This window comes from Lithobates pipiens, unplaced genomic scaffold (assembly GCF_037356315.1).
Source record: "Lithobates pipiens isolate NorthernLeopardFrog02 unplaced genomic scaffold, aLitPip1_a1.2 Scaffold_8, whole genome shotgun sequence".
In the NCBI taxonomy this organism is placed as follows: domain Eukaryota; kingdom Metazoa; phylum Chordata; class Amphibia; order Anura; family Ranidae; genus Lithobates; species Lithobates pipiens.
Window position 1 is genome coordinate 42,434,433 of NW_027507903.1, and position 72,089 is coordinate 42,506,521.

The window sequence follows — 72,089 nt, forward strand, 5'->3', positions numbered from 1 at the left end:
ACACAACCTGCTTGGTCCACAAAAGTTCTTATAAGGACTGGTAACTTGGTATAGGGTGCTACGGTACATAGGCTTGAGTGCGGTACAGTCTGCTGTTCTGTAAGGACCGCTATCGGTCCACAATAGATAGGGTTGACGTGCACCACTGCTGACTGCTGCCCTATACTGCAGCAGTCCTTCATCGGTATAGGGACTAAGAGTTTTGTCACAGGGTCATTTAAAAAATGACAGGCAGAGGAAGAGGCAGGCCCTTCCGCAGGGGTGGTAGGGGTAGGGCAGGAGCAACAGGCTTGAGCCAAAGTGGGAAGTTGCAGAAGGTGCGTTCAATTACTTTAAAGGATGCACCAGACTTGGTTGAGTGGCTCGCTCAGCCTTACTCTTCTGCACCCTCCTCATCCTCTCGATCTGCACCCTCTTCTTCACTCTCTGCTATGTGCACCCCCAAAGACACTACCACCAACAACACGACCACCACCACCACCACCACATACCTTCCGCTTGAGTCACTGGAATTATTTTCCGATCCATATCAAGAGGACATTTCTGATGCGCAGCCACTCTTGGTATTGGATCAGGAAGAGGAGGTAGCAACAAGCGCTACTCAGCAGTCTGACGACAGTACCCAGATCAGCCCAAGGAGGAGGTTGGTCCCCGGTGTTGCTGCCTACTCCGAGATCTCTACTTATAGCGGTGGGGAAGGTGACGTTGATGATGACGTGTCTAGTGATGTCACGTGGGTGCCCACAAGAGAGGAAGAGGAGGGGAGTTCAGAGGGAGATATGGACCAGCAGATAGGGAGGAGAAGCAGCAATGACTTACATTGCACAGCAGGGACAAAGCAGACTGCAAATGTATCAGGAGCGAGTCATCGACCATGTACGGTCACATCTGGCGCTCCCAGGACACCGGCACATGGCTCCGCAGTGTGGGCTTTTTTTAACGTGTCCGCTGCTGACAATAGCGTTGCCATCTGCAATCTTTGCAGTCAACGCGTTAGTCGCGGTAAGCCCAATACTCACCTAGGGACGACCGCCTTAAGAAGGCACATGAGCAGCCATCACCGAGCCCAGTGGGAGCAACGGAACACACAAAGCCACACTGCAGGCTCTCACCGTCCAGCCTCGTCTTCTACTTCTCCTTCTCCTCTCTCCTCACAATTGTCCTCCACTCCACCTTCCATCACGCCAAGCTCACATTTTTCTGCAAAAAGGCAGGCTTCCGTGGGCCTAATGTTTGAGCGTAAAAAAATGATGACGCCGGATAACCCTCTTGCCCAACGGTTGGCGGCTGGCTTGTCAGAACTCATAGCCCGCCAACTACTGCCATATAAACTGGTGGACTCGGAGGCCTTTCGCAAATTTGTGGCCATTGGAACACCACAATGGAAGGTCCCAGGAAGGAAGTATTTCTCAGAGAAGGGCATCCCAGAGCTATATGGCCATGTTCAGCGGCAAGTGAATGTATCTCTGGCACACAGTGTCGGTGCCAAGATACATCTGACCACAGACACGTGGTCTAGCAAACACGGGCAGGGAAGGTATATCAGTTTTACTGCCCACTGGGTGAACCTTCTGACGGCCGTCAAGCATGTAACCCGTGGCACCCGTGTAGATTTGGTTTTACCGCCACGGATTGCATGCAGGCCTGACTCTTCTTCTCCTCCTCCTACTCCATCCTCCTCCCTCTCCTCCTCAGCTGCCTCCTCCTTTTCCGCTGCTAGCGTCTCTTCCGCTGCACCGCCCAAGCTCCCCAGAACCTATTCCACATGCCAGGTGAGACGTTGCCATGCCGTGCTGCGTCTGTTGTGCCTGGAAGCAAAGAGCCACACTGGCCCGGCACTCCTTTCAGCTTTGCGTTCACAGGCAGATGAGTGGCTAACACCGCTCAATTTGACAGTTGGTAAAGTGGTGTGTGACAACGGTGCCAATCTGCTTAGCGCATTGAAACAGGGCAAAATCACGCACGTGCCGTGCATGGCACACGTCTTAAACTTGGTCGTGCAGCGATTCGTTGTCAAATACCCTGGGGTCCAGGACATCTTGCGGCAGGCAAGGAAAATCTCGGCCCATTTCAGAAGATCTTACACGGCCATGGCTCGCCTTGCTGACATTCAGCGGCGACACCATCTGCCGGTCAGACGTCTTATTTGCGATTGCCCGACGCGATGGAACTCAACCTTCTATATGCTTGATAGGCTGCTCCAGCAGAAACGTGCAGTTAACGTCTACCTGTATGAACTCTGCGAAAGAAACGGTTCTGGGGAGCTGGGTTTTTTTTCACCGCGCCAGTGGCTGCTCATGCGCGACACATGCAGACTTCTGCGGCCATTTGAGGAGATCACCAAACTGGTCAGTCGCAGCCATGGCGCCATCAGTGACATGGTACCTTATGCCTTCTTTCTGGAGCGTGCATTGCGTCGTGTCATTGATCAGGCTGTGGAGGAGCAGGAGCGGGAAGATGAGGAAGTCGCAATGCTGGATGAATTCCCAGGGGGGGCTACTCTATCTGAGACAAGTCAACAACAGGAGTCTGATGAGGAGTCAGAGGAGGATGGTGCCGGGGCGGATGAGCAGGAGCAAGAAGAGCATGCTTTAAACCTTTCTGGGATCCCTGTTGTGCGAGGATGGGGAGAGGAGAATGAAGAGGACGACATTATCCTGGATGATGAGCAGGAGCCAGGCCACCACACCGCTTCCACTTTAGTGCAAATGGGGGCCTTCATGCTCCAGTGTTTTAATAGGGACCCCCGTATAAAAAGCATGAGGGTCAAGGACCAGTACTGGGTGGCAACGTACTTAGACCCCCGGTACAAACACAAAATGGCGGAAATGTTACCGCCGTCGCAGAGGGCTGTCAGAATGCAGCACTTCCAGGCCTTGCTTCGAGAAATGCTGCATTCTGCTTTTGCGTGCGCTGGCAGAGGAGCAATTCCCACTCCCAGAGAAGGATTTGCGGGTACCAATCCAACAGCGCCTGCAAGAAGAGGCCGGTTTGAAGATGTGTTGGTGACTTCGGATATGAGGTCATTCTTTCAGCCGACCCATCGACAGGTGTCATCCGGATCCAGCATCAGGGAACGCCTAGACCGTCAGGTGTCCGACTACATTGGGTTAACGGCCGATGTGGACGCTCTGAGGAGTGATGAACCCCTAGACTACTGGGTGGGCAGGCTTGACCTCTGGCCAGAGCTTGCCCAATTTGCAATCGAACTGTTGGCTTGCCCCTCATCCAGTGTCCTGTCCGAAAGGACGTTCAGCGCAGCAGGGGGGATTGTGACCGATAAGCGTACTCGCCTAGCTCACGACAGTGTTAACTACCTCACATTTCTAAAAATGAATGAGGCATGGATCTCGGAGGAATTCAACACATGTGACCAGTAGACCATGTATATGTCTATAAACTATTTTTTTAATCAAGCACACAGACCTTCTTAATTCATTTGGCTCACTTCCTTGACCCAAAAAAGCACACCGTACTATATGCCCCTACCCTCCTCTTTGAAGAGGTTGAGCGGTGTCATATTTCTACTGGGGCTGCTTATGATATCCCTGTGCTGTGCTGACTTCCTCCTGGGGGTTCTTATTATGAAGGGATCACACTATCCCTGTGCTGTGCTGACTTCCTCCTGGGGGTTCTTATTATGAGGGGATCACACCATCCCTGTGCTGTGCTGACTTCCTCCTGGGGCTGCTTACGGTGCTGCTGTCAGTGCTGTATGTCACGGTGCTGCTGTCAGCGCTGTATGTCACGGTGCTGCTGTCAGCGCTGTATGTCACGGTGCTGCTGTCAGCGCTGTATGTCACGGTGCTGCTGTCAGCGCTGTATGTCACGGTGCTGCTGTCAGCGCTGTATGTCACGGTGCTGCTGTCAGCGCTGTATGTCACGGTGCTGCTGTCAGCGCTGTATGTCACGGTGCTGCTGTCAGCGCTGTATGTCACGGTGCTGCTGTCAGTGCTCTGTATTACGGTGCTGCTGTCAGATGCCTCTATCACGGTGCATGTGTCATTCCGGTATGTCACGCTGCTGGTGATCATCTCCTGCACCCTCTTCTTTGCCTACCCTGGTCCCTGACCTTCCCTCTCCTCCATTGCCTTCATTAGCTCCATAGTCCTGAATTGTTAGAACAATTTCCCAAATAAAATAAAAATGCTTGTAGTTATCGATCCCAAATTCACCTCATACATGTATTATGTCATTGTCCAGATGGTGGGACTACGTTTTACCCCCTAATAATTACCACGTGGCCGCAAATTCGACATGAAGGTTTGCAAAGTTCGCCTCCCATTGAAGTCAATGGGGCCCGCGGCGAACGTTCGGTTTCGCGAACGTTTGGGTCCGTTCGCATTTCGCTTTCGCGAAACGTCCCGTCGGAAGTTCGTCCATCACTAATAGGGAACTATATTTTACATTGTATAATACCTCTGTTCCTCTCTGTCCAATGTAGGTGGATCTGGTGAAGGACAGAGTAACGAAGTGGAACGTGGCCCTCAAAGTCATCAGGATTTCCGAACTTCAAAAGAGAAAGATCTACAAGGAGAAGAAGGTCCTTGAAGCGGTGGTCGGCTGTCCCTTCCTCATCCAAAGCTACCAGACTTGGGAGTCGGAGGTATGTCTACAAATCTTCTTCCTGATGAGTTATTTGCATTATTTGCACATGTTTAAAAAATCATTTTAGTACTAAAGATTACGTAAAATCACCAAAATAAGATATATATTCTTAAAGCAGATACCCTACAGAATAAAATAGTGGTAGTCAAACACAAAAGTTCAGTAAAAATGCACAAAAGGTAAATTTTAGGGCACATAAAGGCAATATATCACCCAATTTATAAACTATGAGGTTATGCAAAGTAAATGGATACCCAGCATGTCAAGCCTTAAAATTTCATGCAGCCGTGACACGACGATAGACTTCAGAACCTTATATTTTACATAGGGGGGAGCTTTAAAGGCCCCTACAGATCATCAATTTAGAGTTAACTAGGAACAATGGGTCTAGAATTATTGCTCTCACTCCGGTGTGCACAGCAGTAAGTCACGTCTGTAGAGAAGTCAACGATTTTGTGCATAGGTGCACGAACGCAGGCATTTATGTTTATATGTGCATGCATGTGGGGGTGGGGATCAAATTTGGGGGGGTTAAGTGTTTGGGTGTAACTTACATTATTTTTACTAAACTTTTCATATCACATAGGGGACTTTTTGGTGACAGGTTCTCTAAAAGACCCCTGATGTTTCATTGCCCTCAATATAGCTAATGGAGTGCTACTTCCCCGGCCATATGTGCCGGTTAACACCAGGACCTGGAAGTGACGTTTTGCACTTCGCATTCATGTACAGCTATTATGTCCCTTATCTAGTATCTTACAGAAGCTATTTCTAAACACAAATTAAGACAGATTATCACCATCTACAGTACCCAGAACTATGTCCATTTATATCTTCTCAGAATAATTCATTAGAAAGGTTTTAGTTTTTGATCTAGGACTTGGATTATTGTAGAATGCAATCTTACTGCTAAGTAAATATCAGATGACTAAATTCTCCACTTTTTCCAATTTTAGAACTGCTTTTGGATTGCCATGGAGCACGCCAGCGGAGGAGATCTTCATCATCTCCTGAAGAAACAGGGATGCTTTGACATCGACACCCTCAGGTAGGTACTGTCATAAGCAATGGAAGCACCACTGACTCACATCGTGCTACATCATACCATAGTAACAAATACTTCACCTGTATGACACCACAATACAAAAGAAGAACATACACTCCTATAATAGACAATGGGGGATCTTAGGGCTACACAGGCAATTGAAAACACAACAACTGACCGAGCCAGCCCTGCAGTCACAGCAAGGAATAATTCTCAGATGTCCCATGATCCATTCTCTAACATAAAATCCTAAGAGAAGCTTTGATAATGGTTTTGATTGGGAACTAGGAGCACTTAGGGGTATTTCTGAACATACACATAAAATACATTCTCCTTACTTCTCTATTAGAATATATATATATATTGGAAGATTACTCATTATTTTTTCTTAATCCTTCAATAGATTCTACGCTGCCGAATGCATCATTGGCCTCCAACAGCTCCATGAGAAAGGCTTTATCCATCGGTAAGTTCACTTCTTTATTCTACTGCTGCCCACAAATAGTTCTTACTTTACATTTCATCTGTTTAATCAATAAGATTTACAAACAACTGTAGTGTGAGGACCACCTAAACAATGACTTACCTTTATATCCTATGCAGTAGTAGGTCCTCCAGCTACAAAATGGTTTGTAAATTTTGTGATTCTAAAGCATTGCCTGCAACAAAACTGAAGTCTTCATATTCAATGTACAGTAATACATACTCATGCGTCTCTCATGTCAAAATTAAAGTGGTTCTAAGGGCGGACGCTTTTTCATCTTAATGCATTCTCTGTGTGCAGCTCCCCCTTGCCCCACTTAGCCCTTGTACACACGGTCGGAGAATCCGTCGGAATGTGTCCTATCGGACCGCTTTGTCGGATAATCCGACTGTGTGTGGTATTCATCGGACCAAATTTTCCAACTTGCTGGAAATATTTTCCGACAAACTGCTCTGATCGGACATACTCTGATCATGTGTAGCCTACTCCGATGGACAAAGTGCCACGCATGCTCAGATCAAATTCCTAGACCAAATCTAATGGCTACTAGCCTGAACGTAGTCCCGTCGTAATGAAATAACGTCATCACATTATGTACAACCGGATTTTCCGACAACTTTGTCCGACCGTGTGTATGCAACAGTTTCGGACAAAATCCATCGGACAAAATCCAACGGATTTGGTTGTCAGAATGTCTGACCGTGTGCATAAGGGCTTATAATTACCCTAGCCCCGTCTCGATCCAGCGCTGTTCCCAAGGGCAGTTCTCTTCGCTCTCTCTACTCACTGCCCATGGAGGCAGCAGTGGGAGTCACTGGCTACTTCTGATGACAATCACAACCTGTGAGTAGACAGTGGGGGTGGGGCAAGCTGTGCTGTGTACATCAATAGACACAAACAGCACAGCTCTGAAGCGAGCCTACATGAGTGTCCCCATAGCAAGCAGCTTGCTATGAGGGCACTCAAAAGGGGGAGGAGCCAGGGTTACCAGGGAAGAGGAGGGTAGGGGCTACTCAGTGCAAAACCAGTATAACATGTTTCAGTGGCATTGCTATGGGGGGGCGCAACCGGGTGACACCCCACAGAGGGGTGACACCGGGGCTACCGTCCACTGCTACACACTGTACTGTATTGCTTGCACTTGCAGAGCTGCAGCTGAGCAGCACGAGCAGGGCACCAAGCCGTGCGGGGGTGGCTGCCTATAACACACCCCGTCAGGTTAAGCTGTCCCTTGAAGATCTCCAATGCCTCCCAAGGCAGCCTGAGTCGGTGGGCGGAGCAGGGGGTGTGGGTGCCTCCTCCACTCCTCCCACAGACTCCTTCACTCTGGCTGATCCCGTCACTGCATAGAGTCCTAAACTTCCCTATACCACCCCAGCCTGGCACTATACCACCCCAACCTGCCCTATACCACCCCAGAATGCCCTATGTTAGGCAGCCCATTCAAATGAATGGGCTACCTTAATGTGGAGTTCCACCCAAAAATGGAACTTTCACTTTAAGTGCAGGTGACCCCCTGACATGTCATTTTTTTGGGGGGGGGAGCGGATACACTCTTTTTAGAGACATCCAGCTCCCGCTTCCTCCCGGGGTTCCGTGGCACCAGAAGGAAGTTCACCTCTCCCCCTTCCTCCCTGCAATCTTCTGGGACATGTCACAGGTCCCAGAAGATTGTCCAACTATTCGCAGCACAGTAAGAATGCCGGCGCCCTGGAGAGGAGGGGAGCGGGGCTTCGTACGCCCGCACCGTTGGGCCGTGGGACAGGTGAGTGTCCGATTATTAAAAGTCAGCAGCTAAACTTTTTGTAGCTGCTGACTTTTAATTTAGTTTTTTCAGCGAAATCCACTTTAATACAACTCACATTAACCTATACCATAAAGTGTGTTACTGTGCACATACTGCACCAGTGTGATCCCAGCTTAAAGTAAAGAGGTGTATTGGACATTAAATTTATTTTAAAGGAACATACACATATTAATGCATTACCAAATAATGTTCAAGGCAATGTTCCTCCAACACCAATGCATTGCAGCACACCGTAACACAAGGAAGGCCACTACCATACATTGTGTCACCCTGGGTGAAGAAAAATGGTGCATGTCTGCTATAAGGACTGTTGTGGTGCCTATTCAAACATATACAGATTACTGATAATGTATTTCTCTCTATATGGATATAAAGCCTAAGAACGTGTTCATCGGTGGAGACGGACACATCAGGATCGGAGATTTTGGGGAAGCGACAGAGCTGGGAGAAGGTCTTGCAGGAACCCCCGGATATATTGCCCCGGAGGTAAGTCATGTTAGTCCTGTTAGTCATGTTAGTCCTGCTAGCTATGTCAGCACTTTTATATTGGTAGTAATGGGAGTGTATCATCTGTTACCAGAGAGCTTCTCTAATCATGTGGACTAGCACTCTGCTAACAGAGAGATGACTAGAAAGGAAACTGAAATGTTTTCTTAGGTTTTCTACTGCCCACCAGCAAAGCCTGACTACTTTATTCCCATCTAATGCTTCTTAATTAAATATTTCACAAAAAAAAGCTGGAAAAATGTTTCCTGTGGCTGCGGCCGGTGTGGTGCGTTTTGGCCGCAGCGTGGGTGTATGCATGGTTTCTGTGTATTTTTACAGCATTTTTAGCCATTGTCCTATTGACTTCTATTTGGTCGCGCGTCTTTATCATGTTTTCTGAAAGTGCACCAAAAATAAGGGATGCAGGATTTTTGGTGCACTTTTCGAAAAGGTGGCAAAAATGAGTGACCAAGTAGAAGTAAATCTAAAAACGTGGCAGAAATGCAATAAAACCACTCATAATACACCCATTCTTCGGTCAAAACGCAGCACACCAGTGTGAATCGGGCCTAAAGCCCCATACACACTATCAGATTTTCTGCTGATTTTTGTCTTCAGATTTACCAAAACCATGTAGTGCAAGGGTCAGCCTGATTGCATACACATAGAAACTCCTAAGGTTTGACCTTATATTATATGGTTTTGGTAAATCTGAAGGAAAAAATCAGCAGAAAATCTGATAGTGTGTATGGGGCTTTATGCTACATTTGGACATGCAGCTAACATTGCTGCACCTCTGAAAAGCAATTTAAAGTGGATCGCTTTTTCAGAGGCATTTGACAGGTGGTGAGGAGGCAATGTTCTGCCTCATCACTGCCTGTTTTAACCCTGTAAATCCTGCACCACCACGCTGAAACCACATTCATTACACATGGTTGTGGGGCAGTTGAAGCGTGGGCCCATTAACTTGAATGAGTCACGTTTGGTGGCTGTACTGCCAAACAGGACAGGTGGTATCATTTTTGCAGTGTCCATTGCATGTGTGCGACCTAGACCAGTTCCGATTTTAGCCTGGGGGGGGGGGGGGGGGGGGGGGTAAAAGCGCTCCTTAACCACTGAAGTTAAAAACATTTTTTTTGCTAGAAAATACTTAGCACCCACAAACATTATTTTTGTTTCTAACACCCTAGAGAATAAAATGGCGGTCGTGGCAATACTTTCTGTCACACCGTATTTGCGCAGCGGTCTTACATGCGCACTTTTTTGGGAAAAAATACACTTTTTTTAATTAAAAAATAAGACAACAGTAAAGTTAGGCCAATTTTTTTTTATATTGCAAAAGATTTTTTTTTTTTACGCCGAGTGAATTGATACCCAACATGTCACGCTTCAAAATTGCGCCCACTCATGGAATGGCGACAAACTTTTGCCCTTAAAAATCTCCATAGGCGACTTTAAAAAAATTGCACAGGTTGCATGTTTTACGTTACAGAGGAGGTCTAGGGCTAGAATAATTGATCACGCTCTACCGATCATGGTGATACCTCATATGTTTGATTTGAATACAGTTTCTGTATGCGTTCGCTTCTGCACGCAAGCTCGGCGGGACGGGGCGCGTTAAAATTTTTATTTATTTTTTACATTTATTTTAGCTTGTATTTTTTATTTTTACACTGTTTAAAAAAATGGTGTCACTTTTATTCCTATTACAAGGAATGTAAACAAGACAGGACCTCTTAAATATGAGATCTGGGGACAAAAAGACCTCAGATCTCATATTTACATAAAAATGCAATTTAAAAAAAGTTCGCCATTTAAAAAAATTATTTACAAAAAATGGCCCTTTAAGAGCTATAAGCAGATGTGACATTTTGATGTCGCTTCCGCCCTGTAGTGTCATGGAGATGGGTGGGGGATCCGATAAGCGGTAGAGGGCACCGTAGAATGGGGGGGCCCTTCTCCTGCCACCGATAAAAGTGATCTTGCGGCGAATCAGGGACCACTTTTATCTTGTAGCCGACCGCCGGTCAAACATGGGGATAACGGGGTTATGGCAGCTAGCCATAAAGTAAGGATGTATATCGGTGTTCGGCGGTCGGCAAGTGGTTAATTGCCTGCTTTTACCGTCTCCCCAACCACAACTGTAACATTCAGAAAGCGTGGGCTCTATTATAGATTTAATGACATTTAAAGACATGGGGCATTTCCAGTACAAATCCTCCATACCAAGGACAGTCCATCGATATCAGAGATGTCTGACAGCTATGATGTACTTGTGTATATTCTATATTGTAGTTGTTGTCTGCTATGATTATTTGTGCAATACGGCAAAGCTTACAAGCCTCATCTTTTTCCTTGACAGATCCGTAAAGGGAAGCCATATTCCTCGGCCGTGGACTGGTTTTCTTTTGGAGTGATGCTGTTCGTTTTGGTCACCGGAGTACCAGCCAAGCGCTGCAAGGCCTCCATTGTGCCAGGGTTGGGCTTGGACCATCATCTGGAGGATCTGATTGAAAAGGTAAGTACATTACATCTGTTCATTATAGTCATAGATAACACCACACCACCCTACCCTTACACCGACACATCTGATTTCTAAAAATTGGAATTTGCACGATGAGAGCACCTAAGGCCGTCATTTTCTCCTGAACAACTTTGGGTGCGTTCATACTTGTGAATACACCTTCTTGTTGATTAGCTGATAGAAGCCCAGAGGCGGTTCCTGCGATTGAAGGCAATTGGAGACTGACACCTTTCACAGCTAATAATGCCCACTCACATGTAATCACTGATCAGTGTTGCCAACCATCAGTATTTTTACTGGCTGCCGGTAAAAAATGGGCACTGTTCTCCCGCCAGTAAATGCCAATAAGTGGGAAAGGTTGCCAGTAAAAAAATATGTCTGTGACGCTTGGCTCGGAACTGTGCATGCGCAGCTCAGGTCCTGAGGCGGCCGAGACCATCCAAATGTCTGCTACAGTGTGTTTGGGCAGTACAGGTGGGGGGGGGGGGTCATTTCTAATTGCATATTGTACCTATTTGTAGCCTAAATACTGAAATTGGCACTTAAAACTATATTTTTGTAACTTTTGGAAATGTCAGTAAAAACTTGGCTGTGCCAGTCAATTGTGGGTGTTGTGTCAGTAAATTTCAATCTGGTAAATTGGCAACACTGTCACTGATCCTGCGATCACATGTAAGTGACTGGCCATGGGAACAGGCAGTCTGTATCCAGGGCCTATCACTTACATGTGATCGCAGCACCAGTGATTACATGTGAGTGGGCATGATTAGCTGCAAGAGTCAGCAGCCTCCTATTGCCTTCAACGGCATTGCCTACTTACAGCTAATCATGGGACCCCCTCCTGGGGTTCTCACAGCCAATCAGCAGCGTGCATTCACAAGTGTGAACCCCACCCCCCTTTTTTCAACCTCTGTCCTTCCAAGAGTGTTTTTAACTTCTATTTAAGTGCATGGAACAAGAAACTTGTTGAAGTATCTCTGTACCTTTAGTGATGGGGGGATTCTGGAATCCCCCTGAGGCTTCATACAATATATGACTTAGGACCCTTTCACATGCTGTCTAATCAGGTTCACCTGTCAGTTTTTCAGGTGGACCTGATTGGACCATTTACCCCTATGAAGTGACACATGTCCACTAAAGCCCCCGTACACACAGTCGGACACACGATTGGACAAAGTTGTCGGAAAATCCGATCGTTCGAAACATGATGACGTTCGTTCGTTACGAGCCGACTATGTTGCGTCTAGTAGCCAATAGCTTTGGTCTCGTAATTTGATCTGAGCATGCATGGCACTTTGTCCGATCGGAATTCTCTACAAACGATCGGAAAAAGTCAGATCAGATTTTGTTGTCGGAAAATTTGAGGTCCTGGTCTCAAATTTTTTCAGTCGGAAATTCAGATGGAAAAAGTCTGATAGAGCCCACACGAGATCGGATTTTCCAACAATATAATCAGATCGGACCTTTTCCGTCTGAATTTCTGACCGTGTGTACAGGCATAACTCCCACTGCTATCCGATCTGATCCTGTCTGCCAAATCCAGATGGATGGAGGTCCTATTTACCATCTGCCTGGTGGATTAGATAGGAGGAGATGTAGAGAAAATTTGGGTGTCATTTTTCATTTCATTTGAAAAATTAATTGGAAATTGAAAATGGAGAAGGAGAACTATAAACAAAGTTTATTCATTTTTCAGCTCCTGCATAAAAACCCTACGAAGCGCCTGGGGCCGAACGGAGATATCCAAAGTCACCCGTTCTTCAGAACCATCAACTGGGATGATCTCCGGCAGCTGAAAATGACTCCCCCGTTTATCCCATAGGTAAGTAGTAAGGTAAGTATGTGTATTGGTAAGTATGTATTAAATGTGTGCATATGTGCAAAAAAAACAAACAAAAAAACTAAAAAAAATAGATAGATAAGCTAAGTATGTAGGTAAGATGTATAAGCCAAGATAAGATAATATAAGGTAAGTACGTAGGTAAGTATGTTTATTCTTAAGTATGCGTGCAAAAAACAAAAAAAACAAAAAACAAAAAAAAAACAAAAAAAATAAAAAATTAAATAAGAGGATATAAATAAGGTAAGTAGGTAGGTAAGTATGAGATATCCAAAGTCACCCGTTCTTCAGCGCCATCAACTGGGATGACCTCCGGTAGCTGAAAATGACTCCCCTGTTTATCCCATAGTTAAGTATTAAGGTAAGTATGTATATTGGTAAGTATGTATTAAATGTGTGCAAAAAAAATAAAAATAGATAGATAAGCTAAGTATGTAGGTAAGATGTATAAGCCAAGATAAGATAATATAAGGTAAGTACTTTTAAGTATTTAAGTATTTTTATACTTAAGTATGTGTGCAAAAAACAAAAAACAAAAAAAGAAATAGATAAGATAATATAAGTACATAGGTAAATATGTATAAGTATGTGTGCAAAAAAAAAAAAGAAGATGATATAGATAAGGTACTATTTGTAGATAAAGCGGAGTTCCACCTAAGAGTGGAACTTACGCTCATTTTTCTCCTCCCCCCTCTGATGCCTTGGCATTTGGCACCTTTCGGGGTGTCTTTGACAGGTATACTGTCCCCACTTCCGGGAGTCTGGGCCACGGTGCATTATGTCACAGCCCAGCACCCTTCTCCTCCTTCCCCCGACGCCGGGCCAGAAGGAGAGTGCAGCAGTGCCTCACGCATGCGCAGTAGGCACCTGGTGTGAAGCTGTAATGCTATACTGCCAGGTTGTCTTACCTGCAATGGTGGCGGCAGCACCTAACAGCTGATGGAAACATCAACTGCAGTACCAACATCGCTGGGCTCCAGGACAGGTAAGTGTCCTATTAACCACTTGCTGATCACCTCACGACGATATATCCGTCGGCAGAACGGCACCGATACGTTACTTGCCCCCCCCCGGTGCCCGAGGTGGTTAACATCGTTCCAGGAGCGATCCATGCTGAAGGGGAGGCCACAGATTCATGACCACCCACTCGCGATCGAGAATCTTCCTCTGCTGTTGTAAAGTTAACAGAAGATTCGGTTGCCATTCAGTTGCAGAGCGGATTTATTTATCTTGACAGCAACAGAGTTTGCTCCCATGATACATAAAGCCGTGACTCCAGCGCTGTCGGAGGTGATTTCACTACCACAGTTAAAAAAGAGAATACATGCCGAAGCATGGGGGCAGCAGGGGTGGAGGAGCAATTTGCTCCTACCTTTGGGGGCGCTCGCTCGTCCCCACCCCCTTCCCTGACCGGCCGGGCTGCGTGCTTGGTAAGGGTCTGCTATGGACTTTGGAGGGACCCTCACGCCGTTTTTTGCGGCGTAGGGCTTCCCCTTTAAATCCATACCAGGTGACGGAGCTAGCAAGGTGTCAATCTCTCCATTGGAGGTGGCGACATTGACTTCCTTCGCTAGTTCTGTCTACTTGGAGCTAGATTAAAAATGAACAGACTTTTCTCCGTGCATGGGCAAGTCCGTTCATTTCAAAAGTCCGGCGGACTAGCACACAGGCGGGCGGATTGTCCTCCGGACTGCCGAGTCCGGCTGACAATTTTGAGTCAAAACCTCTTTCTAAGTCCTAAGTTTTTTATATATATATTTTTTAGGATGAATACATGATCTATTCGGGATTATATATATAATTTTTATATATACTGACCTTACTCTGGAGGGTGTGGCTGATACACATTAGACTATTTTTATGATTGTATGATTGTAATAGATTCTAGTAGGAACTGTTTTCTGTTGCCGTTTTTCTTGATCCTATTGGAAACAATTAGGATCTTATAGGATTTGAGGAATCCCGGCAGAAGGATTTCTCTTCACTCTATTTGTAAGGAGTTTTATTTGTAGGTAGCGCCAACTACCCCGGTTACCATATTGTTCTACTCTTTCTAAGTCTTTTGGGAAGAAAAAGACCCCCGGAGCACACACACGGGCGGATTATCCGGCGGACTCTGGACCAAGTCCGCCGGATAATTTGAACGTGTGCACGCGGCATTACTGTTATACTGTAATGTTACTTTGTTTTATTGCTAACCATCATTTGCTTAGCCGGTACACCATTCAGTTGCAGCGCGGATATATTTATCTTGACAGCAACAGCGTTTGCTTCCATGATACATAAAGCAGTGACTCCAGCGCTGTCGGAGGTGATTTCACCACCACAGTTAAAAAAGAGCATATATGCCGAAGCATGGGGCAGCAGCGGTGGAGGAGCAATTTGCTCCTACCTTTTGGGACGGATGCCCCCATGCTTTGGTATATATAAATGCTGCATGTATGCCCATCATTAGAAGTGGGTGGATGAAGGGAGGTATTCTAATGGTGGGCATACCCACCGATAATTTTTTTTCGTTCAGCCCACAGGCTGCATGAAAAAAAAGATTACAATATATGCCCAGCAAGGACTGGATTTCGAGTGGTTATACCAGAATGATGCCTGCATTTTTAGGTATCATCTTGGTATCATTCTTTTCAGCCAGCGGTCGGCTTTCAAGCAAAAGCAATCCTAGCGGCTTATTAGCCTCTAGACTGCTTTTACAAGCAGTGGGAGGGAATGTCCCCCCCTCCTCCCACCGTCTTCCATGTTTTTTTCTGGCTCTCCTATCCCAACAGGGAAACTGAGAATGCAGGCGGTGATTCAGACAACTGACCATAGAGCTGATCAGAGACCAGAATGGCTCCAATCATCTCTATGAACTAAGAAACTGGAAGCTACGAGCATTTTCACTGTTTCGGCCCCCCTTCCCCAAAGCACCCCCCATGTTGAGGGCACGTGGCCTTGTACGGCTCAGGAAGGGGGGGCACTTGCTTGTCCTCACCCCCTTTCCTGACTGGCCCGGCTGCGTGCTCGGTTAAGGGTCTGCTATGGACTTTGGAGGGATCCTCACGCAGTTTTTTGCAGCGTAGGGCTTCCCCTTTAAATCCATACCAGGTGACGGACCTAGTGAGGTGTCAATCTCTCCATTGGAGGTGGCGACATTGACTTCCTTCGCTAGTTCCGTCTACTTGGAACCACGTTCAAAATGAACAGACTTTTCTCCGTGTGTGGGCAAGTCTGTTCATTTCAAAAGTCCGGCTGACTAGCACATAAACGGGCGGATTGTCCTCTGGACTGCCGAGTCCGGCTGACAATTTTGAGTCAAAACCTCTTTCTAAGTACGCCGGACGTTTGGGAAGAAAAAGTCCGCCGGAGCCCAAACAAGCGGATTATCTGGCGGACTCTGGACCAAGTCCGCCGGATAATTTGAACGTGTGCAAGCGGCATTACTGTTATACTGTAATGTTACTTTGTTTCATTGCTAACCATCATTTGCTTAGCCGGTACACCATTCAGTTGCAGCGCGGATATATTTATCTTGACAGCATCAGCGTTTGCTCCCATGATACATAAAGCCGTGACTCCAGCGCTGTCGGAGGTGATTTCACCACCACAGTTAAAAAAGAACATATATGCCGAAGCATGGGGGCAGCAGGGGTGGAGGAGCAATTTGCTCCTACCTTTTGGGGCAGATGCCCCCATGCTTTGGTGTATATAAATGCTGCATGTATGCCCAACATTAGAAGTGGGTGGATGAAGGGAGGTATTCTATTGGTGGGCATACCCACCGATAAATCTTTTTTTCGTTCAGCCCATAGACTGCATGAAAAAAAAATTACAATATATGCCCATCAAGGACTGGATTTCGAGTGGTTATACCAGAATGCTGCCTGCATTTTTAGATATCATCTTGGTATCATTCTTTTCAGCCAGCGGTTGGCTTTCAAGCAAAAGCAATCCTAGTGGCTAATTAGCCTCTAGACTGCTTTAACAAGCAGTGGGAGGGAATGCCCGCCCCTCCTCCCACCGTCGTCCATGTTTTTCTCTGGCTCTCCTGTCCCAACAGGGAAACTGAGAATGCAGCCGGTGATTCGGCCAACTGACCATAGAGCTGATCAGAGACCAGAATGGCTCCAATCATCTCTATGGCCTAAGAAACCGGAAGCTACGAGCATTTTCACAGTTTCGGCCCCCCTTCCCCAAAGCACCCCCCCATGTTGAGGGCACGTGGCCTGGTACGGCTCAGGAAGGGGGGGGGGGCGCTCGCTTGTCCTCACCCCCTTTCCTGACCGGCCCGGCTGCGTGCTCGGTTAAGGGTCTGCTATGGACTTTGGAGGGATCCTCACGCAGTTTTTTGCAGCGTAGGGCTTCCCCTTTAAATCCATACCAGGTGACGGACCTAGTGAGGTGTCAATCTCTCCATTGGAGGTGGCGACATTGACTTCCTTCGCTAGTTCCGTCTACTTGGAACCACGTTCAAAATGAACGGACTTTTCTCCGTGTGTGGGCAAGTCTGTTCATTTCAAAAGTCTGGCGGACTAGCACACAGGCAGGCGAACTGTCATCCGGACTGCCGAGTGCGGCTGACAATTTTGAGTCAAAACCTCTTTCTAAGTCCGCCGGACTTTTGGGAAGAAAAAGTCCGCCGGAGCCCACACACGGGCGGATTATCTTGCGGACTCTGGACCAAGTCCGCCGGATAATTTGAACGTGTGCAGGTGGCATTACTGTTATACTGTAATGTTACGTTGTTTTATTGCTAACCATCATTTGCTTAGCCGGTAAACCATTCAGTTGCAGCGCGGATATATTTATCTTGACAGCAACAGCGTTTGCTTCCATGATACATAAAGCCGTGACTCCAGCGCTGTCGGAGGTGATTTCACCACCACAGTTAAAAAAGAGCATATATGCCGAAGCATGGGGCAGCAGCGGTGGAGGAGCAATTTGCTCCTACCTTTTGGGACGGATGCCCCCATGCTTTGGTATATATAAATGCTGCATGTATGCCCATCATTAGAAGTGGGTGGATGAAGGGAGGTATTCTAATGGTGGGCATACCCACAGAATTTTTTTTTTCGTTCAGCCCACAGGCTGCATGAAAAAAAAGATTACAATATATGCACAGCAAGGACTGGATTTCGAGTGGTTATACCAGAATGATGCCTGCATTTTTAGGTATCATCTTGGTATCATTCTTTTCAGCCAGCGGTCGGCTTTCAAGCAAAAGCAATCCTAGCGGCTTATTAGCCTCTAGACTGCTTTTACAAGCAGTGGGAGGGAATGTCCCCCCTCCTCCCACCGTCTTCCATGTTTTTTTCTGGCTCTCCTATCCCAACAGGTAAACTGAGAATGCAGGTGGTGATTCAGACAACTGACCATAGAGCTGATCAGAGACCAGAATGGCTCCAATCATCTCTATGAACTAAGAAACCGGAAGCTACGAGCATTTTCACTGTTTCGGCCCCCCTTCCCCAAAGCAACCCCCATGTTGAGGGCACGTGGCCTTGTACGGCTCAGGAAGGGGGGGGCACTCGCTTGACCCCACCCCCTTTCCTGACCGGCCGGGCTGAGTGCTCGGTTAAGGGTCTGCTATGGACTTTGGAGGGACCCTCACGCAGATCTTTGCAGTGTAGGGCTTTCCCTTTAAATCCATACCAGATGACCGAGCTAGCAAGGTGTCAATCTCTCCATTGGAGGTGGCGACATTGACTTCCTTCGCTAGTTCCGTCTACTTGGAGCCACGTTCAAAATGAATGGACTTTTCTCCGTGTGTGGGCAAGTCTGTTCATTTCAAAAGTCCGGCGGACTAGCACACAGACAGGCGGACTGTCATCCGGACTGCCGAGTGCGGCTGACAATTTTGAGTCAAAACCTCTTTCTAAGTCCGCCGGACTTTTGGGAAGAAAAAGTCAGCCGGAGCCCAAACAAGCGGGCAGATTATCTTGCGGACTCTGGACCAAGTCCGCCGGATAATTTGAACGTGTGCACGTGGCATTACTGTTATACTGTAATGTTACTTTGTTTCATTGCTAACCATCATTTGCTTAGCCGGTACACCATTCAGTTGCAGCGCGGATATATTTATCTTGACAGCAACAGCGTTTGCTTCCATGATACATAAAGCCGTGACTCCAGCGCTGTCGGAGGTGATTTCACCACCACAGTTAAAAAAGAGCATATATGCCGAAGCATGGGGCAGCAGCGGTGGAGGAGCAATTTGCTCCTACCTTTTGGGACGGATGCCCCCATGCTTTGGTATATATAAATGCTGCATGTATGCCCATCATTAGAAGTGGGTGGATGAAGGGAGGTATTCTAATGGTGGGCATACCCACAGAATTTTTTTTTTCGTTCAGCCCACAGGCTGCATGAAAAAAAAGATTACAATATATGCACAGCAAGGACTGGATTTCGAGTGGTTATACCAGAATGATGCCTGCATTTTTAGGTATCATCTTGGTATCATTCTTTTCAGCCAGCGGTCGGCTTTCAAGCAAAAGCAATCCTAGCGGCTTATTAGCCTCTAGACTGCTTTTACAAGCAGTGGGAGGGAATGTCCCCCCTCCTCCCACCGTCTTCCATGTTTTTTTCTGGCTCTCCTATCCCAACAGGTAAACTGAGAATGCAGGTGGTGATTCAGACAACTGACCATAGAGCTGATCAGAGACCAGAATGGCTCAAATCATCTCTATGAACTAAGAAACCGGAAGCTACGAGCATTTTCACTGTTTCGGCCCCCCTTCCCCAAAGCAACCCCCATGTTGAGGGCACGTGGCCTTGTACGGCTCAGGAAGGGGGGGCACTCGCTTGACCCCACCCCCTTTCCCGACCGGCTGGGCTGAGTGCTCGGTTAAGGGTCTGCTATGGACTTTGGAGGGACCCTCACGCAGATCTTTGCAGCGTAGGGCTTTCCCTTTAAATCCATACCAGATGACCGAGCTAGCAAGGTGTCAATCTCTCCATTGGAGGTGGCGACATTGACTTCCTTCGCTAGTTCCGTCTACTTGGAGCCACGTTCAAAATGAATGGACTTTTCTCCGTGTGTGGGCAAGTCTGTTCATTTCAAAAGTCCGGCGGACTAGCACACAGACAGGCGGACTGTCATCCGGACTGCCGAGTGCGGCTGACAATTTTGAGTCAAAACCTCTTTCTAAGTCCGCCGGACTTTTGGGAAGAAAAAGTCAGCCGGAGCCCAAACAAGCGGGCAGATTATCTTGCGGACTCTGGACCAAGTCCGCCGGATAATTTGAACGTGTGCATGTGGCATTACTGTTATACTGTAATGTTACTTTGTTTCATTGCTAACCATCATTTGCTTAGCCGGTACACCATTCAGTTGCAGCGCGGATATATTTATCTTGACAGCAACAGCGTTTGCTTCCATGATACATAAAGCCGTGACTCCAGCGCTGTCGGAGGTGATTTCACCACCACAGTTAAAAAAGAGCATATATGCCGAAGCATGGGGCAGCAGCGGTGGAGGAGCAAATTGCTCCTACCTTTTGGGACGGATGCCCCCATGCTTTGGTATATATAAATGCTGCATGTATGCCCATCATTAGAAGTGGGTGGATGAAGGGAGGTATTCTAATGGTGGGCATACCCACCGATAAAATTTTTTCGTTCAGCCCACAGGCTGCATGAAAAAAAAGATTACAATATATGCCCATCAAAGACTGGATTTCGAGTGGTTATACCAGAATGATGCCTGCATTTTTAGGTATCATCTTGGTATCATTCTTTTCAGCCAGCGGTCGGCTTTCAAGCAAAAGCAATCCTAGCGGCTTATTAGCCTCTAGACTGCTTTTACAAGCAGTGGGAGGGAATGTCCCCCCCTCCTCCCACCGTCTTCCATGTTTTTTTCTGCCTCTCCTATCCCAACAGGTAAACTGAGAATTCAGGTGGTGATTCAGACAACTGACCATAGAGCTGATCAGAGACCAGAATGGCTCCAATCATCTCTATGAACTAAGAAACCGGAAGCTACGAGCATTTTCACTGTTTCGGCCCCCCTTCCCCAAAGCACCCCCCATGTTGAGGGCACGTGGCCTTGTACGGCTCAGGAAGGGGGGGCACTCGCTTGACCCCACCCCCTTTCCTGACCGGCCGGGCTGAGTGCTCGGTTAAGGGTCTGCTATGGACTTTGGAGGGACCCTCACGCAGATCTTTGCAGCGTAGGGCTTTCCCTTTAAATCCATACCAGATGACCGAGCTAGCAAGGTGTCAATCTCTCCATTGGAGGTGGCGACATTGACTTCCTTCGCTAGTTCTGTCTACTTGGAGCCACGTTCAAAATGAACGGACTTTTCTCCGTGTGTGGGCAAGTCTGTTCATTTCAAAAGTCCGGCGGACTAGCACACAGACGGGCGGACTGTCATCCGGACTGCCGAGTGCGGCTGACAATTTTGAGTCAAAACCTCTTTCTAAGTCCGCCGGACTTTTGGGAAGAAAAAGTCCGCCGGAGCCCAAACAAGCGGGCAGATTATCTTGCGGACTCTGGACCAAGTCCGCCGGATAATTTGAACGTGTGCACGTGGCATTACTGTTATACTGTAATGTTACTTTGTTTTATTGCTAACCATCATTTGCTTAGCCGGTACACCATTCAGTTGCAGCGCGGATATATTTATCTTGACAGCAACAGCGTTTGCTTCCATGATACATAAAGCCGTGACTCCAGCGCTGTCGGAGGTGATTTCACCACCACAGTTAAAAAAGAGCATATATGCCGAAGCATGGGGCAGCAGCGGTGGAGGAGCAAATTGCTCCTACCTTTTGGGACGGATGCCCCCATGCTTTGGTATATATAAATGCTGCATGTATGCCCATCATTAGAAGTGGGTGGATGAAGGGAGGTATTCTAATGGTGGGCATACCCACCGATAACATTTTTTCGTTCAGCCCACAGGCTGCATGAAAAAAAAGATTACAATATATGCCCAGCAAAGACTGGATTTCGAGTGGTTATACCAGAATGATGCCTGCATTTTTAGGTATCATCTTGGTATCATTCTTTTCAGCCAGCGGTCGGCTTTCAAGCAAAAGCAATCCTAGCGGCTTATTAGCCTCTAGACTGCTTTTACAAGCAGTGGGAGGGAATGTCCCCCCCTCCTCCCACCGTCTTCCATGTTTTTTTCTGCCTCTCCTATCCCAACAGGTAAACTGAGAATTCAGGTGGTGATTCAGACAACTGACCATAGAGCTGATCAGAGACCAGAATGGCTCCAATCATCTCTATGAACTAAGAAACCGGAAGCTACGAGCATTTTCACTGTTTCGGCCCCCCTTCCCCAAAGCACCCCCCATGTTGAGGGCACGTGGCCTTGTACGGCTCAGGAAGGGGGGCACTCGCTTGACCCCACCCCCTTTCCTGACCGGCCGGGCTGAGTGCTCGGTTAAGGGTCTGCTATGGACTTTGGAGGGACCCTCACGCAGATCTTTGCAGCGTAGGGCTTTCCCTTTAAATCCATACCAGATGACCGAGCTAGCAAGGTGTCAATCTCTCCATTGGAGGTGGCGACATTGACTTCCTTCGCTAGTTCCGTCTACTTGGAGCCACGTTCAAAATGAACGGACTTTTCTCCGTGTGTGGGCAAGTCTGTTCATTTCAAAAGTCCGGCGGACTAGCACACAGACGGGCGGACTGTCATCCGGACTGCCGAGTGCGGCTGACAATTTTGAGTCAAAACCTCTTTCTAAGTCCGCCGGACTTTTGGGAAGAAAAAGTCCGCCGGAGCCCAAACAAGCGGGCAGATTATCTTGCGGACTCTGGACCAAGTCCGCCGGATAATTTGAACGTGTGCACGTGGCATTACTGTTATACTGTAATGTTACTTTGTTTTATTGCTAACCATCATTTGCTTAGCCGGTACACCATTCAGTTGCAGCGCGGATATATTTATCTTGACAGCAACAGCGTTTGCTTCCATGATACATAAAGCCGTGACTCCAGCGCTGTCGGAGGTGATTTCACCACCACAGTTAAAAAAGAGCATATATGCCGAAGCATGGGGCAGCAGCGGTGGAGGAGCAATTTGCTCCTACCTTTTGGGGCGGATGCCCCCATGCTTTGGTATACATAAATGCTGCATGTATGCCCATCATTAGAAGTGGGTGGATGAAGGGAGGTATTCTAATGGTGGGCATACCCACCGATAAATTTTTTTCGTTCAGCCCACAGGCTGCATGAAAAAAAAGATTACAATATATGCCCAGCAAGGACTGGATTTCGAGTGATTATACCAGAATGATGCCTGCATTTTTAGATATCATCTTGGTATCATTCTTTTCAGCCAGCGGTTGGCTTTCAAGCAAAAGCAATCCTAGCGGCTAATTAGCCTCTAGACTGCTTTAACAAGCAGTGGGAGGGAATGCCCGCCCCTCCTCCCACCGTCTTCCATGTTTTTTTCTGGCTCTCCTATCCCAACAGGGAAACTGAGAATGCAGGCGGTGATTCAGACAACTGACCATAGAGCTGATCAGAGACCAGAATGGCTCCAATCATCTCTATGAACTAAGAAACCGGAAGCTACGAGCATTTTCACTGTTTCGGCCCCCCTTCCCCAAAGCACCCCCCATGTTGAGGGCACGTGGCCTTGTACGGCTCAGGAAGGGGGGGCACTCGCTTGACCCCACCCCCTTTCCTGACCGGCCGGGCTGAGTGCTCGGTTAAGGGTCTGCTATGGACTTTGGAGGGACCCTCACGCAGATTTTTGCAGCATAGGGTTTCCCTTTAAATCCATACCAGGTGACAGAGCTAGCAAGGTGTCAATCTCTCCATTGGAGGTGGCGACATTGACTTCCTTCGCTAGTTCCGTCTACTTGGAGCCACGTTCAAAATGAACGGACTTTCCTCTGTGTTTGGGCAAGTCTGTTCATTTCAAAAGTCCGGCGGACTAGCACACAGACGGGCGGACTGTCATCCTGACTGCCGAGTGCGGCTGACAATTTTGAGTCAAAACCTCTTTCTAAGTCCGCCGGACTTTTGGGAAGAAAAAGTCCGCCGAAGCCCACACACGGGCGGATTATCTTGCGGACTCTGGACCAAGTCCGCCGGATAATTTGAACGTGTGCACGTGGCATTACTGTTATACTGTAATGTTACTTTGTTTCATTGCTAACCATCATTTCCTTAGCCGGTACACCATTCAGTTGCAGCGCGGATATATTTATCTTGACAGCAACAGCGTTTGCTTCCATGATACATAAAGCCGTGACTCCAGCGCTGTCGGAGGTGATTTCACCACCACAGTTAAAAAAGAGCATATATGCCGAAGCATGGGGCAGCAGCGGTGGAGGAGCAATTTGCTCCTACCTTTTGGGGCGGATGCCCCCATGCTTTGGTATATATAAATGCTGCATGTATGCCCATCATTAGAAGTGGGTGGATGAAGGGAGGTATTCTAATGGTGGGCATACCCACCGATAAAAATTTTTCGTTCAGCCCACAGGCTGCATGAAAAAAAAGATTACAATATATGCCCAGCAAAGACTGGATTTCGAGTGGTTTTACCAGAATGATGCCTGCATTTTTAGGTATCATCTTGGTATCATTCTTTTCAGCCAGCGGTCGGCTTTCAAGCAAAAGCAATCCTAGCAGATTATTAGCCTCTAGACTGCTTTTACAAGCAGTGGGAGGGAATGTCCCCACCTCCTCCCACCGTCTTCCATGTTTTTTTCTGGCTCTCCTATCCCAACAGGGAAACTGAGAATGCAGGCGGTGATTCAGACAACTGACCATAGAGCTGATCAGAGACCAGAATGGCTCCAATCATCTCTATGAACTAAGAAACCGGAAGCTACGAGCATTTTCACTGTTTTGGCCCCCCTTCCCCAAAGCACCCCCCATGTTGAGGGCACTCGCTTGACCCCCCCCCCCCTTTCCTGACCGGCTGGGCTGAGTGCTCGGTTAAGGGTCTGCTATGGACTTTGGAGGGACCCTCACGCAGATCTTTGCAGCGTAGGGCTTTCCCTTTAAATCCATACCAGGTGGCTGAGCTAGCAAGGTGTCAATCTCTCCATTGGAGGTGGCGACATTGACTTCCTTCGCTAGTTCCCGTCTACTTGGAGCCACGTTCAAAATGAACAGACTTTTCTCTGTGTGTGGGCAAGTCTGTTCATTTCAAAAGTCTGGCGGACTAGCACACAGATGGGTGGATTGTCCTCTGGACTGCCGAGTCCGGCTGACAATTTTTAGTGAAAACCTCTTTCTAAGTCCGCCGGACTTTTGGGAAGAAAAAGTCCGCCGGAGCCCACACACGGGCGGATTATCTGGCGGACTCTGGACCAAGTCCGCCAGATAATTTGATCGTGTGCACGCGGCATTACTGTTATACTGTAATGTTACTTTGTTTTATTGCTAACCATCATTTGCTTAGCCGGTACACCATTCAGTTGCAGCGCGGATATATTTATCTTGACAGCAACAGCGTTTGCTCCCATGATACATAAAGCCGTGACTCCAGCGCTGTCGGAGGTGATTTCACCACCACAGTTAAAAAAGAGCATATATGCCGAAGCATGGGGGCAGCAGGGGTGGAGGAGCAATTTGCTCCTACCTTTTGGGGCGGATGCCCCCATGCTTTGGTATATATAAATGCTGCATGTATGCCCATCATTAGAAGTGGGTGGATGAAGGGAGGTATTCTAATGGTGGGCATACCCACCGATAAATCTTTTTTTCGTTTAGCCCACAGACTGCATGAAAAAAAAAAGATTACAATATATGCCAAACAAGGACTGGACTTTGAGTGGTTATACCAGAATAATGCCTGCATTTTAAGCTATCATCTTGGTATCATTCTTTTCAGCCAGCGGTCGGCTTTCATGCAAAAGCAATCCTAGCAGCTAATTAGCCTCTAGGCTGTTTTTACAAGCAGTGGGAGGCAATGTCCCCCCCTCCTCCCACCCTCTTCCATGTTTTTCTCTGGCTCTCCTGTCCCAACAGGGAAACTGAGAATGCAGCCAGTGATTCGGCCAACTGACCATAGAGCATTGAGAAATTGGGAAAGCATTTTATCACACCGATCTTGGTGTTGTCAGATACTTTGAGGGCTGAGGAGAGATCTAGGGTCTAATAGACCCCAATTTTTTTAAAAAAAAGACTACCTGTCACTACCTATTGCTATCATAGGGGATATTTACATTCCCTGAGATAACAATAAAAAGGATAAAAAAAGATGAAGATGTCCCCCCCTGCTCTTGCGCAAAGGCAAACGCAAGAGTTGGTCTGGCATCAAGCGCAAACAGCAATTGAACCATGCATGTGGGGTATCACCAGGAAGGTCAGATCAAGGGCAGTCATTTTAGCAGTAGACCTCCTCTGTAAATCTAAAGTGGTAAACTGTAAAGGCTTTTAAATGCTTTTAAAAATGTATGTAATTTGTCACCACTGCACATTTGTGCGCAATTTTAAAGCATGTCGTGTTTGGTATCCATGTACTCGGCTTAAGATCATCTTTATTACTTCATCAAACATTTAGGCAATATAGTGCATAATATATGCATTAAAATTGAAAAAAGTGTGCAACAAATGCATTTGAAGAATCGTTGTGCAAATACTGCCTGAAAAAAAAGTGAAATACCCACCATTTTAATCTGCAGGGCCTTTGCTTTCAAAAAATATATAATGTTTGGGGGTTCAAAGTCATTTTCTTGCAAAAAAATGATTTGTTAATTTAAACAAAAAGTGGTAAGTAGTAAGGTAAGTATGTGCATTGGTAAGTGTGTATTAAATGTGTGCATGTGTGCAAAAAAAAACAAAAAAAACCCCCCAAAAAACAAACAAAAAAATAGATAGATTAGCTAAGTATGTAGGTATGCCATGTTTGGTATCCATGTACCCGACCCAAGATCATCTTTTTTTATTTCATCAAACATTTAGGCAATATAGTGTTTTTTAGTGCATTCAAAATTAAAAAAGTGTGTTTTTTCCCAAACAAATGCATTTGAAAAATTGTTGTGCAAATACTGTGTGAAAAAAAAGTGAAATTCCCACCATTTTAATCTGCAGGGCCTTTGCTTTAAAAAATATATATAATGTTTGGAGGTTCAAAGTAATTTTCTTGCAAAAAGTGTCAGAAAGGGCTTTGTCTTCAAGTAGTTAGAAAAGTGGGTGATGTGTGACATAAGATTCTAAATGTTGTGCATAAAATGGCAGGACAGTTCAAACCCCCCCCCCAAATGACCCCATTTTAGAAAGCAGACACCCCAAGCTATTTGCTGAGAGGTATGGTGAGTATTTTGCGGACCTCACTTATTGTCACAAAGTTTTGAAAATTGAAAAAAAAAATAATAATTTTCTTGTGTTTCTTCATTTTCAAAAACAAATAAGAGCTGCAAAATACTCACCATGCCTCTCAGCAAATAGCTTTGGGTGTCTACTTTCCAAAATGGGGTCATTTGGGGGGGGTTTTGTGCTATCTTGGCATTTTATGGCCTTCAAAACTGTGATAGGTAGTGAGGAGTGAAATCAAATATTTACGCCCTTAGAAATCCTGAATGCGGTTCTTGGTTTTCGGGGCCCCATACACAGCTAGGCTCCCAAAAAGTCTCACACATGTGGTATGTCCACACTCAGGAGAAGCAGTAGAATTTATTTTGGGGTGTAATTTCACATATGCCCATGGCATGTTTGAGCAATATATAATTTAGTGACAACTTTCTGCAAAAAAAAAAGTTTGTAATTTTTCTGCAACTTGTGCAAAATATAAAATATTTCATGGACTCTACATGCCTCTCAGCAAATAGCTTGGGGTGTCTACTGTCCAAAATGTGGTCATTTGGGGGGGGGGGGGGGGGTTGTGCCATTTTAGCATGTTATGGCCTTCAAAACTGTGATAGGTAGTGAGGAGTGAAATCAAATATTTACGCCTTAGAAATCCTGAAGGCGGTGCTTGGTTTTCAGGTCCCCGTATGCGGCTAGGATCCCAAAAAGTCTCACACATATGGTATCCCCGTACTAGGAGAAGCAGAAGAATGTATTTTGGGGTGTAGGTCTACATATGCCCATGGCATGTTTGAGCAATATATCATTTAGTGACAACTTTGTGCAAAAAATAAATAAATAAATGTTTGTCATTTTACCACTTGTGGCAAAATATAAAATATTCCATGGACTCAACATGCCTCTCAGCAAATAGCTTGGGGTGCCTACTTTCCAAAATGGGGTTATTTTGCGGGGGGTTGTGTTATCCTGGCATTTTATGGCCTTCAAAACTATTATAGGTAGTGAGGAGTGAAATCAAAAATGTATGCTCTTAGAAACCCTGAAGGCGGTGCTTGGTTTTCAGGGCCCCGTACGCGGCTAGGCTCCCAAAAAGTCCCACACATGTGGTATCCCCGCACTCAGGAGAAGCAGCAGAATGTATTTTGGGTTGCAATTTCACATATCCATGGCATGTTTGAGCAATAATAGGATTTTTTGTACTCACCTTAAAATCCTTTTCTCTGTAGTTCACCGACTGACACGGCTCCTTTCTTAGACCATTGGGTTGTTACACCACCTTCAGGAGAGGACTAGGCAGAACATGTTAACATGTTATAATAAAACTAGAACTTTCTAGTTCCACCCAAGGGGCGGTCCCTTAGGTAGGAAACCCTCAGCCTGCTACTGCAGCCTCAGTACATCAACAAGCAGTATAACGTAGACAAAAATAGGATGGGAGGGTGCTGTGTCAGTCGGTGAACTACAGAGAAAAGGATTTTTAAAAATCCTATTTTCTCTTACATTCACCACCTGACACAGCTCCTTTCTTAGACCATTAGGATGTCCCCAAGCAGTGCCAAGCGAGGGGCGGGAAAACAGCATAGAACTTCACCCACAATGGCATGTGGGAACTAGCATAAAAACTTTACCCACAAAACAACAGTGTGTGGGAATAACCAAGAACTTTTTTACCCACAAAAAAACAGAGTACTCCTCAATCTGGGAGCCACTACCTCCAAACCGCCTCAGAACTTGCGGTAACAAATGCAACAGTGCATTTCTTAAAAGCTACTGTGCTTTTACCAAAAACCAGGAAAAAATGTACGTGCAATTGCAATTACATGGCCGCCTGCAAAGCTTTGCGGTCAAAACAGGCATCAGCCGATGCAACGACATCTACCTTGTAGAATTTTGTAAAGGTTTGGACAGACGACCAAGTCGCCACTTTACACACTTGAGCGACAGACGCTTGATGTCGGAAGGCCCAAGAAGTTCCAATTGCCCTGGTGGAGTGGGCCGTGACCAGAAAGGGGGGGCACCTGTCCCTTCAATCTGTCTGATCTACCTGAAAATGGTGGCCGATAAGACCGCCATGCCTTTTTTTTCGAACCAGCCACCGAAACAAACAAGGAGTCTGACTTCCGAAAGGGAGCCGTAGCAGACAAATACACCCTCAGAGCCTGAACCACGGCCAGGAATGGAGGGCCACCTCCTTAGGATGTGTTGGTTTAGGACACAGAGATGGTAACACAATGTCTTCATTGATGTGGAACGCCGAAACCACCTTCAGCAGAAAAGAAGGTTGCAGACGCAACACCACCTTATCCTTCTGGATAACCAGATAGGGTGACTTGCAAGACAAGGCCGCCAGTTCCAAAACCCTCCTGGCCGAAGTAATGGCCACTAGAAAGACCTCTTTCTGAGAAAGAGTCAACAGAGGGATCTCTCTGATATTTTCAAATGGCGGTTTTTGAAGCGCTAACAACACCAGGTTCAGATCCCATGGGGGTAACGGTGGACACACCGGAGGAACTACATGTCGGATCCCCTTGAACAAAAGTGCTCACTAGAGAGTGAGACACCAGGGGTCACAGAAAAAACACAGCCAAGGCTGAAATTTGTCCCTTAATGGTGCTTAATGCCAATTTCTGGTCTACTCCTTGCTGTAGAAACAGCAGCATCCTGGATATAGAAAAGGAGCGCGGACGCCACCCTTTCTCCTCACACATGGAGATGTAAGCCTTCCAGGTACAATGATATATCTTCTGAGAAGAAGATTTCCGTGCTCTGAGCATAGTTGGAATTACTGCATTCGAAAGATCCCAGTTCCTCAACACCTGGCTCTCAATAGCCATGCTGTTAAAACCAGCAATGGTAAAGCAGGATGGAGAATCAGACCTTGAGACAGAAGGTCCTCTGGTAACGGCAGTTGCCATGGGGCGTCCGCCACTAGGCGCACTAGGTCTGCATAGCAGGGTCCTGAGTCAGCTCCCAGATGCATAGGAGATCAAACCGTGCTGTGCTGAGCTGTTCTGAATAGCGCTGAAGCTGCAAAACATGTTCAGGCTTCAACAAAATGCCCGCCGAGCGTCCAGTATAAAGGACATAATCAGAGGGAAAATGGCCACCAGACTACAGGAAAATGGACACAGAGCATGCTGCTCCCTGGTCACACCAAACATGGCCGCAGAGCACTGTATGCAATGAAGACAGTGTAAAAACAGGCAGAGAAATGGCGGTAAAACAGCGCTACAGCAATCAACAGACACAGCTTCCAGACACCTCAGGGGAGAGACCTACAGACATCCAGGGCAGAGCTACGCAGCGCAGTCCTCCCCAGGTGAAAGCCCCCCCAGGGAGCCCCTGTTTATGGCACACACACCGCTCAGCAGCCCATGCAGCATCTCCCACCGGGAAGGGGGTGGGGGAAGATAGGGACAGAGAGAGAAGAGAGGGAGGTGAGGGACCCCCGAATCGACCTCCCACGGAATGCCCTGCTGCTCAGCCCCACCGAGGCAGGGAGAGCTGTACTTACCAGCCTTGAAGAGCTGGGAGACATTCCATCACAGACCCACTCTCCAATCAGTACAGGGTGGCTGCTGGCTCGGCACACTGCGACGCAGACATCAGTAGCCCGATCATGTGTGTGTCCTGGGGCATTACACCCACTGGCTGCCCCTGGAGCTGGGGGGCATGTCGTGGAGCTCTGGTCTGCACACGCTCGCTGGGTAGGCTGGGGATACTACAAGGATAAGGGTATCCAGCCTGTCACCCAGCCGGCTGTTTCCGAAGAGAAAAGTTTTCAGGGATCGCCTAAAAGTAGATAGATTTGCAGATAGTCTGACAGATTGGGGTAGGGTATTTTAGCTTAGGTTATTTAGAGAAGTATGTATGTGTGCAAAAAAGCAAAAATAACCCCCCCCCCCAAAAAAAAAATTGACAAAATAATATAGATAAGGTAAGTACTAGGTATGTATGTACACATGCAATTATGCATGCAAAAAAAGCAAAAAATCAAAAAAAAAATGATTAGATAGATAAGGTACGTAGGTAATGTGTGTGTGTGTGTATATGTATATTATATATATATATATATATATATATATATATATATATATACACACACACATATATATGTATGTATATATACATACATATATACATATACACACATACCGGGTGGTATATATATTGGGGCTGTAACTGATTAAAATTTTCGTGTTCAATTAATAGTTTTTTTTTTTATCGATTAATCGACTAATTTCAATTAATTATAATGCACATACAGATCCAACTACTTTATGCTGATCTCCTTGCATTTCAACTCTGCATTAGCCAGTGGTAAATGTGGTGTACACTATATACAATCACCCGACACTAGTTAGTTTTCACAATTCATGACTTAACTTCACAGTTCACACAAATACGTTTTAAATTCAAACTGTAGCACTAATATAAGTAATTTTTTTTCCACAGTATCGTGACAATCTGGTGGTCATGCAAGCGGGTATCAAAAAGGTTAACACGGACCATAAACTTTTCTCACGTCTCCTTAGATCTCAGCAAGGACGCCAGGTCATGGGTAGAAAGAAAAGATCTCACTAAGCTCACTGCTTAAGTATAAGATTACATTTTTGTGTTCAAACACAAACTACTCACATAAAGATGATAAAAACAAAGCATGTAAAGCCGACAATCGTGTTAGTTCCGCAGGGCAGCAGCAGGTGACGTCATGCTTAGCTCCTCCCCCATACGCGTTGAAGTTCTGATTGAATCTAACGTCACCAGACTCCTCCCCCCTTCCCATCGTTAGCAGACGGAGGCACATGGGGAAGGGTGGAGGAGTCCAGTGACGTCTCCGACAGAACTCCTGAAGACCCGGAAGCCGACGGAGAGGTGAGTACCGATCAAAAAAATGTATTGATTAACCACTTCCCGACCAGCGCACGACGATGTACGTCGACAGAATGGCACGGGCAGGCATATTGGCGTACATGTACGTCCAATATTCGTTGCCGCCGTGCCATCGGGAGCGCGCTGGTCGGGACCCCCGTGAGTCCGGTCGCGGGACCTGCGGACTCGATCGCCGCGGGCATCCCCGCGATCGTCTCACGGAGCGGCCGAATGGAGGAAATGCTGTATAAACAACATTTTCCCATTCTGCCTAGCAACTAGTGACGCTGATCTCTGCTCCATGTGATTGGAGCAGAGATCAGTGTACACTAAATGAAAGCCCAACCCCCCCACAGTTAGTAACACACCCCTAGGAACACTTAACCCCTACACTGCCACCCACTGGTTAACCCTTTCACTGCCAGTGTCATTTACACAGGAATCACTGCATTTATATAGCAGTGATTACTGTATAAATGACAATGGTCCCAAAAATGTGTCAAAAATGTCCGATGGGTCCCCGACAATGTCGCAGTCACAATAAAAATCGCAGATCGCCGCCATTACTAGTAAAAAAAAAAAAAAAAATTATTAATAAAAATGCTATAAAACTATCCCTATTTTGTAAACGCTATAACTTTTGCGCAAACCAATCAATAATCGCTTATTGCGATTTTTTTTACCAAAAATATGTAGAAGAATACGTATCGGCCTAAACTGAGGGAAAAAAATGTTTTTTTATATATTTTTGGGGGATATTTATTATAACAAAAAGTAAAAAATAATGCGTTTTTTTCAAAATTGTCGCTCTATTTTTGTTTATAGCGCAAAAAATAAAAACCGCAGGGGTGATCAAATACCACCAAAAGAAAGCTCTATTTGTGGGAAAAAAAGGACGTCAATTTTGTTTGGGAGCCACATCGCACGACCGCGCAATTGTCAGTTAAAGCGACGCAGTGCCGAATCGCAAAAAGTGGTCTGGTCTTTGACCAGCAAATTGGTCCGGTCTGAAAGTGGTTAATCGAGGAATTAATCTTTAATTTCCACAGCCCTAATATATATAGATAGATAGATAGATAGATAGATAGATAGATAGATAGATGGATTGCAGAGACATGCACAGTTTACATTGTATAGTGCTACTATAGACAGCACATGACAAGCCCTACCCCAAAAATAAGCCCTACTGGGTCTTTTGTTGCCAAAATTATTATAAGACCCGGGATTATTTTCAGAGAAACAGGGTACATGTGTAAAAAAGGATTTAAAAAAGATGGATAAGCTAAGATATATAAGATGTTATGGATAAGATATAAAATACAGATAAGATAAGATAACAGATAAGATATACAGTATTACATAGAAGAGAGTAAGATGATATACATATCTACTTAAGGACCGCCTCATGTAAATATACGTCGTTTTTTTTTTTTTGAAGAGGGATATCTCGGTAATGGCAGCATCTGCTGCCACAACCGAGGTATCCCTCTTTACAGGAGGCGGTCCTGTGTACGATAGCGGTGGTCTCTGCGGCGGGTTCGCCGCAAGATCACCGTTATCGGCGGTCGGAGGGGTGCCACCCCCCTCCCGCCTCTCTCCCGTGCCTTCCGCCGCTTACCGGAGCCGTCGGTAGCGGCGGAGGCGATCGGGTCCTACCGATGGCTGGGTATGGAGATGAGTGAGGCTAAGATGGCCCCCACTCGTCCCTATACCATAGTAGGGTGGAAGCGACGTCAAAACATCACTTTTTTCTATTACAAAGGATGTTTACATTCCTTGTAATAGGAATAAAAGTGATCCATTTTTTTTTTAAACAGTGTAAAATTAAATAAAATCAAGTAAAATAAATAAGAAATTTTTTTTTTTTAACCCCCCCATCCCAACAAGCTCGAGCACAGAAGTGAACGCATACATGAGTAGCGTCTGCATATGAAAACGGCGGTCAAACCACACATGTGAGGTATCGATGCAATCGGTAGAGCCAGAGCGATAATTCTAGCCCTAGAAACGCAAAACATGCAACCTGTAGAATTTTTTAAATGTCGCTTATGGAGATTTTTGATGGTAAACGTTTGACGCCATTCCACGAGCGGGCGAAATTTTGAAGCATGACATGTTGGGTATCAATTTACTCGGGGTAACATTATCTTTCACAACATTAAAAAAAAATTGGGCTAATTTTACTGTTGTCTTATTTTTTTATTCAAAAAAGTGAAATTGTTCCAAAAAAAAGTGCACTTGTAAGACCGCTGCTCAAATACAGTGTGAAAAAAAGTATTGCAATGACCGCCATTTTAATCTCTAGGGTGTTAGAAAAAAAAAATATATAATGTTTGGGGGTTCTAAGTAGTTTTCTAGCAAAAAAAAAAAACAGTTTTAAACATGTAAACACCAAATCGGAAAAAGAGGCCTATTCCTTAAAGCGGAGGTCCACCCTAAAGTGGACCTCCGCTCATCGGAACCCTCCCCCCCTCCGGCGCCACAATTGGCACCTTTCAGGGGGGAGGGGGGTGCAGATACCTGTACAGTACAGGTATTCTGCACCCACTTCCGGGATAGCTCTCTGCGGAAAGGGGCGTATATTGCCGATAATAAACCAATATAAATATGAAGCAACCAATAATATGTGAAAAAACACACAACAAATATTCTGCAAGTATAAATCGCTGCCACTATGCGCAGGGGTATTATAAAAGCCCTACTACATGTATGAAAATTCTAATATACTTAGTGCAAAATGTACTTTAGTGCAAAACATTCATTGTAAAGTGCACAGTGCTTAAAAAGTGCTGGAATGACAATATCTGTAAAGAAGTGCTGCTTGCTATTTAAAGTGCCATGATTAATATATATTTACAGTCCTTATGCGTTTATAAAATCGCTAAATGGAAGCATGCAGTATATAAGTTGATATAAAGAGTCCAACGGCAGAAAAGACAATAAAGCTCCAGTAAAAAGTTCTTCTAAAACAAAAGTGACAGTGTGCTTCAGGATTCCTGGATTGCAACCGGTGCGATTTTCGTGTAAAAATACAATAATCCGCACTCACCAGCTCCCCCTCCCCTTGAGGGGTTAATGCACCTCCACAGTGTGAGCCCCTGTGCCGCTATACTGAGCTGGTCCGGTTATTTGTCCAGTGGTAATCCAAGGATTTCCTCATTAAAAGCAAGATGGGGCAAACATAGTGTAATCCAGTATTTTAAAATTTTATTAAATAAATCAGTAGAAAGCTACTCACACAGTAAAAGATAAACCAAACGTTTCAATAGTTCAATATGAGTCACAGCGTGTTTGAATTCACCGCCGCCGCCGCTGTACGAGAGTGCATACACCTTAGGCCACGCCCAATTGGTAGCGAATATGAGAAGGAAATGTTAGGTGTGACCTCAACAAGTCACCTATTTGTCAGGTTATGTTACCGTTTCCCAATTGTTAGTTAGAGTTCTTATCTGAGCAAAGAGACACAGAAGTATTCAGTATTTCTGCTCAGAAGTCCGTCGTTAACTCTAACTGTCTCTGACTGACTGTGGCTCTGAGGCTTCTTTATTACATCTTTTATAGACAGAAAAGGGCAAACATCAGCAAATGTAAAAAAAACAACATTTTCAAAGTAAAGACAATTCTCCGAGTGTTATCAGCTGATAAGACAATCTTCTGGGCGTAGACTGCTTTTTAGGGCTGATGCGGCCTCTTCTTGATGAGTACGTGACAATAGATGACGAATCCTTATTTTACAGAGAAGGATAGAAAAATACATGTATTTAGTATGACATACGGTCAGCCATTTTGTTTCAACATACCTCAATCCTTACATTTCCCCCTTTGACATCACCCCTCCCTCTTGCCCTGGGTCCACCTGAACAAGTTCTAGTCAGCCTATATCCAGAGTACTCTCCCTGACCGCGAGTTGTCAGAGGGGTATACACCCATCCCCCTGGACAGTACCAACATCTAAAATTCAGGAAGAGTGGCTTTTCTGACAGATGGGTGATGTCAAGGATCTAAATCTACCTATCTTCACAAAAGTTCCATCTTTTCCGCATCATTTACCTTGGCTTTCTTGCAAAAGCACATAAACAACTTAAAGCATGCATAAAAGAAAAATACGAATAAGAGCACCACTATAATCGTCATTGCTGCCTTCTTAACCCAAGAGAATAACCCTGAGAAACTAAAAGTTCCACCAAACGGATCCCAGTCGCGACCAATATTTCGGGCCTTCTCTTGTAAATTCTTTACTTCCGTACGGTGTTGTGCAATGATGTCATAATAATCAGGTACCTCAATGCTGGTGTTATGTATCCAAGTACAGCACTCATAGTCCTCAGTAGTTTCACAGAGTCCTGTCAATGCTGCACTCATACTTTCAATTGCTAATTCATGTAATTCTAATTGTTGTCTGATGGCTCTGGTCTCCAGATTTAACTTAGTAATGTCATCAGAGTTTTTCTCCAAAACATCATTAATAATTCCTGTATAGTTATTTAGTCTTTTCATTAAGTCTATACCCCATCCTGTCCAGGACGGGAACCAAGCCCATGCCATGTCCTTCTTCAGGAATATTTCTCTTTTACTACGATACCTGAGGGGATATCTAGGGTGCATGCTAGCTTCTAATAGGTGATCACCTCGTTCATCACCTACTACTCCCATTACTGGTACTAAACTTGCGAGGTAGCACCATCCCTGAGCTCTTCTAGGTATCCAAGTATAACATTTATCCTCACAACAGATATATATATTATTTCCCAGTGCTACTGATCTATTACCGATATTATTTCTATAAAGGGAGGTGTATCCATAGAGGGATAAGTTGGATACTAACCACCTAACATTATTATCCACAATGTTAGTGAGGAAGTCAGATAATGTCTGGTGTGTGCTGGAATTACTGGGATAGAAGCTTCCATTTAATACGACAATGGACAAATTAAACTTGCTGTCTTGGCATTCTCCATTTCCTCCCGTTGTGTTCCCTAAGTTGAAACACCAATCAGGGAAAAAGGCGAGACCATTTGACTTAAACATTACTGTCTCACTGGTATTTGTTCTAATTATGTTAATGCTACTGTTAGCAAGATCAGTATAGTTTATAGGAACTGCCATCAGTGGTATACTTGCTGTGCTGGGGTGTAATTTGCTACAAATCCAACATTTCTCATATCCTGACTTCTGGGCATAAGCATATTTAAACTTCAGTAATAACATTTTTTTAGAAAATCCTTCATCCTTGTATATTTTATTCTGTGAGGTAACCAAACTATTAGCCAGAATTACTGAAACAATAAAAAGATACATGTTGTCATTTGCCAACTGGCTCCTTTTTACAATGAGAAGCGTGGATCCAGGTAGGTTTCCCTTCCAATTTCACTGAGGTTGCTGTAATCAATAGCACCTGGAAAGGACCTTCAAACCTTGGTTCCAGTGTCTTTCTGGTATGTTTCTTTACATACACATAGTCTCCTGGTTGTAGATCGTGTGTACCTGTGACAGAATTAGGGTCTGGAAGAGAAGAATACACACTCTTGTGGATTTTAGTCAGACGTTGTTGCAACTGTATTACATACGTAGTTAAACTATCACATTGTAATTGCATACTTTGAGGAAAATATAAACCTAATCTAGGTGCACTTCCAAACAGTATTTCATATGGGGATAACCCTGTTTTTCCTGTTGGGGTGTACCTAATAGAGAACAAAGCTAAAGCTAGGCACTCAGGCCATGGTTTGTTCAACTCCTGCATAGCTTTTTGTATTTTCAGCTTGATTGTACCATTTACTCTTTCTACTGATCCTGAACTCTGTGGGTGGTAAGGAGTATGAAAACTTTGTTGAACCCCTAACATTGCCATCACATTTTGCATTATTTCTCCCGTGAAATGTGTCCCCCTATCTGATTCTATTGTTTCTGGGAGACCAAACCTAGGTATCAGCTCAGTAATCAGTTTCTTGGCGGTGGCTTTTGCCGTAGCTGATTTCACAGGATAACTTTCGGACCAGCCTGAAAAATAGGCAGATGCACACGAGAACAAATTCAAAGGGGCCGCTCTTAGGCATTTGTATGTAGTCAATCTGCAGTCTCTGAAAGGGATATTGGGCCCGAACCTGATGTTTACGTGGGGTTTTCACTCTCTGTCCTGGGTTATTAATCAGACAGATTTGGCATGCAGCACAGTAGTTCCTTGCAGTACTACTGAATCCAGGGGCTAGCCATCCTTGGCTTACAATCCTATACATAGAATTGGAGCTGACATGAGTGGGTAAGTGAACAGCCGCTGCCATTGCGGGGTATAGAGAAGCGGGTAGACATATTTTGTCTCCTTCTCTCCATACATTGTTAAGGCCTGGTGCAGCTCCCTCCTTAACCCAACGGTCCTTCTCAATAGCCCCTGCTTGTTCCTGTAGTTCCATTAGCTGCTGCCATGTGGTTTCGGGCATACTCACCTGTACCGTGGCTAAGGTCTCAGGGCTTACTTCCCCTAGAGCTGCCTTCTTTGCAGTTAAATCTGCAAATGCGTTTCCTTTTGCCTCAGTTGTTTTTGCGCTCGTGTGTGCCGCTATCTTCATGATGGCTACTCTTATAACCTTTTGAAGATTGTTCAGGACTCTTTTGATTCCTTCACCATGTTTAACAGGTGTGCCTGCTGCTGTAAGGTAACCTCTAGCTTTCCATATGTGGCCATAATCATGTGCAACACCGTAGGCGTATGCGGAATCAGTGTAAATGTTCCCTTCTTGTCCCTCTAAGTGTTCTAGGGCTTTCTCTAGAGCGGTTAGTTCCGCTTCTTGTGCCGACATGTGTGCTGGTAGTGACTTTGCCTCAATTACCTGTGTGTCCGTTACCACAGCATAACCTGTGTGATATTTACCTTTGTCATCAGCAAATCTACTACCATCTATGTACAGTGTGTGTTCTGCATTTGCAATGGGTATGTCTGTGACATGTGGGAACCCCGTGGTTTCTTGTTCCATAAGTTGAAAACAATCGTGTTCATCAGATGTTATGTCATGAAACGAAAGTGTATCAGAATCCTGAGTATCTTGTGCTGTATCTACACCATTATCATCATTACTCCCCCCTGTCAAATCTGTCTGTAATGGTAAAAGCTGTGCTAAGTTAAAAGAAGTGCATCGCTGAAAGGTAACATTGGGGGGTAGGAGCAAAGTGCATTGTAGACGCAGCTGCCTTGCCATTGATATGTGTTTTGGTTGGACCTGTGATAAGATGGCGTGTATGTCATGTGTGGTATGTACCACTACAGGATTGTCTAAGACAATTTCTGAGGATTTGTCAATGATAATTGACACTGCTGCAACTGCTCGTACACAGGACGGTGATCCTCTAGAGACAGGATCGAGGGCCGCCGAGAAGTATGCTACCGGCCTTTGTTTGATGTGTTGTTGTGTCAACACCCCTGTTGCGTGTCCCGTGATTTCAGCAATGTACAAATGAAATGTTTTGGTATAATCAGGGATCCCGATCGCAGGTGCCGAAATTAGTAACCTTTTTAAGGTGCTAAAAGATTCATGACCTGCTTCTGTGAGTACATAGGGTACTATTTTCAAGCAATCATATAATGGCTGCATCAGAGAACTGGCATGTGGTATCCATTGTCTACAATATGATACCATTCCCAGAAACATACGAAGTTGCTTAAAGTTGCGTGGGATATTCATTTGTCTTATGGCCTGGACTCGGTCTTCAGTGAGATGTCGAGTACCCTGGGATATACAGTGGCCCAAAAAGACAACCTTTTTCTGACATACCTGTAACTTAGTTCTATTCACCTTGCACCCTTTTTCAGCCAGGAATTGTAACAATGATAGAGTGGCTTTTAAACAAGTATCGTTATCCGGACAACATAACAATAGGTCATCTACATATTGCAACAATACACAAGTGTCAGGCGGTTGCCATTCCCCCTATTTTTACTTTTTAAGGTTTAGTCAGTGGGGCATCAGTCAGGAGTCCGTCATAACCACTTATGGGTATGGTGTCACGGGACGTCATGTGTGGAGGGACTACTGAATCAGACAACAGACTGCGTGACGCTCCTGTGTCAACCAAACAAGGAATATGTTTACCTTCCACCTTCATCAACATGTGGAGCATTTTGTTCTCTGATTCAGCTAGGACTGGGGCAAGTCATGCGGTCGGATCGTCCCTATCATTGGTACGCCTCTGTCTGTAGTCCCTCGTGTCTCTGTCCGTGTTTCCTTCCTGTTCGTCTTTTATCCTTTTCCTACAGTCTCTTTTTATATGTCCCACCTTGTTGCAGTAATAACAGGTAAGAGGTTTACGGGAGGAATTCCCTCCTTCATTGACCCGGGCAACAGTGTTAACTCCCGGTGTCCTTCTGGGTTTAGTTTCTGCTAAATCAGCCTCTATGCCTTGTGCTTTCTGCAACAATGTTCCTCTGTCCCGTATGGCTCTCCATTCGGGAGTACATGCCTTCAGTTTGTCACCTATTTGGGGTACTAGTCCTTCCATAAACTGTCGATTGAAAGCCCTAATGGTGACGGGTAAGGCTAAATCTAGACCTTCGTCAGCCATCATGCTTTCCATGTTGAGGTAAAATTCTGTAACAGTCTGACCTGGGGCCTGTTTTATGGGCGCTGTCGAACCCCTTTCCTGCTGTTTCCCTTGGCAAAATTCTCGTAGCTGAGCAATAAACAGGGGTCTAGAGTCTATATGACGAGGATGTACTCCTGGCGGATCTGCCGCTGGATCCCCTTGTGGTCTATGTGGAGCAATTTCATTCATAAATTGATTAAACATTGTCAGTGTCATTTTATGTCTACATATATCTTCCCCATCTTGCCAAGTTGCTTCATGTGTGTCTAGTAATTGTGTCACGAATCTACAGAATGCGGCAGATTTTGCTACGGGATCAGGAGCATTCTGTATTAATGCCATAAGAGTGTCAGCCGACCAAGGTGTCCATGTCCTCAGAACGACTTGTCGGGTCACTGTAGGTGGCTGTCCTGCTTGACCCGCATTTGGATTATTTACTTGTATTACCCTAGTCCGACTATGGACTGGAGCTACGGGCTCTGGTCTTTGAGCGCCGCAATGTACACATTCCTGTGCCCAGTCTGTGTTCTGGATACCGCATACTCGGCATACCCATCCTCTTCCTCTTAAGGAAGGATAAAGTTTTGGTCTTTCATTACCTGGTGTGGTAGTGTTATAAGGAGGTGGAGTATCTCCCGTATTTACCCTATCGCCGGGAGCAGAAGGAAGACTTTTGCGTCGGACCTTCATATCCCATCCACCCTTTTCCTGACAATACTCCCATCCCTCCTCTTTAGCCCTGTTGGAAACCTTAATTAAACATTGTATTTGTGATACCCATCCGTTCTGCAATATCTCTCCCTGTCTGTCTTTCTTTATTTCTTCCCAACCTTCTACACTTAGCCCATTTTCTCCATCCATCCCCAATTTCTTGAGAATCCTATTTGTGCCCTGTGCCTTATCCTTCCCATACAACATTGTAATTATGTCTTTAACAGCATAACATTTCTGAGATTCCTCCTGGGGTTTACCATGTGTCTGGCCCATTTTGACAGTCCTGCCTAGGTGGCGTTTGGATCACTTACTAAGTGTCTCGTTGCCTTCTCCTCCTAGGGTGCCAAAATACTAAAAAACCTCTCCTATATGAGATCGAATTACTTTATATGCTAGCCAACTGACAAATATTATGACCAGACTGACAGCTACAACATATACAAGCATTCCCTTTTGGTGGCCAAACACATATGACTAGGTCTCCGGGACTTTGTGGAGACCTTATTTCCGTCCCATTACCATGGAATCTCTCAGCATTCGTTTCTTATTCCTGCTTTATTGAGGCAGTCAGGACTTATACTTTCAACCCGTTTTTAGGCTCATGAATCAAAAAGCGTATATCAAACTTAAGTGTCGGACCCCCAAAGTACTCTTACGAGTTAAGGGCGCATTCCGTTACCCATTGGGATGATATATGTTTCAATTCACACCATACAAACAGGGCTTATCTCATTCACAACAGACAGATGACAAGTAGACAGACAAGAAACAACGGTAACATAAGCCAAAATATTAAGTTCAAGACCCGCATACTACAGAGGTTGGTTTTTACCTGAAGAACAATTCAGACAGATCAGGTGGGCACAAATCTAAGAAGCACAGAGTTTATAAGAAAATAAAGCTTTTCTTACCTGCGCAGGATTTGTCTGTGGTTCTTTGATGTGCCCGACCATTTCGTTCCGTCCTTATGTTCGTTCGCCTCTTGTAGTTTCTTCAGCGAGTCCCTATTCGCGGCGCCAGAAATGTTAGGTGTGACCTCAACAAGTCACCTATTTGTCAGGTTATGTTACCGTTTCCCAATTGTTAGTTAGAGTTCTTATCTGAGCAAAGAGACACAGAAGTATTCAGTATTTCTGCTCAGAAGTCCGTCGTTAACTCTAACTGTCTCTGACTGACTGTGGCTCTGAGGCTTCTTTATTACATCTTTTATAGACAGAAAAGGGCAAACATCAGCAAATGTAAAAAAAACAACATTTTCAAAGTAAAGACAATTCTCCGAGTGTTATCAGCTGATAAGACAATCTTCTGGGCGTAGACTGCTTTTTAGGGCTGATGCGGCCTCTTCTTGATGAGTACGTGACAATAGATGACGAATCCTTATTTTACAGAGAAGGATAGAAAAATACATGTATTTAGTATGACATACGGTCAGCCATTTTGTTTCAACATACCTCAATCCTTACAAAATGGATGCAATACAAGCAACTGCAGGAATATATTAAAACCCTGGAAAAGGAGGGGGTACTAAATAGAGAACTGACAACATTGGAAACCTACACATAATTTATCCAATGTATACAAATATTTAATATCTAATGATAGTGAAGAACAGTTGAGTTATATAAAAAAAAAATGGGAAAAAGAACTAGGGATAGTAATCCCCAAAGAAAAATGGGATAAGGCAATAACATTAAAGTGGTTGTAAACCCTTACAAACCACTTTGACCTACAGGTAAGCCTAGATTAAGGCTTACCTGTAGGTCCAAGAAATATCTCCTAAACCTATACAGTTTAGAGATATTTACCTGAAGACAGCCACTGCTGTCTACGGCGCATGCGCCATAGACAGCGGCGCGCAGGCGCACTGGGTAAGCTGCAGATTGCGGCGATATGCCACGGGTGTCAGCTCCCGTGTGCATGCGCGGGAGTGACATCATCGCTGCTCCGGCGAATCACAGCGCCAGAGCAGTGAGACCCATGGAGACCCACCGAGAAGATGGATGCGGTGGACTACAGGTGACAGCGGTGACTTCGCTGGCTCCTGTGTCAGGTAAGTGACACGTAATGGACTACTATGCGATGCATAGTAGTCCATTATGCTTTACCTTTGCAGGGAATCAAAGAGGAAGTAAACCCATCAGGGTTTACTTCCTCTTTAACACATAAGATGGCGGTAAACATCAAGAAAGGAATTATAAATTATTAGTGAGGTGGTATAGATGCCCAAAAGATTTGCATAGTATTAATTCAGAAAATGATGATACCTGTTGGAGATGCCACGCTGAGATAGGGACTATGTCACATATATGGTATTTCTGTCCCAAGATACAGAGGTTTTGGAAGAAAATTTATGAAATATATCAAGATATGAATATGAATAGGAAAGAGACAAGATAATAGATAAGATAATACAAAACATGATTTGTTATATTGTGATATGGAGTTGTAATGTTGGATGGACAAAATGTAAAAAAATGTTTGTTAAATAAAGATTTTAAAAAAAAATGGTCTGGTTATTAACCCCCCTGGCGGTATTCCCGAGTCTGGCTCGGGGTGGAGATTTTATAGCAAAAGCGGTAACCCCAAGCCAGACTCGGGACCTCATCGCTGAATGCAGGGAGAGTTTACTTACCTGCTCCCCTGGATCCAGCGATGTCCCTCCGCTGTACGAGCGAGCCGTGCTCCACTCGATCTATCACGGAGCAGAGCTCCGTTCCCTGCGAGCGTTGCGACGCACGGGGACGGAGAACGGCGCCAAATTCAAAAAGTGAAACATACACTATACATACAGTATAATGTAATCTTACAGATTACTTTGCTGTATGTAAATATTTCACATCCCCGTTGTCCCTAGTGGTTTCTCCAGTGTCCTGCATGCAGATTTATAATATAAAAACTGTTCTTTATGCCTGGAAACTGGAGATTGTCCATAGGAACCAAAATTGTCCCTTTACATGAAAAATGGTTTTAGACCAGCTAGAAAACAGCGATAATAAATTAGAATCACTCGTAGAATTGAGGGATAGCGATTTGTGGGGAGATCCGTCATCAAATACTGAAAAGCAATGACAGTGACAATTCTGCAACTGAGCAAATGTCAGTGTTTTTGATTTGATTACATTATTGAATAATTTTTTTATATTATATTATTATTTGGTGTAATTATTTATAGCTATTTATTATATTATAATTTATGATTTCATTTTTCAAACTTTATCATACCCGGGATGTCTGCTAGACTCTGGTTTGGACAGATTTAAGTGAGTTATTCCTAAGAATTACAGGACTACAATATAAAACGCCAAATTTTCATGCAAAATAATTGTACCGCTTTCAGCACCTAAAATCGGAAATAATCATACCGTCAGGGAGGTTAAGGGGCCAAATCTTCCGGGGCTTAAGTGGTTAAGGAGTGTGCTTGGCCGGCTATAAGGGGAGGTTTGGAGGGAGTACTGTAACATTTGGAAATAAAGGAGTATGAGTGGCTGGCTATAAGAGGAGGGGTTGGAGGCTGTATATATATTTTTTTTTTACTTTAAGACCCCTTTTACACCACACCGCCCATAGCTTCGGCGGTAAAACGCCGCTATTTTTAGCTGCATTTTACCGCCGGATTTGCAGGGCTTTTCAGCTGCTAGCGGGGCACTTTTACCCCCCGCTAGCGGCCGAGAAAGGGTTAAAACCGCCTGTAATATGCAGCGTTTTGCCGGCGGTATTACAGCGCTGCCCCATTGATTTCAATGGGGAGCAGCGGTGGAGGAGGGGTAAACACACCGCTCCTTCACCGCTCCAAAGAAGCTGCTGGCAGGACTTTTCCCTGATGTCCTGCCAGCGCACCGCTGTAGTGTGAAAGCCCTCGGGCTTTCACACTACAAACAATGGTGCAGCTTTTTTAGGGCGGATTGCAGGCGCTATTTCTAACGCTATAGCGCCTGCAAAATGCCCTGGTGTGAAAGGGGTCTAACATCTGGAAATAAGGAAGTGTGCTTGGCCGTCTATTAGGAGATGTTTGGAGGCCAGATTCTTGATTTTTATGTTTTTACCTTTCTTTAACCACTTCCAGCCCAAGCCAACTCTGGAACTCCTTTCCTACATGCAAAAATCTTAATTTATTTTTTTTTTGCTAGAAAATTACTCAGAAGCCCCAAACATTATACATATATATATATATATATATATATATATATATATATATATATATATATATATTTTTTTTTTGCTGAATAAAATGGGAATAAAATGACAGTCATTGCAACTTTTTATGTCACATGGTAGTTGTGCAGCAATTTTTCAAACGCTTTAAAAAAAAAAAAAACTTTTGAGAATTAAAAATAAACAAAACACTAAAAAATTTGCCCGATTTTTTTGTATAATGTGAAAGATGATGTTACGCAGAGTAAACAGATACCTAACATGTCATGCGTTAAAATTGCGCACACTTGTGAAATGCTGCCGACTTCAATACTTAAAAATCCCCATAGGAGACACTTTAAATTTTTTTATAGGTTACCTGTTTAGAGTTACAGAGGAGCTACTGGACTAGAATTATTTCTCCCGCTCTGACATTCGCGGTGATACCTCACATGTGTGGTTTGAATGCCGTTTATGTATGTATTTTTGCCACAATTTTTTCTAAATGAAGAAACGTGCCGGTGCTGCTGGGGGGGATTTAACACAGAGCTTGAGAATGGCGCACTACATACATTATACCTTTCGCTGCCACAGACAATTTTTGCACTCATGCTTAAAAAATAACTTTAGGGCAGAAGATTACATAAACCCCCCAAACTTTATATATTTTCTAAAAGCATAAAATAGTGGTAGTTTTAATTTTTTTTCATGTCACACAATTACCGTATACCGCAGAGGTCTAGGAAACGCAGCATTTCAGTAAAAAGTTAATTTTAGGGCACACAAACGCAAAAAAGTACCCAATTTTTTGGGTAAAATATAGAAGCTGAGGTTGCACTGAGTAAATAGATACCCAACTTGTCAATTTGCGTGCGCCCGTGAAATGGCGACAAACTTCAGTAACCTATATTTTCAATAGATGACACTTTAAAAGCCCCCTATAGGCCATTAGTTTAATGATACGGAAGTCATCTGGTGTTAGAAATATTGCTCTCACTTAGATGTTAGCGGCCATATGCAACCTGTATATTGTAATCAGCGTTTTCATGCGTGAGCACCCCCCGACGCATGCGTTTACATGTATACATGCATATATGTGGGGGGGGCTCAAAAATGTTTGGGGGTGATTTTATGTGCTTGGGTGTGACATAATTTTTTTGCAAATGAAAAAAAAGGTTTTTGTACTTAGAGAACAAAGAGTTTGCTCGGCGCTAAGGCCAGGCCGCCAAGAGGCAGCATATGTGTGTGTGCTCGGCACCTAGGAAGTAAAAGGTTCTAGTTTTGTTTTTTACAGGTACTCTGTCCCCACTTCCGGGAGACCCTCCCTTCCACTCTGCCGAGCCAGGGAGAAAGCATAGCGTGCTTCGCGCATGTACAGTAGGGAACCGGCCGTGAAACCAAAAGGCTACACTGACGTGTTCCCTAACCAATAATGGCGGCGGTAGCACCCGACCGGCCGATGTAAACATCGGCTGCGGTGTCGACATCGCTGGACTCCAGAACAAGTAAGTGTCCTAATGTTAAATGTCAGCAGCTACAGTATGTGTAGCTGTTGACTTTTAATTTTTAAAGGGACAGGCAGAACTCCTCTTTAAGTGTGCATGAAGCTTTCAAGCGGAGTTCCACCTGGGTAAAAAAATTAAAGACTGCGGCTACAAATACTGTAGCTGCTGAATTTTAATATATGGACACTTACCTGTCCTGGGAACCTGTGATGTCGGCACCCGAAGCCGAGACATCCCTCGGCTCCGGGTGCAGGCACCGGTGTTGTGCCATATAGTGTCCGGTCATCATATAGTGTCCGCGCCGTACTGCGCATGCGCAGTACGGAGCAGACGAAGCTTTGGAAAATCTCCGAAGCTGAACGGCGCCTGCGCCGTGAGTGGAGGTGGTGGCCCCACCATCCAAGCGGACATAGGGTTGTGAATATTAGAGGGCCCCTCGCGGGCGAGCTTCGCTCGCCACGCTTCGGGCTCGGCCTCTCTGCGCTCGGCTCTTTTATATTCCTACTCTATGTCCACTTGGATAGTGGGGATAGAACCTGGACTCACGGCGCAGGCGCCGTTCATCCTCGGCAATTTTCGGAATCTGTGTTGGTGTGTACTGCGCATGTGCAGTACGCAGCGGACACTATCAGATGGAGGACCTTATATGATAAGACACCGGCATCCTTACTAAGGGAAACAGGTAGTAAAGCATTATGGCTTCACAGCCTGTTTCCTACTGCGCATGCATAGCTCCCAACTGTCCCTGATTTCGAGGGACTGTCCCCAATTTGGAGCAATGTCCATCTGTCCCTCATTCCTCCTCATTTGTCCTCATTTTGGTCTGATCTATATAGTTGTATATAAAATGCTCTATTTATCATTCAAAAAGTGTTTCCCAGCGCTAAACCTTTCATCCAATTTCTAAAGTGCTGCATTTGTAAATTTCAAAAGCCAATATAAAGGAATAGTAGTGGTAAAACAAAATAAAGACACTTGTGGGCACAGGCTACATTGATGGGCACGGGCAGGCTGCATTGATCCACACAGGTGAAGCAGCATTGATGGACACTGGTGAGGCTGCATTGATGAACAGGTGAGGCTGCATTGATCCACACAGGTGAGGCAGTGATGATGGACACAGGTGAGGCAGCATTGATGGACAAGTGTGAGGCAGCATTGATGGACACGGGTGAGGCTGCACTGATCCACACAGGTGAGGTATCATTTATCCACACAGATGAGGCAGCATTGATTGACACAGGTGAGGCTGCATTGATGGAGACAGGTGAGGCAGTATTGACCCACACAGGTGAGGCTGCATTGAGCCACACAGGTGAGGCTGCATTGAGCCACACAGGTGAGGCTGCATTGATGGACACAGGTGAGGCAGAATTGATCCACACAGGTGAAGCGGCATTGATGGACACAGGTGAGGCAGCATTGATCCACACAGGTGAGAAAGCATTGATCCACACAGGTGAGGCTACATTTATGGACACAGGTGAGGCGGAACTGATGGACACAGGTGAGGTAGCGTTGATGGACACAGGTGAGGCAGCATTGATGGACACAGGTGAGGCAGCATTGATGGACACAGGTGAGGCAGCACTGATCGACACAGGTAAGGCTGCATTAATGTACACAGGTGAGACAGCATTGATCCACACAGGTGAGGCAGCATTGATTCACACAGGTGAGGCTGCATTGATCCACACAGGTGAGGCTGCATTGATCCACACAGGTGAAGCTGCATTGATGGACACAGGTGAGGAAGCACTGATGGACACAGGTGAGGCAGAATTGATGGACACAGGTGAGGCAGAATTGATGGACACAGGTGAGGTAGCACTGATCCACACAGGCGAGGCTGCATTGATGGACACAGGTGAGGCTGCACTGATCCACACAGGTGAGGCAATAGTGATCCACACAGGTGAGGCAGCTTTGATCCACACAGGTGAGGTAGCATTGATTCACACAGGTGAGGTATCATTTATCCACACAGATGAGGCAGCATTGATTGACACAGGTGAGGCTGCATTGATGGAGACAGGTGAGGCAGTATTGACCCACACAGGTGAGGCTGCATTGAGCCACACAGGTGAGGCTGCATTGAGCCACACAGGTGAGGCTGCATTCATGGACACAGGTGAGGCAGAATTGATCCACACAGGTGAAGCGGCATTGATGGACACAGGTGAGGCAGCATTGATCCACACAGGTGAGAAAGCATTGATCCACACAGGTGAGGCTACATTTATGGACACAGGTGAGGCGGAACTGATGGACACAGGTGAGGTAGCGTTGATGGACACAGGTGAGGCAGCATTGATGGACACAGGTGAGGCAGCATTGATGGACACAGGTGAGGCAGCATTGATGGACACAGGTGAGGCAGCACTGATTGACACAGGTAAGGCTGCATTAATGTACACAGGTGAGACAGCATTGATCCACACAGGTGAGGCAGCATTGATCCACACAGGTGAGGCAGCATTGATCCACACAGGTGAGGCAGCATTGATCCACACAGGTGAGGCAGCATTGATCCACACAGGTGAGGCTGCATTGATCCACACAGGTGAAGCTGCATTGATGGACACAGGTGAGGAAGCACTGATGGACACAGGTGAGGCAGAATTGATGGACACAGGTGAGGCAGAATTGATGGACACAGGTGAGGTAGCACTGATCCACACAGGCGAGGCTGCATTGATGGACACAGGTGAGGCTGCACTGATCCACACAGGTGAGGCAATAGTGATCCACACAGGTGAGGCAGCTTTGATCCACACAGGTGAGGTAGCATTGATCCACACAGGTGAGGCTGAATTAATGGACACAGGTGAGGCTGCATTGATCCACACAGGTGAGGCTGCATTGATCCACACAGGTGAGGCTGCATTGATAGACACAAGTGAGGCAGCATTGATCCACACAGGCGAGGCTGCATTGATCCACACAGGTGAGGCTGCATTGATGGACACAGGTGAGGCAGAACTGATGGACACAGGTGAGGCAGAACTGATGGACACAGGTGAGTTAGCACTGATGGAGACAGGTGAGGTAGAATTGATGGACACAGGTGAGGTAGCATTGATGGACACAGGTGAGGTAGCTTTGATGGACACAGGTAAGGCTGCATTGATGGACACAGGTGAGGCAGCACTGATCCACACAGGTGAGGCTGCATTGATGGACACAGGTGAGGCAGCACTAATCCACACAGGTGAGGCAATAGTGATCCACACAGGTGAGGCAGCTTTGATCCACACAGGTGAGGCTGCATTAATGGACACAGGTGAGGCTGCATTAATGGACACAGGTGAGGCTGCATTGATCCACACAGGTGAGGCTGCATTGATCCACACAGGTGAGGCTGCATTGATAGACACAAGTGAGGCAGCATTGATCCACACAGGTGAGGCTGCATTGATCCACACAGGTGAGGCTGCATTGATCCACACAGGTGAGGCTGCATTGATGGACACAGGTGAGGCAGAACTGATGGACACAGGTGAGGCAGAACTGATGGACACAGGTGAGGCAGAACTGATGGACACAGGTGAGTTAGCACTGATGGAGACAGGTGAGGTAGCATTGATGGACACAGGTGAGGTAGCATTGATGGACACAGGTGAGGTAGCTTTGATGGACACAGGTAAGGCTGCATTGATGGACACAGGTGAGGCAGCACGGATCCACACAGGTGAGGCTGCATTGATGGACACAGGTGAGGGAGCACTAATCCACACAGGTGAGGTATGATTGATCCACACAGATGTGGCAGCATTCATGGACACAGGTAAGGCTGCATGATGGACACAGGTGAGGTAGCATTTATCCACACAGATGAGGCTGCATTGATGGACACAGGTGAGGCTGCATTGATCCACACAGGTGAGGCTGCATTGATGGACACAGGTGAGGCAGAACTGATGGACACAGGTGAGGCAGAACTGATGGACACAGGTGAGGCAGAACTGATGGACACAGGTGAGGCAGAACTGATGGACACAGGTGAGTTAGCACTGATGGAGACAGGTGAGGTAGCATTGATGGACACAGGTGAGGTAGCATTGATGGACACAGGTGAGGTATCTTTGATGGACACAGGTAAGGCTGCATTGATGGACACAGGTGAGGCAGCACGGATCCACACAGGTGAGGCTGCATTGATGGACACAGGTGAGGGAGCACTAATCCACACAGGTGAGGTATGATTGATCCACACAGATGTGGCAGCATTGATGGACACAGGTAAGGCTGCATGATGGACACAGGTGAGGTAGCATTTATCCACACAGATGAGGCTGCATTGATGGACACAGGTGAGGCTGCATTGATCCACACAGGTGAGGCTGCATTGATGGACGCAGGTGAGGCTGCATTGATTCACACAGGTGAGGCTGCATTGATTCACACAGGTGAAGTAGCATTTATCCACACAGGTGAGTCAGCATTGATTGACACAGATGAGGCAGCATTGATGGACGCAGGTGAAGTAGCATTGATGGACACAGTTAGGCTGCATTGTTGGGCACGGATAACGTTGCAGGGTCGGAGTTGGGTGGGGAAACTGGTGGCGAGTAACCCTTGAGGCCTGGCTTGTATTTCAGGACTTAAAAATTTGAGCCCTGGTTTAAGCAATAATTTTTTTTGTATAATTTGACTGTAGGGGATGTGTCCTATGCCTGTGTGCTTCTGGCAATAGGTGTCCTTCATCCCACTTAAAAAAGTTGGGAGGTATGCACATGCATGAGTCAAGCTGCACTTTCTGGCTGGTCCCTGCTGTCTTCTGGGACCTGTGTGTCTCCCAGAAGGCAGCGAATGGGGGGGGGGGAGAAGGGGGGCGGGCATTGGGTAGTTCACCGCACAAGATTACGGCAAACTTTCCCCGAAAGTGGAAGCAGATACCCGGATTTGGCAGGTATCTGCTCCCCCCTCCCCCCTGAAAGGTACCAAATGTGGCACTGATCTGCAGACGTTCCATTTCTGGGTGGAACTCTGCTTTAATAGGGGTTAGTGCGCAAGTTTCTTCCAGTGTAGCTAAAGGAGTGGACACCGGGGGGAGCTAGAGATTTCAAGGTTAGAACTTCTAAAAAAAAAAAAATTTTATTCTCGCAAATAAATTATTCAGTCTATTCTGTCCTCTGCGATAAACGGTCCTGCATGCCAGCAGGCTCACAAGATATATGTGTTTTTAAAAGATTTATCATTTACATTTTTAACAAAGTCCTGGATTATTTATTATTAACCAACTGCTCAGTTACATTTGTTTTATTATGACTTGTAAAGATCTTTTCAGTTTATTATTCCTCGAGATCTATCTGGCACAGTATGTTCCTAATGTGGTATTGTTTTATGTAGTAGCTGTTACCCATCACCCGTGTTACCCTGTTGATTGTTTTCTGCAGGTTGAGCATTGCTTAGTCTCTACACAACGTTGTCCGATTTATTCTTGTTTAGCATTTAGAGTATTGCTTAGTGGGAAATAATTACCATTTAATAAAGACCAATTTATTTGTTCATAACACCGATCCTTGGTTCCAAATACCTTTCTTTTCTATATTTAATATATTACTGGGAGGCAATCAACTTGCCTTTAACCGCTTCAGCCCTGGAAGATTTTACCCCCTTCCCGACCAGACCACTTTTTGCGATTCGGCACTGCGACGCTTTAACTGACAATTGCGTGGTTGTGCGACGTGGCTCCCAAACAAAATTGACGTCCTTTTTTTCCCACAAATAGAGCTTTCTTTTGGTGGTATTTGATCTCCCCTGCGGTTTCTTTTTTTGCGCTATAAACAAAGAAAGAGCGACAATTTTTTTTAAAAACGCACTATTTTTTACATTTTGCCATAATAAATATCCCCCAAAAATATATAAAAAAACTTTTTTTTCCTCAGTTTAGGCCTATACGTATTATTCTACAAATTTTTGGTAAAAAAAAAAAAAAAAAAAAAAAATAGCAATAAGCGTATTGATTGGTCTGTGCAAAAGTTATAGCGTTTACAAAATAGGGGATAGATTTATGGCATTTTTATGAATTTTTTTCTTTTTTTTGCTAGTAATGGCGGCGATCAGCGAATTTTATCGTGACTGCGACATTATGGTGGACACATCGGACATTTTTGACACATTGATTCCTGATATATATATAATTGCGCTACCAAATAGAAACAATGTATAAAGCAGCCAGCATCAACAATGATACAATTGCATAGAAAACAAAAAATGCAGCGCTAAAAGTGAAAAAATCACCTACTTGTGAAGAAGGTGAAAACATTTTTTGCACAGTGGCATAGCATAAGCCAAGCATGATAAAAATAACACAAATGCAATATGTATAGATAAACAATACAGAGAGCCACGTGAACAATGTGTAAAGATCCCCACAATATATGTGGATAAATGATAAAGAGATCCACGTGAACCGTACCACGTAGATCAAACAAATAATGTGAAAAACAAAAAATTATCCTATGACACGTAAGAAAATAATCGCCCCCTTAAGCAACAAACAATTCCTCTTCAGTAAGGAGTGATCCAAATTGACAGGAGTGCCCAACTTCCAGTAAATGTAAAATGGAACACAAGGTACCATCATAGCGACACCCTTCCAAAGCTCCTCATGCAGGTAATACAGCGTACTGGATAAACAGAGATAAGTAATGGGTACTCTTACCGGAAGGTGTGGACCCACACACCTTAGTGGTGAGTCAGTCAGCCGTCAAGCTGTAATGAACAGCAATCCTCTCAAAGGGATGATGTGAACCTCCACTCCGCCAAGCCGTCTTCCGTACTCTGTATTTTAAAAAAAATGTAAAAAAAAATATTTGAAAAAAAAAAATTGTTTTACCTGGTCAGAAATCCCTGTTGCTAGGCAGTCTTCCTAATCTATACAAGTATCACTGATAAATATCGATTGACAAGTATCACTGATCCAAGCGCTCAAAAGAAGATGTTTCAAATTAAAGTTTGAACTAAAAGCTGCTATCATATCAAAACCAAAATATCAAAAACATATACAGTATCACATATTCTACACAACCATATTACTGTGTTACTATATTGACAGCGCTGTCAATATAGTAACACAGTGATATGGTTGTCTAAAATATGTGATACTGTATATGTTTTTGATAGTCTTCCTAATCTGCCTTCTTCCTGCTCCTCAGTGATCTTCGGTCTTCTGGGTAATGGGGCGCGCTGTGTTCTGGGAACTGTGTGTTCCCTAACATAGCGCGTCCCATTCACAAAGCGGCACGCGACTCGCGCATGCGCAGTAGGAAACGGGCAGTGAAGCCGCAAGGCTCCACTGCCTGTTTCCCTTAGTACGAATGGCGGTGCTGGGACCCGAGAGCGGAGGGAAATGTCGGCCTCGGCGGCCGACATCGCGGGCGCCCTGGAAAGGTAAGTCTCCTTATTAAAAGTCAGCAGCTACTTTTTTTTTTTTAGCTGCTGACTTTTAAAAAACAATTTTTTACAGCTGAAACAACGCTTTAAAGCTGTTATAGCTGCAAAAGTTGGACCAACTCAATATTGATCCCTACAGACTGGGGTGCCATTAAAGTTTGTGTGTGTGTAAAGGCAGATGTCGCAATCCGTTTGCAATATAGCGTATGTATATATATATATATATATATATATATATATATATATATACATATATATATACACACACACACACACACACACACACACACACACATACATACATATACACATACAGTATCTCACAAAAGTGAGTACACCCCTCACATTTTTGTAAATATTTTCTTCTATCTTTTTATGTGACAACACTGAAGAAATGACACTTTGCTACAATGTAAAGTAGTGAGTGTACAGCTTGTATAACAGTGTAAATTTTCTGTCCCCTCAAAATAACTCAACACACAGCCATTAATGTCTAAACCGCTGGCAACAAAAGTACACCCCTAAGTGAAAATGTCCAAATTGGCCCCATTAGCCATTTTCCTTCCCCAGTGTCATGTGACTCGTTAGTGTTACAAGGTCTCAGGTGTGTTAAATTTGGTGTTACCGCTCTCACTCTCTCATACTGGTCACTGGAGGTTCAACATGGCACCTCATGGCAAAGAACTCTCTGAGGATCTGAAAAAAAGAATTGTTGCTCTACATAAAGATGGCCTACAAAGACCCTGAAACTGAGCTGCAGCAAGGTGGCCAAGACCATACAGCGGTTTAAAAGGACAGGTTCCACTCAGAACAGGCCTCACCATGGTCCACCAAAGAATTTGAGTGCACATGCTCAGTGCCATATCCAGAGATTATCGTTGGGAAATAGATGTATGATTGCTGCCAGAATTGCTGCAGAGGTTGAAGGGGTGGGGGGTTCAGCCTGTCAGTGCTCAGACCATACGCCACACACTGCATCAAATTGGTCTGCATGGCTGTCGTCCCAGAAGGAAGCCTCTTCTAAAGATGATACACAAGAAAGCAGTAAACAGTAAACAGTTTGCTGAAGACAAGCAGACTAAGTACATGGATTACTGGAACCATGTCCCGTGGTCTGATGAGACCAAGATAAACTTATTTGGTTCAGGTGGTGTCAAGCGTGTGTGGTGGCAACCAGGTGAGGACTACAAAGACAAGTGTGTCTTGCCTACAGTCAAGCATGGCGGTGGGAGTGTCATGGTCTGGGGCTGCATGAGTTCTGCCGGCACTGGGGAGCTACAGTTCATTGAGGGAAACATGAATGCCAACATGTACTGTGACATACTGAAGCAGAGCATGATCCCCTCCCTTCAGAGACTGGGCTGCAGGGTAGTATTCCAACATAATAACCCCAAATACACTTCTAAGACAACCACTGCCTTGCTAAAGAAGCTGAGGGTAAAGGTGATGGACTGACCAAGCATGTCTCCAGACCTAAACCCTATTGAGCATCTGTGGGGTATCCTCAAACGGAAGGTGGAGGAGCGCAAGGTCTCTAACATTAACCACTTACAGACCGGACCATTTTGCTGGTCAAAGACCAGACCACTTTTTGCGATTCGGCACTGCGTCGCTTTAACTGACAATTACGCGGTCGTGCGACATGGCTCCCAAACAAAATTGACGTCTTTTTTTTCCCACAAATAGAGCTTTCTTTTGGTGGTATTTGATCACCTCTGCGGTTTTTATTTTTTGCGCTATAAACAAAAATAGAGCGACAATTTTGAAAAAAACGCATTATTTTTTACTTTATGTTATAATAAATATCCCCCAAAAATATATAAAAAAACATTTTTTTCCCTCAGTTTAGGCCGATACGTATTCTTCTACATATTTTTGGTAAAAAAGAAATCGCAATAAGCGATTATGGATTGGTTTGCGCAAAAGTTATAGCGTTTACAAAATAGGGGATAGTTTTATGGCATTTTTATTAATATTTTTTTTTTTACTAGTAATGGCGGCGATCAGCGATTTTTATTGTGACTGCGACATTATGGCGGACATGGACATTTTTGACACATTTTTGGGACCATTGTCATTTATACCGCAATCACTGCTATATAAATGCAGTGATTCCTGTGTAAATGACACTGGCAGTGAAGGGGTTAACCAGTGGGTGGCAGTGTAGGGGTTAAGTGTTCCTAGGGGTCTGTTACTAACTGTTGGGGGCTGGGCTTTAATTTAGTGAACACTGATCTCTGCTCCAATCACATGGAGCAGAGATCAGCGTCACTAGTTGCTAGGCAGAATGGAGAAATGCTGTTTACAACAGCATTTCTTCATTCGGCCGCTCCGTGAGATGATCGCGGGTATGCCCGCGGCGATCGAGTCTGCGGGTCCCGCGACCGGACTCACGGGGGTCCCGACCAGCGCGGGAGCGCGCCGCCGGCGGCGCGCTCCCGATGGCAGGGCAGCAAATTTAAAGGGACCTACAGGTACGCCCATTTGCCATGCCCGTGCCATTCTGCCGACGTACATCGGTGTGCGCTGGTCGGCAACTGGTTAACCAGCTCTGTGATGTCATCATGGAGGAGGGGAAGAGGACTCCAGTAGTAACCTGTGAAGCTCTGGTGAACTCCATGCCCAAGAGGGTTAAGGCAGTGCTGGAAAATAATGGTGGCCACACAAAATATTGACACTTTGGGCCCAGTTTGGACATTTTCACTTAGGGGTGTACTCATTTTTGTTTCCAGCGGTTTAGACATAAATGGCTGTGTGTTGAGTTATTTTGAGGGGACAGCAAATTTACACATACATATATATATATATATATATATATATATATATATATATATATATATATAGTTGCAAGCATCTGAGATTAGTTGCAAGCATCAGATATTACGTTTCGGGCTAGTTTGTTTGTGCCCTTCCTTAGATCAGTCAGAACATGTGAACAGATGATTGTAACTATTTTTGTCTTGAATGATTCTACTTTCTTTGTAATCTTTTTTTTAAAGATTGAATGAAATAAAGCAACACATAGCGGTTCTGCACCTAAAAAAAAAGTGATTAGTATACACACACACACACACACACACATACATATATTGTAATATTTGGGGGTTATTTTAGCTTAAAGGTAGAGCTTACCAGTGAGCTGAGTCCACGCCAGATATGCCGTTTTAAAGGCTTGTAGGCCCACTTTTATTAAAGAAAGAAAAGTCTGATAACAAAATAGTTGCCCACACAGGGGTTTCAGCTTTCCACAGCAATAATGTACGTAGAACCAAAAATACCAAGCCACCTGGCTCTCTTTAGCAGCACCAGGCATGTACTGGCCATTGGGACTACAGGGAGTTTCCCGGTGGGCCGATGGCTCAGTGGGCCGGTTTCCGTGACAAATTCATGGCTGCGCTGCTTGCCCTCAACTTCACGCAGTGATGTGAGAAAGATGAGAAAAATACAGAGGAGAATAAGTGAAATAATAAGAGGTTAGTGAGGACTACTTATGTTATGCTACTTATGTTTTTTTTTTTCACAATTAGGTATAGTTTTATATACTGTTTTTGTGCTTGTTTGCAAAATTAAAGTGGGCTGGTCTGGATGAAGTCCAGGGCCAAATTTTTGTCCCAGTCCAACCCTGAGCAGCACTGCTGCTCAGACTTCTGCTGCAGCCCTCTTGGCTCTTTAACAGAGTTCCTGTACACTCAGTACCTCAGCACTCTTTACTAGCTTCTTTTTCAGCCCACAAGCTTGGACCCTCTGTCTGCTCTGACAGACCGACCTGTGCAGACATGCACACTTCTTCTCCCTTACACGCCTGGACTCCTCGGGAGGGTGGAGCCCAGAACCATGGTGTTGGCTTTGTTTTAAGCCCAAGACCCACCTGTGCAATCATCCAGCCAGACTGCTGGCTGTTCCCAAAACCCGGTCCCAGGATTGGAGATTCCGTATTACCACATATCCCCCCCCTTTGTTTCGACCCAGAGGGCGGAACACCCAAGTTACTTTTGGCACCTCTGTGCCAGATACCATTTACAGAAGTACCCTCCTGTCCAACCTCGCTTCTCCTAACGGGGAACTCCACCCAATGCCTCCTTTGGTGTCTCCCTCTAAGCCTTACTGTCACTCTGCTATGAGCTTTGATGCAACCTTCCCAACTTTTCTTCCGAGTGCATTTCCACAAGCACTTCCTCTCCTGAAATCTTAATGGGTTCCCGTTGGTCTTCCTACCAACCCTTCTGCCTCCACGCTTCAGGTTCCCAGGTTTCCCCAAAACTCTCAGCAGTACTGTTCTGAGACTGTAGGGGGCCTATTTCTATAGTGTTTAGAACGGAAACCCACCTCTTATTTCTGGTACCTGACTCAGCAGTCACTAATTGATTATCAGGTTTACCTGTACCTTTGGGCACCACATTATCATGTACCATTAACACATTATTTGGTTCATCATTGACAGACATATTCAAACCAACATTAGACCTCTCAATGTTGCACATCTCACCAATGCCTTTTTTTCCAACATTTGCTAGGGTAGAGTCCACAGAGGGCACACATACTGGAGGGCCGCCATCACCCACAGGAACCTCACAGGACGCCACCTCCCCTGGGTTCACCCACTCTGCAGGCAGCTGTCCTACCACTTGACCCGTTCTGATGCTACCTGTATTTTTATCCACCGGAACAGGCAAGCTCTCGTCTGATCCACATACAATTTTTACCATGCTCCTTGTCCATTCCCCTGTCCCGGGGACCTTATTAGGTTTGTCACCTAAACCAACCATTGGACTGGGGATCCCAGTCTCTTTAACCACCTTTGTTTGAGCCCTAGTCAGGATCTCTGCTGCTTTCAGGTCCACATATGGCCCTTCCACCTCATGTGGTTTTTCTACTGGTGCAGTATACACGCCCTTCACCAACTGACCAGCACCACACTGGACCATAGCAGCAGAAATGCTTCCCATCTGGCTGTTAGGAGGTGTAACCACAGGCAATTTAGGCTTATTTTCAACTTCTCCAACGTCTGTCTCAAATATTTCTTCTGGATCTAATCTAGCAGCATACGTAGCGGCAACTTTTAACAAAAGTAGCAAATTTAGGAATAAACCATTCCTGTCCTGTTTTGCTTTGCTCTGTACAGCCTGCCATACAGTGCTCCACCTAGTGGTACTGCGCAGTACCAGCCCATCAGACTGTGGAGGAGACACACTAGTATAGATTGGCTGTACATCCCAAAGTTCAAGCATCTCTTTTAATGCTTTGTTTAATAACCAGGACCTTGACTCCAGACCCAAGTCCTTCCTGGGAATTTTCATGACACTGGGGATGCAGAGAGACCCACTTGCTGAGACTTGAAAAGTTGCAATGGTTAACGGAACCTCCTCCCGGCTGGAGGTAAACACAGCCTGGTGCTCCACCAGAGCGCTGCCAATTGCTGGACTCATACCCAACTTCTCAGGCTCAGCATCAGTGAACTGCTCCAGAACATTACCAGTGACGTCACGTTGACACTCCATGTCAACCTCAGTTTTGTGGGTCACGGACAATGTCTCTGCTGTGCCCTTATTTGGTTCATCCTGCTCACCAGGGTTAACCCCTGCAGCAGCCACCGCGCCCTCAGGTACAGGCTGTTCTGCAGCCCCTCCTGCTGGCCCAGCAGAAACCGTGTCCACCTTATCTTTGTGCATAAAAGCCCTATCTATCAGGGAGATAAGATTTTTGCTCCAACTATCCCAATCTGTTGTATGTGCGCTCCCTTCTGCGGTATTCCTCAGCACCGATCCATCTGCCCAAGGAGACACATAAGAACAGACTGGCTTAGTTGCAGACTCATAACACCAGTCATTGTAAATCATGTCAGACTGTGGTAGCACAGGTTGCAATACACCATTTACCTGCACATTTTTAGTACTAGCAGCTTGCACTAACACATTACCATTACACGGTACAGTTCCATTCTGTCCCACCAGAGTGACATCGCAGTTGTCCAGGGCAACCTCTGACTCCAACACATGAAGTTCCCTGGAGATTCCTGTGGACAACTGTGCTGTCTTACCACCAGTTGCTACAGGCAACGGCCCATTTTTGCTAACCCCAGGTTCTTTCAGAACAAAAGTTTTCCCAACAGCATTAAACTTTTCATTAACAGTAACACTTATAGCATTTTTCGCATTTGTAGGCTGTCCTAGCCCATGGTCAACTTGAGCCTGATAGTCATTAGACACAACACTTTTAGTCATCAACACAGGTTCTATTTGGATTTTAACCCTTGCATTCCCACTATATAGGGAAAAGTCATTCTCAAGTGCACATTCAGTGGCCCCACTAACTGGGGTCACTCTCACATCATCATGGACAGTCTCGTAACCAGTCCTTTTATACATGAAATCAACAGTTCCAGCCATCATTTCATTAAAGACAGTCTTACCCACCGCAGTAGTTGGGGTCACCATCTTCATTTGAGTACGTCGTCTTATGCACCAGTCCTCTGCTGCACTTATTCTGGCCAATTCCTCCTGGTGGCCATGGGATGAAACTACAGCAGGCATCTCCCACCGTTTAGCACCCCCTGCAGGCACAACAGGAAACTTCTTGTTGCTAGGGGTGACTGCAAACATATTTTCACCGGAATCTGAGCCTACAGACAAAACTTTCTCAGCAACATTATCTCCAGCCGTATTCCACAACCTAGGGCAAGAAAACATGCCATGCTCCAGCTGGCCACATTCCAGGCATGGTACTGGACGATTTTTTCCCAAAGCGATTCTCTCCTGGTGATTCCCAGCTGGCCGGAATGCACAGGCCTCTTTGTGGGGACGCTGAACCAAACCTCTACTGCAGCTCCTTTCAGGCATAAATTTCACTCCGGTTGCCATGGGAGACCGCACTTTCCCAGCAGAACTTTGCTGGCTCTCTCCAACATGAAAAATTGGCTCCTCCTTAAGCTGCTTTCCACGATCCTTATTAGACATAGCCCATGGTACAGCGACAGCCCGACTGGCTTCCTCTGCGTTGCTATGGGCAACCACTCTCATCCTTAGCCTTTGATCAGCCTCTCTCCTTGCATATCGCATGGGCTTCTCTCTGCTGGATCCCGTCTCATGCTGTGACACATTCACATCTTTCACATTAGCTGTTTTAACTGCATCAGCTTTGCCAGGGGCAACAACAGCCCTCTTCCAGTTATGGACATCCAGCGGCTTTCCCCTTGCACTGAGGGTTGGCTTCCTTTCCTCTACGCCAGATGTTTGTCCCGGAAGCTCAGAGAAAATCTCTTTGTTACGAAGTACAAACTCTTTAACCTCCTGTTGTTGGGCTTTCGATAAGGTGTCTGCTATTCCAACCTCAGGAACTAAGCAATCAGGCTGTGCTTGTGACAAAGTCTCTGCGACTAGGGATTCCCTATCCCTCCAGGCTTTCAGCAGATTGACATGATAGATCTGCTCCGGCTTTCGCCTTCCTGGCTGTCTAACCCTGTAGTTCACCTCACTAATTTTTTCAATTACTTCGTATGGACCTTGCCATTTGGCCAGAAATTTGCTTTCAACCGTAGGGACCAGCACCAAGACCCTATCCCCCGGGGAAAAAGTACGGGTCTTGGCCCCACGGTTGTACACTCTCTGCTGTGCTAACTGCGCTTGGGTCAAATGTTCCTTTACGATTGGCATTACCTGTGCAATTCTATCTTGCATCAGGGCGACATGCTCAAGCACGCTCCTGTGAGGAGAACTCTAATTTTCCCAAGTTTCCTTGGCGATATCCAGCAGCCCTCTTGGGTGTCTCCCATAGAGCAACTCGAAGGGTGAGAAACCCGTAGAGGATTGGGGTACCTCCCTAATGGCAAACATCAGATAGGGTATTAGACAGTCCCAATTCTTTCCATCTCTATCCACCACCTTCTTTAACATTTGTTTTAGGGTTTTGTTGAATCTTTCAACCAACCCATCTGTTTGGGGGTGATACACAGATGTACGCAATTGTGTCACTTTGTACAACTTGCATAGTTCTTTCATAACCCGGGACATAAAGGGTGTACCTTGGTCCGTGAGCAGTTCCTTACAAATACCCACGCGGCTAAAAACAAGAGATAGCTCTTTGGCTATGGTTTTGGCCGAGGTATTTCGAAGAGGAATTGCTTCCGGATAGCGGGTAGCATAGTCCAATATAACCAAAATGTACTGATGCCCCCTAGCAGACTTCATTATCGGACCTACCAAATCCATTGCGATCCTCTCAAAGGGGACCTCAATGATAGGAAGAGGTACCAGCGGGTTACGGAAATGTGGCATAGGTGCCGACTTCTGACACACAGGGCAGGAGGAACAATAACTTTCTGTTTCCTTCATGACCCCAGGCCAATAGAATCTCTGCAGTACCCTCTCTCTGGTTTTCTCGGTCCCCAGATGACCTCCCAGAATGTGCCCATGGGCCAATTCTAACACCAACTTTCTGTAAGGTTTGGGCACCACAAGTTGCTCAATGGTTTCTTCTGCCCTTTGAGCCACTCGATACAGCAGGTCCCTTTCCATAGTGAAGTACGGATAAGTGCAAGTCTTATCTGGGTTCACTAACTCGCCATCTATTTTCACCACATTTTCCCGTGCCTTTATTAGGGTGGGATCTTTTAACTGTTCTGTGGCAAAATTTTCCCTGTGAACCTCAAGATCTGAAAACTCCACAGACGGCATGTTTTCATCTGAGGATGTTGGCTCCTCCCCAGTTTCTCGAGTTTCCCCCGCCAATACCGACAAGGGAAATTCAGGAGAGTCCTCACCACTCCCAGAGGAATTCTGGTCATCTTCCTGGTTTATAGGGGCACCAATGGGGGCCTCAGGACAATCCCAGAGTTCCCAGAATTTTGGAAAATCCCTTCCCACAATAGCATCATGTGGTAAGTGAGACACTAACCCCACCTGATGAGAGAGGTTACCTTTGGGGGTCTCAAAAAACACTGAAGTTACAGGATACTCTCGGGTGTCCCCATGCACACAAATAACAGCCACCTTGTTCTTCCCAGAGACCTTTGTAGTAACTAATTCAGCTTTTATCAATGTTACCAGGCTACCTGAATCCAGCAACACATCAACATTTCTACCATTAATACACATTTTACATAAATGTTTCTCAGGTCCCCGAATGGCAGTGCATGCAACTGTCGCAAACAGCGACTGACGTCTCTCCCTTATAAAGTCACATTGCATAGGCTCATCCACAACTGGACAATTGGCTGCAATATATCCCTCTTGCCGGCAGCGGTAGAAAATAATATTTTTCGCTGCCTCCTGCAGCATGGGCTTCCTGGGCTGCTCCCACCAGACCTTAGGTAGAACTCCCACCCTCTCACTCTCTCCACCCTCACCCCTTGGAGTCATCTTACCCGCCACTGGGGATGATCTGGTCTTAGGGGGGAAAGTCCGTGAGTCCCTGGAAGAGGTGGTCAGGTTCTCTGTAGCCAAGTACCTCTCAACCAGATCCACAAGTTTATCTGCATTTTCTGGGTCTCCATGGCTTACCCATTTTTGGATGGCAGTAGGAAGAGCTCTCAGGAAACGATCCATGACAACACATTCCACAATGTTTGGTGCGGTCAAAGTCTCTGGCTGCAGCCACTTCCTGCTCAGGTGAATGAGATCATACATTTGAGACCTGGGAGGTTTTCCAACCTGAAAAGTCCAATTATGCACACGCTGAGCCCGGACGGCCAGGGTGACACCCAGCCGTGCCAATATTTCTGTTTTTAGTACCACATAGTCTTTTGCTTGGTCAGGCTCTAGGTCATAATAAGCTTTCTGCGATTCCCCAGTTAACAGAGGGGCCACCAGTCCAGCCCATTGCTCCTTAGGCCACTTTTCCCTTTCAGCAGTCCTTTCAAATGTGGTCAAAAACACCTCCGGATCATCCTCTCCAGTCATTTTTGTCAGTAAACGGCTCACACCATAGGATGCGGTATTATTGTAACCACTTGCTTCATTGGTCTGCGGACGTTGCTGTATCAACGTCTCTATTTGCTGTTGAAAACTCTGCTCTTGCTTCTGCAACAGGTCTATGAAGCGGGCTTCAGATTGCTGCTGGGCTTGTTGCTGAGCTTCCAGACTCTGCTGCAAAGTTGCATTTGTCTGCTGCTGGGCTTGTTGCTGAGCTTCCAGACTCTGCTGGTGAGCCTTCTGCTGAGCTTCCAGACTCTGCTGCAAAGTTGCATTTGTCTGCTGCTGGGCTGCAAGGCTCCTTTGTAAACCCGCATTTGTTTGCTGCTGATTTGCATTTGCTAGAGCCAGCTGTCTCAGTATCTCCTCCATGCTGGCCTTAAAAAAAAAATAGAAAAAAAACTGCCAAAATTCTCCACCAACTGTGAGGGGTAAGTGGAAAAAACAAACGGTGCGATTTATTCATGCTACATGCAGTAAAAAAAATATAACAGCCAAAACAAAAGAAAAACATGAAAATAAATCCTGGTCAGCTTGACCTGTAATTACACACTTAGTTTCCCTGTCTAACAACTGAGTGCAGCCTTGTGCTGCACCAGTCCCTGTCTCTGTTGTAGAGGTTTGCCACACAGGCGTTAACTCACCGCACAGAACAGGTGTCACACTCCCCAGTCTATACACACAAAACTGGTTCCAGGATGGAGCATCTCCCTAAGCATGCTGGAGTTTTTTGTAGAGGTCTTAATGAGCCCACTTACTTCAGCTGGGCTCATTAACTCTTCCCCTCTAGTTGTACAAGTCTGCATAAAGCCTGAATCTAGGGCACACATATTTCCCATCCTGGATACAACCAGGTGACTTTACCTGTGTGCTGCCACAATATATATATATATATATATATATATATATATATATATATATATATATATATATATATATATATATACTATATACACAGATTTTCTGCACATGTACCTTTCATGGATTTTTTACCCCACTGTATTTAGGGTTTGCTACATGGGTGTATATGATCTATTTTTGGAGGCTCTGTATATGCTACATCAACAATCCTGTTGTACCCATGAGCATTTAGTAAGCCATGCTTGACGATTTGATTGCCGTTTGCTTGTTTAAACTGCACACTAAAGAATGAGAACTATGCAAGTCTATAATGAGTTATAATATAGCATACAACGAGTGTAGTTATGAGGCCAACTAATAAACGCGGAACATAAAAACCAGAGTGTTCCAATCTCTTAGCAATTATCTGCTCTTTATCTTTTCACTTTGGTAATGAGTTACCATAAATAGCAGGGGGGATTTATAAAGATCGGCTATTGGCAAGTTAAATAGAAGTATAGATTTATATCAGCATGACTGTTGGCGTTTCAATGCAATTATATAAATGGCATTATTGAAAAATGCTATATTCATGGCATCCAAATGCATTTAAACTGCCATTTCTTGTACAAGGTAAACACTAAAAAGAAACCTCTGCTTAGTTGCCATTAGGTTTGAACAGCTTTTAAAGCTGAACTCTCGGCAGATATAAAATATACAACATAATGCAGCTCAGTACTCATCAAGGCCTCATGCTTATTGGGAGTCAATGTCTAAGGCCGCGTACACACGGGCGGACTGTCTGCCCAACTAAGTCCGTCAGACAATCCGACAGACAGTCCGTCCTACTTTCGAATGAACGGACTTGACCACACACGATGAACAGACAGTCAGCCGAAAGCTTGCGCGATTACGTGTACAGCACGTACGACGGGACTAGAAATACGACGTCCAATACACTGCAATGCAACCTTTCGCCGTGTAAATCCTTTCTGAGCATGCGCCATACTTAGTCCGTCGAACTAGCCTACTCACGAGCGGACTGTCCGCTGAAACAAAGTTTGGACTGACAATATTACGGAAATTCCGAAAGACTTAGTCCGCCAGACTGTCCGCTGAAAAAGTCAGCTGAAGCCCACACACGAGCGGATTGTCCGCTGAAACACGTTTCAGCGGACCAAGTCCGTCAGACAGTCCGCCCGTGTGTACGCGGCCTTAGACAGTGATTCTCAACCAGGGTTCCTCCAGAGGTTGCTCGGGGTTCCTTCAGCATTGGGCAATTTCTGCCTCTCAGATAAGTTCCCACTCACACCATTGATCTTTTTAGCTATCTGTAAGGAGGTAATTCTTCCCAATGACCACAAGTGTAAGGACCATTCTTCCCACTGACCATCACACTAATGTATCATGAGTTGTAGATTTCTAATTGTTAGCAGGGGTTCCCTGAGACCAGGGAACTATTTCAAGGGTTCCTCTGTGTTGAAAAGGTTGAGAAAGGCTGGTCTAAGATGACAGCTTTCTTGGCTGTAAAGGATAAGAGGGTTTAGTTCTGCTTTAGCATACTGTATGGAGAGGGTCCCTCCTGGAGTACACCTTTGCTCAAAAGTTTAGCCCAAAGGAAATTAGTGTGCAGAAAAAATGTATCAGAACATCGTGGAATACAGGAGGTCTTTCGCATGAATTCCGTCTGTGTATTCACCCTGCCATGTCCTGGGACGATCAATGTAAGGGGAATTCTTCCCACTGACCACCGATCTGAGGGTTTCTAACCAATAACCACCAATGTAAGGGACATTCTTCACACTGACCACCAATGTAAGGAACATTCTTCCCACTGATCACCAATGTAAGGGACATTCTTCCCACTGATCACCAATGTAAGGGACATTCTTCCCACTGATCACCAATGTAAGGGACATTCTTCCCACTGACCACCAATGTAAAGAGCATTCATCCCACTAACTACAAATGTAAGGAACATTCTTCCCACTGGCCACCAATGTAAGGGACATTCTTCCCACTGGCCACCAATGTAAGGGACATTCTTCCCACTGGCCACCAATGTAAGGGACATTCTTCCCACTGACTTCAAAGATAAGAAGCATTTTTCCCACTGACCATCAATGTAAGGAACATTCTTCTCACTGACCACCAATGTAAGGAGCATTCTTCTCACTGATCATCAATGCAAGGAGCATTCTTCTCACTGATCATCAATGTAAGGAACATTCTTCCCACTGACTACAAAGGTAAGAAGCATTCTTTCCACCGACCACCAATGTAAGGGACATTCTTCCCACTGGCTACCAATGTAGGGCATATTCCTTTCCACTGACCACAGTTCTAGGGGGTTTATTCCCACTGACCACCAATGTAAGGGGCATTCTTCCCACTGACCACCGATCTAGGGGGTTTCTAACCAATAACCACCAATGTAAAGATCATTCTTCCCACTGACCACCAATGTAAGGAGTATTCCTTTCCACTGACCGCCAAGGTAAGGAGCATTCATCCCACTAATTACAAATGTATGGAACATTCTTCCCACTGGCCACCAATGTAAGGAGCATTCTTCCCACTGACCACTAATGTAAGGGGCATTCTTCTCACTGACCACCAATGTAAGGGGCATTCTTCCCACTGACTACAAAGGCAAGAAGCATTCTTCCCACTGACTACAAAGGCAAGAAGCATTCTTCCCACTGACCACCAATTTAAGGGACATTCTTCTCACTGACCACCAATGTAAGGAGCATTCTTTTCACTGACCACCAATGTAAGGGATATTCTTCTCACTGACCACCAATGTAAGGGGTCAGTGAGGCTGTTTCACTTTGTAAGGGAACTTGCACATTGCAAGGGAATATTCCTGTGGCTTAATAATTGTGGTAGAAATTCACTTTGCAAAGAAAACCCAATCGCATGCAAAGAAGCACTGTATTCTTGCTTGCACGTTATTGGCTGATGTAAGTCAGCACAGTTTCCTCACATTTACTAAGCTAAGGAAGGAAAAAAACCTTGCAAAGTGCAAATTCCCTTGCACATCCTATGCATTAAGGTGAAAAATCACCTGTCAGTGACCCCCCCCCGTTTTACTTACCTGAACCCCCAATCTCGACCTGGCAGGGATGCGTTGTCCCTTTGCCTGGGGTTCTCGGCTCTTGATTGGGTAGTTTGATAGCAGCGCAGCCATTGGCTCCCACTGCTGTCAATCAAATCCAATAACACGAGCGCCGGGGGGCAGGGCTGAGTCCTGCATTCGGCCTCTATGGACGGCGAATGCTGGACTCGGGTGCGCCCGCAAGGTAACCCCCACCTTTACCATCAGATGTGGGGAGGAGCCGCCAGGGGACCCCAGAAGAGCAGGTTCGGGGCCACTCTGTGCAAAACTAGCTGCACAGTGGAGGTATGATTTTTTTTTTATTTACCTTTACAATCACTTTAAGCCCTTGAGGCCTGTCAAGGGAGACAGACTTTTCATGGCCAACGAGTCTTTTGAATGAGTCCAGAAAGCACCAACTAAAATTTGAATTGATTTCTTAAAGGGCACTAACCAATATCCTCATTCTCCAAAAATAATCCAGACACATCCACTACTTAAAGCGGTTATAAACCGCTGGATGACTTTTTTCCTTGTACGCTGCAACGTAATTTCATAATGTGCTGGCATGCATCGCATACTAGCACATTATGTTAAACTTCCCTTAAAGCGAAGCATTCCAGCGCCGAGATGTCAGAGCTGCAGACGCTCCCATCTTCACCCATCTTGCTTTCCGGGTTCACAGACTCCGACTCTGTGACTGGCCGGAGCGGTGATGACGTCACTCCCACGCATGTGTGTGGGAATCTCCGTTTACGGCACAGGGTTTTGAACTTACGGCCCAGGTGGCCGCTCCTATGGCGGGCATGCGCCAGTGATGTCACTGGCTGCATGTACAGTAAATATTTCCTAAACGGTGCACATTTAGGAGCTTTTTTTCACTATCTAAAGCAGTGTTGGCGAACGTTGGCACCCCAGATGTTTTGGAACTGCATTTCCCATGATGCTCAAATATACTGCAGAGTGCATGAGCAGCATCATGGGGAATGTAGTTCCAAAACATCTGGGGTGCCAAGGTCCGCCATCACTGCCCTATAGGCAGGGCTTTTTTTCTCGAAGAATAGATGCAGGTGCTCCCACCCTTCAGAGTCACTCCTTTTCTCCGCCCTCTACCCCACCTCCGAGCACCATCCCTTGGTTCCACACCCTACCCACCTCCTAGTATCACCCCCTTTTGGAAAACACAAAACCAAGTATCATATTGTGGTGCTACGTAATTTGTATGGAATTTGTTAATGATAACAAGGGGAGCAGTAAAATAGATTCCCTGCAGCCAACAGCATTAGACCCCCCCAGCAACAATATAACTCCCAGCAACAATAGATCCCCCCAGCAACAGACCTCCCGCCAAAAATAATACCTCCCCAGCAAGATAGATCCACCCCAGCAACAATAGATCTCCCAGCAGCCAGCATCAATAGGCTCCTCCCTCAATAGTAGAACCCTCCCAGCAACAATAGATCCCCCACCATCAACAATAGTCCCCCTGAAAAAATAGATCCCCTCCAGAGATAACAGATCAGCCAGCAGTAGACCCTCCAGCACCTCCCGGCACCCCTTGCCATTGCCACATGCATTCAGTGTCAGAGGTGCCAGAACTGCATTCCCCCGTGTTCCTGCTGAAAAAAAGCTCTGCCTATAGGCAAGCCTTAGGTAAAATTCAGAGATGGAAGTTTACTTCCACTTTAACCCCTTGCTGACCAGCGCACAACGATATACGTCGGCGCAATGGCAGGGATGGGCAAATGGGCGTACAGGTATGTCCTCTTTAAATTGCAGCATTGTGGGCGCGGGCACCTGCTGCGTAATCTGTCACCGTGCTCGCGAGTCCTGCGGACCTGATGTCCACTGGGGGCCCGCGATCATTTCACAGAGCGGCAGAATGGGAAGTGCCTATGTAAACAAGGCATTTCCCCGTTCTGCCTAGCAACATGACAGAGATCTACTGCTCCCTGTCATTGGGAGCAGTGATCTCTGGCATGTTGTAGTGAGCCGATCCACCCCACAGTTAGAATCACTCCCTAGGACACACTTAACCCCTTGATTGCCCCCTAGTGTTTAACCCCTTCCTTGCCAGTGCCCTTTGCACAGTAATCAGTACATTTTTGTAGCACTGATCGCTGTATAAATGACAATGGTCCCAAAACAGTGTCAAAAGTGTCCGATGTGTCCGCCATAATCTCGCAGTCACGATAAATATCGCCGCCGCAGATCGCCACCATTACTAATAAAAAATAATAATAAAAATGCCATAAAACTATCCCCTATTTTGTAGACGTTATAACTTTTGCGCAAACCAATCAATAAATGCTTATTGCAATTTTCTTTTACCAAAAATATGTAGAAGAATACGTATCAGCCTAAACCGAGAAAGAAATTATTTTTTTTAGATATTTTTTGGCGATATTTATTATAGCAAAAAGTAAAAAATAATGCTCTTTTTTCAAAATTGTCAATTTTTTTTTGTTTATAACGCAAAAAATAAAAACCGCAGAGGTGATCAAATACCACCAAAAGAAAGCTCTATTAGTGGGGGAAAAAAAGGAATTTTGTTTGCACGACCACGCAATTGTCAGTTAAAACGTTGCGGTCCCAAATCGCAAAAAGTGCTCTGGTCAGGAAGGGGGTAAATCCTTCCGGGGCTGAAGTGGTTAATGGCCCTGTAATCTATTATTCATGAAAGTGGCAGTTACTGTGTTTTTCTGCCTCCTTGTAATGTCTTCTGTGAACTCCCAAAACCTCTCCCCCCCCCCCCCCCCCACTTCCTGTTTGGAACGAGCAGTGCACACTAGTTGTGGTCATGTACACTGCTCTATGCACACTATACATCCCATATTCTATAGTCCATCTTGGGAGCAAGCAAGAGAGGGTGACTACATTCCTACATATAGTGGGCCATGGAGAATAAATGTAGCCACCCTCTAACAGGAAGTCAGATCACAGATTCGGAGATGTGGAGGATGCCATAGATGGACGTTTTTGAGTTAAAGCGGGAGTCCACCGGGACTCCGCGTTTTTTTTTTTTTTAAAGCCAGCAGCTACAAATACTGCAGCTGCTGACTTTTAAAATAGTGACACTTACCTGTCCAGCGCGCCCGCGATGTCGGCACCTGAAGCCGATCTCTAGGTCGCCTGTCGGGTCCTGCCGCCGCCATCTTGGGTATGGGAATCAGGAAATGGAGCCTTTCGGCTTCATTTCCCGGTTCCCTACTGCGCATGCGCGAGCCGCGCTGCGCAATAAGGACGCTCCCCGCTGCCTCTGGGATCTGTGTGTTTCCCAGCAGGCAGCGGGGCACTTGCGGGAAGGGGCGTAAGTTACGCCCCTTTCCGCAGAGAGCTATCCCGGAAGTGGGTGCAGTTACCTGGATTATCCAGGTAACTGCACCCCCCTCCCCCCTGAAAGGTGCCGATTGTGGCACCGGAGGGGGGGAGGGTTCCGATGAGCGGAAGGTCCACTTTAGGATTTATTTATTTTAAACCAGAGATTAGTGTCACATTCGGAGATAGTAAGCTCCAGCATTATCAGTAGCATGCGTGTTACTTTAAATTGTGTTCCATTTTTCCAGATACAGCCTGTTCAGCCACATTCCATCTGCTCATTATCCTGTATTACTGTCAGTGGAAACCCATATTAAATGCATTACAAGCGAAGAACGTGTATTTGCAATGTGGATCATGTCTGATGTGCTTCTGCACAATGTTCTTGGAAAAATGTCGATCAACAACATCACAAGTGCTTGTTCAGAGCATTACAGATACATCCGAAGTGCAATCCATTTTTTTATTGAAGTGCTTGACAACATGTCTTGTCATTCCTTATCCTGCACCTATTATTGTCAAAATGTAAAATCATATATTCATTTCCACATTGCATTTCCATTATTTTTAGCTTACTCCTAGTAATATGAATGATCCTGAAGTTTGTAAACTTAAGCCTCGTACACACGATCCAATTGTTGGCCAACAAAGCGTCAGACTTTCATCCGAAGGTTGTGTGCCGTGAACTTGTCTTGCATACAAACAGTACACAATTTTTGGCCA